This window comes from Malus domestica, chromosome 03 (assembly GCF_042453785.1).
Source record: "Malus domestica chromosome 03, GDT2T_hap1".
Taxonomy (NCBI): domain Eukaryota; kingdom Viridiplantae; phylum Streptophyta; class Magnoliopsida; order Rosales; family Rosaceae; genus Malus; species Malus domestica.
Window position 1 is genome coordinate 18,539,618 of NC_091663.1, and position 72,089 is coordinate 18,611,706.

General features: G+C 37.5%; 4 protein-coding genes across 10 annotated transcripts; 2 read left to right on the forward strand and 2 right to left on the reverse strand.

The window, feature by feature from the left end:
- Positions 1 to 3,232: 3,232 nt before the first annotated feature.
- Positions 3,233 to 7,430, reverse strand: LOC103425565 (uncharacterized). 2 transcript variants are annotated; one of them, XM_008363658.4, is made up of 7 exons: positions 6,871 to 7,430; positions 6,448 to 6,561; positions 6,195 to 6,353; positions 5,417 to 5,578; positions 5,185 to 5,301; positions 4,096 to 4,206; positions 3,233 to 3,978 (listed from the first exon to the last, which is right to left on the reverse strand). In XM_008363658.4, exons 1-7 carry the CDS (start codon positions 7,231 to 7,233, stop codon positions 3,496 to 3,498), a joined length of 1,509 nt encoding a protein of 502 aa, XP_008361880.1. In that variant the 5' UTR covers positions 7,234 to 7,430; the 3' UTR covers positions 3,233 to 3,495. The 2 variants fall into 2 exon arrangements, with proteins under 2 accessions (XP_008361880.1, XP_028955796.1); XM_029099963.2 differs by having other exon boundaries at positions 4,084 to 4,206.
- An 18,531-nt stretch (positions 7,431 to 25,961) lies between these two features.
- On the reverse strand, positions 25,962 to 31,903 carry LOC108173091 (uncharacterized). 5 transcript variants are annotated; one of them, XR_011579317.1, is made up of 7 exons: positions 31,441 to 31,903; positions 31,038 to 31,110; positions 30,425 to 30,525; positions 29,794 to 29,833; positions 28,147 to 28,340; positions 27,251 to 27,348; positions 25,966 to 26,786 (listed from the first exon to the last, which is right to left on the reverse strand). XR_011579317.1 is itself a non-coding variant. In XM_070819102.1 (6 exons), the coding sequence occupies exons 3-6, from the start codon at positions 30,440 to 30,442 to the stop codon at positions 26,727 to 26,729; spliced, it is 312 nt and encodes a 103-aa protein (XP_070675203.1). In that variant the 5' UTR covers positions 30,443 to 30,525; positions 31,038 to 31,110; positions 31,441 to 31,903; the 3' UTR covers positions 25,962 to 26,726. The 5 variants fall into 5 exon arrangements, 2 of the variants coding, with proteins under 2 accessions (XP_070675203.1, XP_070675204.1); XR_011579316.1 differs by having other exon boundaries at positions 25,966 to 26,791; XM_070819102.1 differs by lacking the exon at positions 27,251 to 27,348 and having other exon boundaries at positions 25,962 to 26,786.
- Positions 31,904 to 34,248: 2,345 nt separating this feature from the next.
- Positions 34,249 to 42,943, forward strand: LOC103425550 (serine/threonine-protein kinase TOUSLED). Of its 2 annotated transcripts, XM_008363642.4 has the most exons (16): positions 34,249 to 34,955; positions 35,889 to 35,978; positions 36,347 to 36,553; positions 37,726 to 37,782; positions 37,984 to 38,091; positions 38,248 to 38,292; positions 38,962 to 39,074; positions 39,242 to 39,308; positions 39,692 to 39,758; positions 39,965 to 40,059; positions 40,174 to 40,353; positions 40,511 to 40,721; positions 40,831 to 41,095; positions 41,350 to 41,404; positions 41,643 to 41,804; positions 42,488 to 42,943. In XM_008363642.4, the coding sequence occupies exons 1-16, from the start codon at positions 34,746 to 34,748 to the stop codon at positions 42,581 to 42,583; spliced, it is 2,028 nt and encodes a 675-aa protein (XP_008361864.3). In that variant the 5' UTR covers positions 34,249 to 34,745; the 3' UTR covers positions 42,584 to 42,943. The 2 variants fall into 2 exon arrangements, with proteins under 2 accessions (XP_008361864.3, XP_008361871.3); XM_008363649.4 differs by lacking the exon at positions 37,726 to 37,782 and having other exon boundaries at positions 34,285 to 34,955.
- On the forward strand, positions 42,488 to 44,245 carry LOC103425540 (protein CHLORORESPIRATORY REDUCTION 42, chloroplastic). The gene is made up of 2 exons (XM_008363634.4): positions 42,488 to 43,869; positions 43,963 to 44,245. The coding sequence occupies exons 1-2, from the start codon at positions 43,586 to 43,588 to the stop codon at positions 44,069 to 44,071; spliced, it is 393 nt and encodes a 130-aa protein (XP_008361856.3). The 5' UTR covers positions 42,488 to 43,585; the 3' UTR covers positions 44,072 to 44,245.
- Positions 44,246 to 72,089: the final 27,844 nt, after the last annotated feature.

Consider the following 72,089-nt stretch of genomic DNA (forward strand, 5'->3'; position numbering starts at 1 on the left):
TGAACAATTCAAGATCTTCCACATCCACTTCGTCACCAAGTAAATCTTATAAGTATTCACTAAGGTAGGTTCAAGTCCAAAAGGCACATCTTTCAATGCATCTCTTGTTTGCCTGCACTCTCAATTTCTTCTAATTTTTCATTCATGTGAGAGATTGTTGGAAATTATATATTATAATATAAAACATTATAATATATATAATTTTAATAATTGAAAATATGTTAACCGTATTTTTTAGAAAGTTTATGTCGTTTGAATTTAATTGGTGCCATCAAGTGGCTTTCAGAGTGTGTATATAGTATACCTCTTCAAATAAAAAGGGGTCGGTGCATTCCCTAACTAAGGGGTGTCAGATGGTTTAAAACCAATGGACACATATAATTTACCAAAGGGTGCCATGAGTTGTATATAAACTCAAGCACTTCATTCGTAGGACAAGTTTTTTTTTTTTTTAGTCTTCAGAAAGTAGAAAATAGGATAATTAATTACTCGAGTTATAGGATTTCTCCACCCTATTTATCTCATTCTTTATTTGTTAAATTCTGGACCGTGTCTTGAGAGTACGGAATTTATGAAGTTTGCTAGAGTTCGAAGATTGAAGTGCTTCAACTTCATATTATAGATTGTTGAATCTTGGGAGACGAACACCTACATAACTACAAGCACAAAAATACGAGCGAAAATCTGTCTTGAGGACATTGCATTTATGCAAGCCTCAATCTTCAACTTTATCAATATTTCTTACTCTCTCTCTCTCTAATTGTTTATATTAATTTTGTACATAATTGATGTTGTGAGTTTCTTTATAATTATTACCATTGGTATTTATAATGTTGTTTTCATATTTTCTAATATTGCTCCAACAGAAGGTGCCCTATGCTAATGTTGTGGGGTGCATGATGTATGAAATTGTGTGCACACGACCCGACCTAGCTCAGGCAATCAACATCTTTCCAAGTACATGGCAAATCAAGGAAAACAACATTAGGATGCAGTCAAGCGGGTTCTGCATTACTTGAAGGTTGCTAAGGCAGCAAGGGATTATGTTTGGAAAGCATAAGGAAAAATGCAAGGGTGTTGGGATATGTTGACGCCAACCATGTAGGGGGTTATGTCTTTACATGCGCAAGAGGACCACTTAGCTGGAGAGCACTACTATTACCAATTACAACTTTGTTGACCATAGAAGCAGAGTATCCAGAATTGGGTGGAAGATCAAAACACGTTGAAGTGAGATATTAGAGAATCCAGAATTGGGTGGACTCCAAGAAGATTTTGGTGAAAAAGTTTCACACAGACGATAATGTCGCAGGTTTCCTTACCAAGATAGTGTCAGCCAATAAGTTCAAGCATTGCCTGAACTTGATCAATCTTATTAAAACAAAATATTTTCGTGTGATGTAAAGTGAGAAGTTATATAACATGCGTGCAAGTAAGTTTGGAGGCTATTTTGGTGCTGTTGTGCAAATGCTAGTGATACATAAAAGGTGAAAGTATAACAAGGTAAATGTATGACATGCATTGATGCACCCTACTTCTCCATCTTTTAAATTGATTGAACGAAGAAGTTGGTGTGTTCAAATTCATTCTTAAGCAAAACATGAAGTTAAAATTCACTTTACTGAGTTAAAATTTAAGAAACTTTTACGAAAAACTTTCGGTACTGTTCACATTTTTACACTAAAAAATCAATTTTGGTACTATACATTTTACCCTTTATTTTGTCTTTATCGTTAAAACACAAAGTTTTCAAGCTATTTTCATTAGTTTTCCTTAAAATTTATTGGTGTTCAAATTCATTCTATCCGGTGGAAGCTTGCAAATCTAGGGGAAGAAGATATATAGAGCTCGGATCTAGATCCTATGATCCTTACATCCTATTCATTCATCGTACATCCTATTCATTCATCGTACATCGTGCAACCAACTTTCCTTAGGTAGTGTCTGTGTTTAACTTTAAATAAAAAATGATTTCCGACCGCACGATATATGATGAACAGATAGAATGTAAGGATCCGGATGGGATCCAAATCCATAGAGCTCTGCTCTAGTGAAAGCAATTGGATCAAAGCTATAATGTTCATATAACAAACAAAAAATTTGCTACTCTCAGCCTCGAGGACATATTGCCTTTTCAAGAAACGATTGTTACAATGAAACATCTACGAGTCTTAACTGAGAAGCCCCCTGACAAGGGACGTAATGCTTGCAGTGCTGCCCTTGCCCGCCAGCACCTCCGGTGATTTTTTTTCATCTACCATTTAAAGAAGGCTGAATCAACCAGTAGGTAGGGGAAGGCAGCAATGCTGGTCCTCATCTAATTAGATTAATGACAACATTTGGAAAATTACAGCATAATAAAAACGTACTATTTCAGACTCTTACCAAATTAAATTTCAAACTTTTGAGGGCAGCAAAGACAGATATATCATTTGGTTGAACATTCTAATGAAAATTGAAGAACTTAAGGTGGGGTTAAGCTCACAAGCATCGTACAAACACACTTGAAGAGGAACAAAAACAAAAACAAAGTGAGACAACTTTATTCAGTTTACCGACTAATCATGCATATAAAATTGTCATTAGATGTATGTTTGGGTGAGGGATTTCCAAGTCCCAAGGGATTGAGGCCAATTAGTAACCAATGGACCACAACACGTTAGATAAACGGGATTAGAAGTGCCCTTCATGAGCATTAATGTGACAAGTATTTGCAAATCCGTAAACTACAGTTCTAATACACCATGCTGTCAAACATCTGCTTAAACTTAATTCATTCAAAACTTGGTCTCCCAAAATCTCACAGAAAGGGTCTAATGCATTTCATTCAAAACCAACAGAACTTACTTTTGACAAAAACTAATGTTTAGCAAAAGAATTTTCCAGTTCCACGGATTCTTGTCACATTATGTGATCATCCAGTTTTACTTTTCATCTACCATTGTGGTTCTGTGCAAGCATCCAGTAAAACGAAATAAACTTGCATTAGTCCATCTATATAAAACATCACATCATAGACTGCTATAGCACATCCTTCTGTTTATATTTTGACATTTTCCGTCTATCTATGTTAACACAACACATTCTCACATCCTTGCCCACACACTCTCCCTAACCATAAACCTAGTGTGACAATTTCAGGAATAAACTGGTAACAGGGTAGCATAATTAACATATCAGAAAAAAATTAAGGACTAAAAGAATACAAAAGGTTTCTTGATAAAATAAACTATGAAAAATAAAGAAACTTGTATAAAGAGGTATGTGGTCACTACATTTTAAATAGCATTAAAAAAAACTTGAAATTTTTTAAAGAGCATTAAAAAAAAAAATTTAATTTGACCAAAGCATACAATACTTCTCAACATCTAGGGAAATGAAGAATAATCATTATCACTGGAAAGGAAAAAGAAAATACTTACAACAACAGGAAAGGGCTTATGGACTCACAAATGGAACTTCGAACCCTTTTGTGGCCGCTTCCTTCCATTGGGTTTAGTAAAGCCCATTATATTCATTGCCTGACCAATCATAATTTCTTCTAAATCCACCACCATTAGAGTTGTTAAACCTCGATGCAGAATATCTGTGCTGAAAAGCCTTTGACGACCCTTGTGAGATTGGGCTTCCGGAGTCATTCCAAATCTTTTTAGAGGATCCAGAACTTGAAGCATGACCACCTGCAGTCAAACTAGGAACCCTACGACCCCAACTAGATGGTGTTGCCGGAGACTTCCAATTGTTCTTTTTGCCTTTTCTAGGGGAGAAGTCCCCTGGATCATCCATTATCCAACCACCTCTATGTTTTGCCTTTTGTGGTGTTGTAAAAACTCTTTCTTCAAATTGGGTCTGTTTCCTTTCATGGGCCTTATTTAGGTCATGAGGAGCAGACTTGAATCCCATGTGGTCTCTCCTTTCCTTATGACGTTTCAAAACTGGAGTAGAAAAATTAGGTAATTCCCCAATTTTTTTGTGAACCTACAAGTTTCACAAAACACACCAGTTAGTTTTTTCACGAGTAAACTAACACTATGAATCGACAGTGAAGAAAATTTCACTAAAAACTAATTCTGGGAGGTGTACACTGAGAGTTACATTGACCAAACTTGCGCATTCACGAGCAATATGACCACCTTCACCACACTTGTAGCATAACCGAGGCGTTCCAAAACCAGTGGTTTCCCCACCACGTAAGCTTACACATGCCTGCATGTACAGAATCCCCTTTCTTAGACAAAAGTAAAAAAAGGAAGGGCGTTTCGGTGAAATGGAAGCAGAAAAATAGAATGCGAACCCTCTTCTGGACACAGGCAGGAAACTACAATTTTTAATAACAGAATATGATTGTGTAACATAACATCTCCCAATAAATTACAAGATATAATTGATAAATATGTTCAATGAGATTGGTGCATGTAAAGAATTGTCAAATGAAAAAACACAAACTAATACATGATCTGATGTAATCTATTCTTGAAGCAAGTAGCAAGAAATAAAATAACCATAACAATACATTATAATTTTTATTGTTGATAAAATTTAGATTCACCAACATTTCAAGCATGAGTAATAAAAAAACTAAACATCAGACTGAGATATATGTATGAAACTAAAGAGCGTATTTGATGCATAGGCATTGCATATCCAGTTTTAACAACAGAAAGACAAATCAAAGAAGTAAAAATGGATAGAAAAAAGTAGATGAAAAACAAAAAAATTTAAAGACCAGGAACAAAACTTAGTTTCTTCTAGAATTCATCTATAAACAAAAGGCTTTTAAAACAACAAGCATCGTCTTCTAAACCATACTGTTGAAATCACATCACTCCCTAAACAAATAAAAATTATGATATGATGTTTTTCATATTTAAGAAAACCAGTGAAACCACTTCACAGCACAAATCATGTGCATTCATCTAAAACTTTTCTTTGAAAAAGGTCCTTACATGAGCATGTGCTTCTCATTCATTAGATGAGTCAAAGGACCAATTTAGCACTAAGTTTATGAGTTGGACAATATATCCCTATTGCAAAACGATAGACCTTGCTTGCATATATATGCAGCTTCCAAGACAATGGGCCTTGTTTGCATCTATGCAGCCTCTAATGCACCTTTCCATCCAACCACTAAGATAAAACGCAAAAACAGTTTAAAGAACATTTGAAACATTTAACAAGACTTACCATACCAGTATGCCCCATTGAACCACATTTGTAACAGGAAACTTCCCATGGACTAGTGTCAACATACTTGACACAACATAAATGGCCAAATCTCTTGCAGACATAGCATTGGATTTCCTGATTCATGAAAAGAAATATAGAAACCACTCTTGAACATAATGCTTAACAATATAATTATTATCAATATCATATCATAAATCATATGAACATACTCTTAGAAATCTCACGATACCTTAAGATCATCAGTTGAATAATCATTCCTGCATGAGAACATATCATGTCCAGAATCTCCACATTTTAGACATATTTGGGATTTCAATAAGCCACCATTCTGCTTTTCTGGACAGTCTTTAGCATGGTGTCCACCTTTTTTGCAGATAAAGCAATCTTGTCCCTATTGAGATTTAAATCAGGTACCATAAGAGGCCCCACAAAAATAAAGGATGCATAAGAACCCTCTGATAGAGCACTCAATGAGAACAGGGCAAACTAAGAAGAAAAACAGGTGAAATATTGAACAATCTTTATAAAATGACACAAAAGAACTTGGCATGCAGAAACTGGTGAACAACTCATGAGATTTGGACTGGCACTATCTCAACATTATCTAGCATTAAGAAAACAGGAAAACCCTATTTTATTATTTATGGATCTTTCTAATCAAACATGATCTGGAAACAGCAGAGAGTATGTGTACCAACAACCTACTTCTAAAATAACAAGCACTTAATCCTTCTCAGAAATCAAGGGAAGAATAACTATTCATTGCCAAAAGAAAGTTCTCAATCCTTCCAGAAAAGCGAAAAACAAGTAAGAGAAGGAATCAATTTAAATCTTGCATGTCAACATAATACAAGTGGCTGAAGCCCCACCACCCTCCGGACTAATAAACATGTAGTAATTAAGACTTAGAGAATGGGGTCAATTCAACTAATTCTCCAGATTATTTTGACGATTATTTTCAGAAAGTAAAAGAGTCAACTTAAAATTGTGTTTCTCTTCCAACTAACCTTTCTGCAGTGTTTTGCATTGTGCTCCAAACTGCCACAAACAAAGCATGGCTTCTTTCGCTTAGCTACGGTACAATTCACTGCCGCATGACCTTCTTCGCCACAGTTAAAGCATGCTCCCCAGCTACAATCTGGAGGATCAAAATACCTTGGTCCCCGCTGATATAATAGAAATAAGATAGGCACCATTCTAAGTTCTTCATATAGATTTTCATTTTCGAAGGGGCATTTCAAAGCAAACATTTGAACTCACAAGAAGTTTCCGCAGCACAACATTGTCGGTAAACTCAACATTTTCCAGTTGCTTAGCCTCAGCCAAATCTACAGCATTAGCTTCCTCTATCTTCTCTTCCTCTTTTGCAACAACCTAAACAAATAACGGGATGCAAAACAGTCATACGTAAACAGCTCTTTCACCCTCTTGTCAAGCAAAGATTAATCCGTTTACGCCAGAAAATGAGAGGAAACCGAAAACAAAATTAAGCAATAAAGTCTAAGCACCTTCTCAGGTTTAAAATCAAACCCTCCAATTCAATCCCATTATTTCTTTAATCACAATTAACAAAATTGTATAGTGAAAATAATTAAGATTAATGCCGATGAAGAATATTATGGAATACCTCAAACAATCAAGTTTTCCTAGAAACAAACAGAGTAAAAGACGAAAATCACTCACAGCTTGATCTTCAATCTTCATCTTCTTAATATTCTTCTTCCTCTGCTTCCTCCTTACCTTCTTAGTCTCCAAACCTGCAGCCGCAACTTCAGCTTCCTGCGAAGAAGACGAAGATGGGAGTTCAACCAAACCGCCACTCGGCTCGCCCGACACGGCGGCGTTGTTATCGGATGCCAACTTCGCCGCGCGCATTAACAAAGCTTTCTCGACGATTTTGAGGCTGATATCTTCGTTGGCCTCATCGTCGTCGCTGCTGCTCTGTTCGGCAGCAGATTTCGAAGGGTTTTGATTAGTTAATTCTCGTTCTTCTTCGCTCACTTCGTCCCGATCAAGCTTGGCCTTTTGCCTCTCCCTCTTGCCCATGTTCTTCTTCCCAAATCTGAAGCCCTAACCCTAATTTCTGAGGACTCGCGACTGTCAAAGCTAAAGAGGTGGGCGTGTTTTTTAATTTTGATTCAACTGGGAAGCTAGGGTTTCCCACTGGATTGCGGCTCTCGGTGGAGATTCTGAAGTTTCTAATGGACGGTTGTGATTGGACTTGGACGCTCCGATGATGACGCGACTTCTAAAGAGGAGGCGCTTTCCTTTATGTAGACCATCTCTATCCTTGGCTAAAAACTAAGCTCCCGTTTGACAGCTCGGACTGTACTGACTATATCTGTCGGATATGATAAATACTCATCGGACAGTACTAACTAAATTAGTCGGGCGTTTGGTGCAGTATCGGATTAATAACCGTATTATTTATACAGTGTTTGATATTATATCGGATAGGAAGAAAACTTAAAATAAAATTAAACTTAAAAAAAAATAAAATGAAACCCATATCTCTCCGCCGCACCCCCAAACTCCCTCCCTCTCTCCCTTCTTCTTCCCCGACTACAGAACAAAAGAATCCCAAATAATGAAACCCAGATCTCTCCGCCGCACCCCCAAACTCCTTCCCTCTCTCTCTTCTTCTTCTCCTTCCCCGACTGCAAAAGAATGCCAAACCCCCTCACTGGCCTGGGCTCAGCCTTGGCCTCTGAGAATTTCTGGAAGGGTTCCCTTCGGGGTAAAGCCCTGCAATTCTAAGTCCAAATTTCTTGCTACCTTCACAATCTCCTGATCCAAAGTTCCCAGGTTCCTCACCTGCCAGTTGTAGGCGATGGCAGAAAGAGCGGAGAGCGAGAGTGAGAAGGAGCAGAGAGCGAGAGTGAGAACGAGCGGAGAGCGAGAACGAGCAGGAGGCCGACTAAGTTATACGGAGAAATTGGATGGGATTAGGAAGCAGGTATACACCGGGTAAAAAAGGTGGGCCAGGATTATTTAATCCGGTGCTTATTTAATCCAAACGGCACCAAACACTGTACACCGTATTATTAGTACTATCCGGTGTTTTATACGGTGTGCCAAACAGGGCCTAAATTTTTTAGTCTGGAAAATTTAGTTTTTAACTTAGAAATAATTTTTTTGCTTCAACTTTTATGGCCTAAAATTTTAGTCATGGATTATTAAAGAATGAACTTAGGCTAATTTTTTTCTTGAATTAACTTTTTAAAAAAAAAAATTATGTAGATTATCGTAAATTAATTTTATGAACATTTTAATCTAAAAATATTTAAATTCTGATAAATATTGAAAAATTACTAAATCTTTCCACAAAGCAAGCCTTCAACTTTCATCAAATTTTCAACTTTCACCAACTGTTCAACTTTCACCAAACTTTCAACTTTCACCAAAATTTTCATCCTCTATATAAACACAAGTTCAATATCGGTTGATCACACAATCTTCAACCTTCATCCTCTATATTCACCAATCTTTCAACTTTAAAAGTGTTTTTGTTTCCTAAAAATCTTCAATATCTCTTGATGGGTGATAGAAGAATGCGTAGCAGGGCAATACAGATGGCACAATACCAAGCAAGGCTTGACATTGAGGATGCTGAAATGATCAAAGCCGAAGTTGAACTTGCAAACTTGCTTATGCAATATGAGTAGCATGCCGAATCTAGCCATTGTGGTTCTGTCACAAGATGTTTATTTGTGCAGCGTGATAGAGAAGAGTGTCATGACTGAATGATGAAAGATTATTTCATTAAGCGTTCGAGATTTCCTGCTCATGATTTTCGGAGGCGATTTCGGATGAGGAGAGAGCTTTTTGAAAGCATATTGAATGCAGTTGTCAATCATGACCACTACTTTGCGAGGAAGATAGATGTCATAGGTCGACAAAGTCTATCATCTCATCAGAAACTCACATCTGCATTTCGGATGCTAGCTAATGGGTGCTCTGTAGACTCAACTGATGAGTATTGCCGACTTGCAGAGACTACTGTTATTGAGAACCTGAAGCGCTTCTGTCAGACAATTCAAGCATATATGGAGCCACATACCTTCACAAGCCAAATTGTGAAGAGAATAGGCTTCTACGCAAGGCAGACAAAAGAGGTTTCCCTGGCATGATAGGAAGTCTCGATTGTATGCATTGGGAGTGGAAAAATTAACCTACTGCTTGGGCTAACCAATTCAACGGCCGTCATAACAAGCCAACTATCGTGCTCAAGGCTGTGCGCATCTTACGACACATGGATTTGGCATGCATTCTTTAGCGCTCTTGGATCAAACAATGATATCAATGTTCTTTGGTTTTCTTCTCTGTTCGATGATGTTGTCAATGGATGGGCACCAGAATTTCTGTACAAGGTAAATGGTAATAGGTATAAGATAGGTCACTACCTAACTGATGGTATTTATCCTAGTTGGTCTACCTTTGTTAAAAGTTTTTCTCATCCCGTTAGTGCAAAGAAGAAATTATTTTCGCAGAAACAAGAGTCTTATAAGAAGGATGTGGAAAGAGCGTTTGGGATCATATAAGCTCGATGGGCCATTGTTAGAGAGTCTGCACAACTTTGGCATACTGAAGACCTCTATTCATCATCCACATCTTTATTTGAAGACTCTTGCAATGGCTCATCGAGCTTGTAGGATCCCAAACGCTCTTTCCACATCCTTCTTGTAAGATTCTTGCCTCTGTGAAAATAATTACTTCTTTGCACTATCGGGATGAGAAAAACTTTTGACAAAGGTAGACCAACTAGGATAAATACCATCAGTTATGTAGTAACCTAGCTCATACCTATTACCATTTACCTTGTACCAAAATTCTGATGCCTATCTATTGACAGCATCATCGAATAGAGGAGAAGACCAAAGAATGTTGATATCATTGTTTGATCTAGAAGCGTCGAAGAATGCATGCCAAATCCATGTGTCGTAAGATGCCACAGCCTTGAGCATGATGGTTAGCTTGTTATGACGACCCTTAAATTGGCTAGCCCAAGCAGTAAGACAATTCTTCCACTCCCAATGCATACAATCGAGACTTCCTATCATGCCAGGGAAGCCTTTTTTGTCTACCTTGCGTAGAAGCCTTTTCAAGTCTTCACAATTTGGCTTGCAGAGGTATGTGGCTCCATATATGGCTTGAATTGCCTGACATAAACACTTCAGGTTCTCAATAGCAGTAGTCTCTGCAAGTCGGCAATACTCGTCAGTTGAGTTTGCAGAGCACCCATTAGCTAGCATTCAAAATGCAGATGTGAGCTTCTGATGAGGTGATAAACTTTGTTGGCCTACGACATCTATCTTCCTCGCAAAGTAGTGGTCATGATTGCAACTGCGTTCAATATGCTTTCAAAAAGCTCTCTCCTCACCCGAAACCGCCTTTGAAAATCATGAGCAGGAAATCTCGGACGCTTGATGAAATAATCCTTCATCATTCGATCATGACACTCTTCTCTATCATGTTGCACAAATGAACGTCTCGTGACATAACCACGATGGCTAGATTTCAGCATCCTCAATGTCAAGCCTTGCTTAGTATTGTGCCATCTGCATTACCCTGTTACGCCTTCTTCTATTATCCATTGATGAGATATTGAGGATTTTTAGGAAACAAAAACACTTTGAAAGTTGAAAGATTGGTGAATATAGAGGATGATTAAAGGTTGAAAGATTGTGTGATCAACTGATATTGGACCTGTGTTTATATAAAAGAGGAAAGTTGAAAGTTTGGTGAAAGTTGAAGGCTTGCTATGTGAAAAGATTTAGTGATTTTTCAATATTTTTCGGAATTTAAATATTTTTAAATTAAAATGTTCATAAAATTAATTTACAATAGTCTACATAATTTTTTTTTTGAAGTTCGTTTAAGAAAAAAAAAAAACCTAAGTTCATTCTTTAATAATCTTGGGCTAAAATTTTAGGTCAGAATGGTTAGAACAGAAAAGCTGTTTCTGGGCTAAAAGCTAAATTTTCCAAGCTAAAAATTTTGACTTTTAGCCCAAGGGTTGAAGATGATCATAGGGCTTTAAAAGTTTGCATTTTAACCAAAAATCACCCTATAATTTTATTTAATGATAAAAACAAAAAAAAGAAAATAATAAAATACAAAAAATAACCTCATAAGAGCGCGTGCATTGCAAATTCTGTAAACTTACCATATATATTGCAGCAATCCACACCTTTTATTATTATTTTCTTTAATAGCTTCAAACCCTAGCCTCATAGCCCCACGTGCCTCTTTCCTCTTTCTTTATTTCATGTTTAGGAGCTTTAATGATGATAGTTAGTACTTTCAATGCTCCCCTCATGTTCCCGCTCTCACCATTTTCAACAAAAATGTAATAAACTATCCCCCATAATAATCTTAACTGATGATTTCCTATTTGAACTTCTTGTGAGAATGGAATAGGCTCTCATCTTTCCTAAAATTAAAGAAAGACTTGCTCTCTTCAAACTTAAATGACTAATTGTTTTGGATGACACTTCCTGAAGAGATTCGACCGTTATAATACTTTTGACGACATTCTCGTGTATAGAATAATTATTTGGGTATTCATTGTTAGAATGTTCACAGCTCATCCATTAATCAGAATAACAACTAATCAAAAAACACAACTAATCATTTGTATCTAGTTAATGTTGATGACAAACATTTTCCAAGTTTATTTTTCAAACCATTGGCCACTATTTTCTTGGCCCCCAAAACCATAGATGCTAGTGTGCATTTTCCAGTTGAGCTTTGTCTATTGTCCATTGTTTTCTCTGCCATGGTTGATGAAATAGTGATAGTACTAGTGTTCAATTTAAGAAATAGTTAGTGTTTAGTTTACAAAATAGTGATAATATTAGTGTTTAGTTTAAAAAATAGTCAATGTTCAGTTTACGAAATAGTGATAATATTAGTGTTCAGTTTAAGAAATGGTCAGTTTTCAGTTTAGGAAATAGTGATAATACTAGTGTTTGATTTAAGAAATAGTTAGTGTTTTGTTTACGAAATAGCGATAGTATCAGTGTTCTGTTTAAGAAATAGTTAGTGTTTAATTTACGAAATGGTGATAGTACTTGTTTACGAATTAGTGATAGTAATAGTGTTCGGTTTAAGAAATAGTTAATGTTTAGTTTATAAAATAGTGATAGTATTAGTGTTCAGTTTAAGAAATAGTTAATGTTTAGTTTATAAAATAGTGATAGTATTAGTGTTCAGTTTAAGAAATAGTCAGTATTCAGTTTATGAAATAATCAGTGTTTAGTTTAAGAAATAGTGATAGTACTAGTGTTCGGTTTAAGAGTTAGTCATTATTTGGTTTGAGAAATAGTTTTATAGAAATAATCAATATTCAGTTGTACAAATAACTAGTGTTAACATGAAATGACACAAACTTAAAAAATTGTCCAAACTAAAGATAAAATCACTATTTCGAAATTAAAATAAGCATTGTTTATCAAACTGAAAAATGAAAAATTTTCTTTATATTTTGTCTTGTAATATTATTACTTAGTTTGTTCCAAAAAAAATTATGAAACAATCGTCAAATAAACATACAATAAAATAAAAAGTAAAAATTGTAATATTTATGGAGTGATAGTAGAGTGACATGAGAGATGAGAGAAAATAAAAAAAGTAGATGTGAATGGGTGAGGTTAGACGAGAGAGAAATTTGATGGGAATATGTGAAAGAGGAGAGAGAGAGAGATGAGCTAATAACGGTGGAGGGAGAAAGAGAGAGTGAGGAAAGTATGCGTGACTGAGTGATGTGACGCGCGCGTCAAATTTTGTTTTTGATTTTTTGTTTTTTGAATTATTATGTTAAACTTTTGTCCTTTTTTATTTAAAACTTAAGTCATTTCTATTAAAATTTAAGCTCCATTTATTAAATAAAGTTAATGGATGATTTTTTGTTAATAAAAAGTTTATAGAAGCCATTTTCATTAAAGCTCTTTTTTTCTTTCTTTCTTTTCTTAAACAGAAAATGCACTTGCAGTGCAAGAGTGAATTGCAATATTATATTTTTCTAATGGAAATTTCCTGTTTTTTTTTTTGAACAAACAATATTATCTACAGTAGAATAGGGTCTTACAACAATCTAGCAATAATATAGTTCAAATTCGCCTTTGGCGAGATTCGAACCTAAGACCTCTCACTTATAAGTGAAGAGGAATACCACTTAACCGTAGTACTAAGTGGCAGAATTTTCCGTTCATTAATATGCTAAAAAAATGAACCACAACCAGTGGCCCAATGGGAAGTGACACGCCCCAATCCTGATATTCCCCGAATACCAGGATAGGCACGTGCTGGCCGACATCCAAGGGTGACGAAAACCATTTATTAAGTGCAAAAACTGAAAACAAGAGATAGATAAGACTTATAAATATAAAAGAATAATGAATATGCATTTAAGGAACGTGTTCAAGGCATACAACTAACTAGAATACTAAAAGAAATAATATAAAATTGAATGAAACAAAAGATGGCTCCTACACCGAGAGGACTCGAAGATGCCGATGTGGAAATGTCTGGACGCCAGGATTGTATGTCTCGATTTTAAGTCCTGAAGGGGGCGCAAAACAAACATGAGTGGACAAAGTTGGTATATATATATATATATATATATATATAATAAAACAGTTATCAACATACTACTAACCCCGAGGTTTTATGAAAACACATATATATCATGACAAACATAGGTTTTCCGAAACCTAGCATGCCGTGCAATGTCTCAAATTATAACTTGTATATATAATAATCACTAGTGAATGTCCGATAACTCTCTAGGCCCTATGCCGGCTTCCCGTCTTTGAGCAAACAGTCAGAGGAAAACTACATCCAGGCCCCATGCCGGCTCCCCATCCCTGCGCTAATAGCTAGAGGAAAAACACTTCATGCCCTATGCCAACACCATAACTATCGCCCGAGATGAACCAGAATCTATCCATTCATCCCGTAGCGGAATAGGGACCACTAGGTAAGTACAAAACTATTGAACATATATATATTGAAAAACAACTTCATAATATAAAGTCATCCATCATCTATACTATAAAGAGGTGTTATAAACATGTTCTAAATATCATGTCGCCATCCATCAGATATTCTATAAGAACACGGGTTATAAGTTAAATAGTAATAATTCAAAATAGCCTTAATAAGCATGTTATCTTAAAGCGTTTCATAGAACATAATTGTTAAATCATGTTTTTCCATGTATGCATTTATACTATTAAAACATGCATTTTTGAAAGGGGACTTAGCCGCCGAAGAGCCACGCAAACTAGCGAACACGGAAACGTTATCAATAATTGCCCCTAAGCACATAAAGGGTCCAATTAATACAACTATATTATAACAATTGAATTTGGGGAAACGGACGTCGAAAACGGGTTCAGGATGTCGAATTACTTTAAGAAAGGTCTCGGTTAAATTTCGTAAAAGTCAATAGAATATTCCAGAGAATATTCCTTGACGAAATATTCTCCATAAAGGTAATTAGGTGGGCTGGGTTAGAGGGTTTAAAAAATGGGTTTTGGGAAGTGGGCTTAAGGCCCGACCCCAAGGCCAAGGGTCTAAGGAGATAAAGACGGCCCGAAGGCCTTAAGCCTTTAAAGGCTTGGGTCTTTAGGGCACACGGGTTTGGGTTTTTAAAAGGAATGGCCCAAATGGCCTTTTGTTTGAAAAAGAAAGAAAGAAATAAATTAAAAACTAAACTAAAAAGGGTTGGGTTGGTGCTTAAAGGGCCTAAGGTCTATGGTTTGAGAAAAGGCCCGAGGGCCTGGTTTCTTGGTGTGAAGGTCGTCGGAGCTGTCCCCAGCTCTGGTCTACGGCAAGGACCACCACCTACTCTCCAATCTACCTACGAAAAAGAAGGTATAAGAGAGAGAGATAGTGGTTGCCTTCCCAAGGTCGTGAAAGGCGAAAGTGGCCGAATTTCCTCTCGACACCCACGGGATCGCCAAAGCTTGGGTTTAGCACACCCGTGGTGTCTCCATGAAGCTCGTCGTCCCAACAACACAACCTAGGTTAGAATTTGACCATAAGGACAAAGACGAAGGGATTTGAAAGGTTCCGAGGCTTACCACTCGTCGAAAAGACGAGGAATCTCGCCGGAGTTCCTATGCTCCACAAAAACGAAGGGAGAGAGAGTGTGTGGCATGGTGGCGTGGTGGTGTCATCATTAGAGTCTCCTTGGGTGTGGGGGTGACTGGTGTGTGTGGGTGTCAATCGAGAAAGAGTATGAGATAGAGAGATGAGCTCGAGGTGGAGAGAAGATGGGAGAGAGTTGAATTAGAGAAAGAGAAAACTGAGAGAAAAGAAAGAGACTTCGACGGGTTGGAGATCCTGACGAGGGAGTCTCGATGGTGTTGGATTCATGGAGGCTGCGAAAGGTGGGTGGTCTGCGTGCGTGTGTATGTTGTTCGAAAGAGAGATGAAAGAACGAGGGTGAGAGATGAAAGAGAGAACTCAGGGAAAAAAAGAGAGGGAATGAGAGAGAGCTCAAGGAGACTGCCACGTGGCAGCCGATAAGAGGGGACCGAGGACAATAAATCAGGGGGTGAACCCCTTGGGCTCACCATTTAAGACCCAAAAACCATTTTTAAAATGAAAAATATCCCCAAACCTAGTGAAAATATAAAAATATCTGTTTTTTGTTCCATAATTCCTGGGACGGGTTGTTACAATCTACCCCTTTTAAAATAATTTCGTCCCGAAATTTAAAATAACATACTACATTGAAAATCTCAAAAATAGGGAGAAGAAGAAATATATATATATATATATACACACATGTAACGAAGACATCAGGTCAGAGCGGTTGCACAAAAGAGAAAATGCCACACCGTCGCGATCGGGTTGCAATGATTCCATCTTTTGTGCCTCCAGGCTCATACCTTCTTTCCCCATCAGTGAAATATTAGAAAATATACTTTAAAGAAAAAAATATAATGTCGAAAACATAAAATAGCTTAGGGTCAAAAGTAAGTACGTAAAATACGATAACGTCAAAATAGATAAGTAATAACATATAGGTCGAAAACTTGTACTGAACTTAAAACTGAAAACAAAAATACTTTCCCCAATACATTTGTAACATCAAAAACAAATAACTAAAATAAAGGAAGTTAAAATACTTATACTGAAAACCAAAACTGAAAAATGAGAGTGGGTCTCGCCCAAGCATACGAACGTTACATACTCCGAGAACAAATGTGTCTTTAGGTCAAGCCCTAACAATTGTAAATCTGTAACAGCTGTTGTAGATGAGTTTTCTTGCCCACTTGCTTAACAAACCCAACAAATAAGTTATCAATACAACAGTTGGCCGCACGCGATATCGATCACACATTTGTTGTCTCGACAAGCAAACAGTAATTTCTTGAGGGTGCACAATTTCACACATTGTAAATTCGATCCTCCGAATACCAGTTCACAATACTCCTCTACCAACCAGTGTTGCCTATAGAAAACTCTCGAACCATGGCGTAAAAAGTGCCATACTCAAACCGAACAAAACAGAAATTGTCGTCGTAAAACTCTATCCGGCACCAAGCATCCAATCCTTCTAAGTTCTTCCAAATATGACCAACTACTCTAGAGTTTCACCAATAAAGAACCCATTTGAAAACTATACCTTGGGATTCAAGAGAAGTGGCTACCATGTTAGCAGTAGACCCAAAAGCTCAAGCCAAGCAAGCAGAAAATGAGAAGTCACATTTGCCAACAAGCAATATCTCTTCGGAATTGTTGTAGTGCTTAATCCACCTCTCCATTTTTGCTTAGTTGCAGATTTCTAGTCAAACAAGGTTAAAGTTGGTGGAAAGAAGAAGGATTCGCAAATAATCAACTTAAAAACCAAAGAGAGCACACACATTTCGAGAGAAGTGTAAAGATCTTTTGATTCTCTCCTCGACCGCTCTGTGGTGCCATTCCAGAGTGCACCAAACAACTAGAAGTGTTTCGACAACCACATACTCACAAACAAAAGAGTCTTTGAATGAAGCAGTGAAAATATGCGTTGAGACGAACATATATCGTTGGAAGAGAAACGATGTGATGCCTATGAATTATAGCAAGATGGTGATACAATCCGCTAACCTTCAGTACTAAAACCTTCAACCAACTCTTACTAAAAGATCGCTCAAACCTCACGCTTATGTGTTTCACGAACCGAAGGATCTTGGTGCGAGGTAGTGGAAAGCTGCGTTGAGGCGAACACATCACATCATCGAAAAGGTCTACCAGAGTACGATATGATGGTTATAAATTGTAGCAAGATAAAGAGTGGTGATTATTCAATTCAGCGTGAAGATAGTGATGCAATCAGCTGATCACTTACACTACAATCTTCACCAATCTCTTACCAAAAGACAGCTTAACTTCACACCTATATGGAACTCTTTCTGGTAAGTCTGGTAAGCTTGTGAAAAGGTTATGCTCCTAACGTTCATGTTCAAATCGATAAGAATTGGGTGCACACTTTCGCCGAATCGATCGATTGTGAATTTCTCATTGATTAAGCAAGAAACCATGTTGAGAAGGCTGAAAGAACACTTAAGAATGTGAGGGTTAAAACAAGTCCATTAAAATCTAGAGTACAAGATATCGAGATTTGAATCAGAAACCATGCTGAGAACAAACTTTTTTTTACTTTTATTTTTATTTTTATACACCCTACGTGTAATGTTCCGGCAAGATCCAGTTTACATTGAGAAACAAACAAGCGAAGGAAGGTAAAGACGCAAAAATAGAAGTCACTGTTTATGATTATTTGGCTAATCATCACAATAAGGTTGACGGGTTTCTTAGGCAAAAGGGAAACAGGTTTAAGCTCAAAGAATAGTTAAAAAATTGCTAATAATATTTGATGAGGCTATAGACATTTCGTAATTCCCAATACTTTGTGAAAGCTGATTCAAAGTTCAAAAATTAAACATAGAACATTTGAAACAACATAATGACAAAGAAGAAAGATATAAAACAGCCTATGTATGTATGCAGTGACACGATTGGCTACCTTAAAGTGATGCTCTTGAGCAAACCAAAGCTCAATGAGTTCAGAGAAGTTTAGAGTAAAGTTTGATCTTTGTACAATGATGAATATGGTGGAGTCTCAAGCCATTACACTAAAAATTACAAGGCTGAATAATTAGTGGACAAAAGCACTGGTTAGTTGAGCTACAAGCAAGAGGTTAGTTAAGCTACAAGCAAGAGGCTAAGTTCACTTCTATCGAAACGTACGTGAACAATGAGCTAAGGTTTACCACTGAGTACCAGACTTAGGTGAAATTCAAGAAGGTCGTTTATCCAAACAAGATTGGATCTTCATCATCTAAGTCTAACTACAACAACAATAAGAATCGTAACTCTCATTGGAAAATTGATGAGAATATCGTCTGCTTTCGAGGAGTTTCCCAAGAAAAGTATTTAATGTAAACGAAGTCAACGCTCGAAGGATTTAGTGTGAAGCTGACGATCAAAGGTTAAAGAACTTGACTTCATTTTTAGGGTAAGCAAGAGGGTTATCGATAAAACACTTGCCGAGAATTGTTTTAACGATCTACATGAATTTCTTCAGTGGTAATGAGTCCGAGAACATTGGTTCGATCCCACCAATTACCATTTACTAAACGTCGTAACAACTAGCGCTTACTCGCTTTCTCTAACACGCACTTCGAATGTTTCAAGTAGTTGACACTAAGATATGACTCTGCTCGCCATTCCTAGGGAACGCATGTCGCAAAGTACAACACTGCTTCAAATCTTCCAAATTCAAACCATTTAGGTTTTTCCGTTTCCCAATGCTCTTATGTAAATCCAACTTCGCTAGCAATTCCTAGGGAACGCATGTTGTGGAGAATCGATCTAATTTGAAAGTTATCCAACAATCCACTTCATCACTACTGAGGCACAATCTGGACACAAATTTTTGTATTTCAACCAGAAGCTGATAATTAAAATGGGGAAATGTTTGCACAACTGCGCCGAATGGCACTAAATCCAGAAGTCGTGACATCCAAATGACATCATGACAGACACACTACTATAGTAAGTGAAGATCCTAAGTATGCTCTGAACAAACCATGCTCTGATACCAATCTGACATGTCGCGATCCCGATATTCCCCGAATACCAGGATATGCACATGCTGGCCGACACCCGAGGGTGACGAAAGCCATTTATTGAGCAAATACTGAAAACAAAAGATAAATAAGACTTATACAAGGCCGGTCCCGAGATTTTTTAGGCTCGGGGTGGCGTAAAAAAAAAGCCCTAACTTCATGTAAGAAAATTATTTATTTTCACACGTAAGACATCGATAAAATTATACTTAGAAAAACACTTCAAACTCAATAATTTAGAAACACAGAAAGACTACTTTATTTTGTATTGAGAGAGGGAAACAAAAAAACTTCGGGCTTACAAGTAGATAGATGATGAATTTTGCTTTTCATCTGAACTTTGAATGTGTTTTTGAATAAATCGTGATGTGTTTTTTTTCTTATTTACTAACCTTGTCAATATGAGATTAAAAAATAATGATGTTTTCGAGTCTTTAATTGATATGTATTATTAATGAGTGGGCACTAAATTAAACATTTTGATGACACGTTATATAATTTGCAAATTTGGTATTTGTTGAAAATTAGACTTGAATTAAAACGAATATTTAAAAATAACAACCCGCATAGTTACTAGATAGTAACTAAAAATAAGTTAACAACCAAACAAAAATTTGTAAAAATTGAAAAGAATAAACATGCACATAGCATTTCGAACTTAGGACCTCTTGTTAATTTTAAACAACAAAATTCATTGTTTATAATTAAACTTCTTGATCTTTTAACCAAATTTTATAAATTTATACTCTTATGAAAAGAAATTAGTAAAAAATGGAAAGTAAATAAGCACACATGGTATTTTGAACCCAAGACCTCTTCATTATTTTCAAATGATAAACCACCACTTCTAGTTAAATTTATGTGTCCTTGAACCAAATTTTATAAATTTATACTCTTATAAAAACATATATAAATATACCACCCTAATAATTTTGGTGCCCCTAATTTTGTTGGGCCCTGGACGGTCTCCCTGCCTGCACTGGGCCTGGGCCTGCCCTGGACTTATAAATATAAAAGAATAATGAATATGCATTTAAGGACAACTAACTAGAACACTAAAAGAAATCATACAAAATTGAATGAAACAAAAGATGGATCCTACACCAAGAGGACTGGAAGATGCCGATACGGAAGTGTCTGGACGCCAAGATTGTATGCCTTGATTCTACGTCTTGAAGGGGGCGCAAAACAAACATCAGTGGACCAAGTTGATATATATATATATATATATAATAAAACAGTTATCAACATACCAACCCCCAGGTTTTATGAAAACACATATATATCATGATAAACATAGGTTTTCCGAAACCTAGCATGCCATGCAATGTCTCAAATCATAACTCGTATATATGATAATCACTAGTAAATGTCCGATAATTCTCCAGGCCCCATGCCAGCTCCCAATCTCTAAGCAAACAATCAGAGGAAATTACCCTTGGGCCCCATGCCGGCTCCCCATCCCTGGGCTAATAGCCAGAGGAAAAACACTTCAGGCCCTATGTCAGCACCATAACCGTCGCCCAGGAAGGACTGGAATCTATCCCTTTGTCTCGTAGCGGAATAGGGACCACTAAGTAAGTACAAAACCACTGAACATACGTATATTAAAAAACAACTTCATAGTATAAAGTCATCCATCATCTATATTATAAAGAGGTGTTCTAAATATGTTCTAAATATCATATCGTCATCCATTAGATATTCTATAAGAACACGGGTTATAAGAAAAATAGTAATAATTCAAAATAGCCTCAATTAGCATGTTATCTCAAAGCGTTTCATAGAACATAATTGTTAAATCATGCTTTTCCATGTATGCATTTCTACTATTAAAACATGCATTTTTAAAGTGGGACTTAGCCGCCAAAGAGCCACGCAAACTAGCGAACACGGAAATGTCATCAATAATTGCCCTTAAGCACATAAATGGTCGAATTAATACAACTATATTATAACAATTAAATTTGGGGAAACGGACGTCGAAAACGGGTTCGGGACCTCGAATTATCCTAAAGAAGGATCATAGTTAAATTTCGTAAAAGTCAATAGAATATTCCCTATAATGAGTTAGGGTTTAAGGTTTAGGTAATTAGGTGGGCTGGGTTAGTGGGTTTTGGGAAGTGGGCTTAAGGCCCGGCCTCAAGGCCAAGGGCCTAAAGAGAGAAAGACGGCCCGAATGCCTTAAGCCTTTAAAGGCTTGGGTCTTTAGGGCACACGAGTCTGGGTTTTTAAAAAGAATGGCCCAAAGGGCCTTTTGTTTGAAAAAGAAAGAAAGAAATAAATTAAAAACTAAACAAAAAAGGGTTGGGTTGGTGCTTAAAGGGCCTAAGGTCCGTGGTTTTGAGAAAAGGCCTGGTTTCTTGGCATGGAGGTCACCGGAGCTTTCCCCAGCTCCGGTCGATGGCAAGGACCACTACCTACTCTCCGATCTACCTACGAAAAAGATGGTACAAGAGAGAAAGAGAGAGAGAGAGAGAGAGAGAGAGAGAGAAAGAGAGAGAGAGAGAGAGAGAGAGAGAATGGTTACCTTCCCAAGGTCGTGAAAAGGCCCGAAGGTGGCCGGATTTCCTCTCGACACCCATAGGATCGCCGGAGCTTAGTTTTAGCACACCCATGGTGTCTCCGTGCAGATTCGTCGTCCCAACAACATAACCTATGTTAGAATTTGACCACAAGGACAAAGACGAAGAGATTTCAAAGGTTCTGAGGCTTACCACTCGTCGAAAAGATGAAGAATCTCGCCGGAGTTCCTGTGCTCCACAAAGACGAAGGGAGAGAGATTGTGTGGCACGGTGGTGTGGTGATGTCATCATCGGAGTCTCCTTAGGTGTGGGGGTGACTAGGTGTGTGTGTAGGTGTCAATCGTGAAAGAGGTCTGAGATAGATAGATGAGCTCAAGAGGGAGAAAATATGGGAGAGAGTTAAATGAGAGAAAGAGAAAATTGAGAGAGAATAGAGAGACTTCGACGAGTTGGAGATCCTGACGAGGGAGTCTAAAGGGTGATGGATTCATGGAGGCTGCGAAAGGTGGGTGGTATGCGTGCGTGTGTATGTTGTTCGAAAGAGAGATGAAGGAGAGAACTCGGGGAAAAGAGAGAAGGAAAGAGAGATAGCTCAAGGAGATTGCCACGTGGCAGCCGATGAAAGGGGACCAGGGAAACAAATCAGGGGGTGGGCCCTTTGGGCTCACCATTTAAAACCCAAAAACCATTTTTAAAAGGAAAAATATCCCCAAACTTAAGAAAATATAAAAATACCTTTTTTTGTTCCATAATTATTGGGACGGGTTTTTATAGGAAGGGCACGAATTTCGGCTTTCAAAATACAAAAAACTGGGAGGTCCCGAGTTCGAGACTCCAAGTTCATGAGTCCATTTAACTGTGACCAGGGGAGGCTAAAATGCCTCTGTGAATCTTTTCGGCCTCCAAAATGGATGAATAGTCATGGCTTGCACCCATTGTCCCCATTTTCTTTTAAAAAAAATGCTAAAAAAAATATTTATTTTGCATATCTTTGCTCATTAGTTAGTAGTTAGAGTGTTTCTTTTCAATTCATAGTCTTTCAAATTTAAAGGAGAATAGGTGGTTTTTTTAAAAATTAAATTATGGTTTAATTATATTTGTTCTCAATTTGTAAGTGATATATCTTAAGTTTAAATCTCGTGAATAAGTAGTTCGATAGCAAATTATATTCCATCAAGTCTTAATACAAATATATCTTTGCACCAATACAAAAGAAATCTATCTGTATATAATTAATTTTGTTTTAAAACAATATTAAGCTCGGAATTAGTTTTTCAATTGTTAGCAAATAGTAAATACTATTCCATTTATAAATCAGTCTCTGAATAGATCATATTTTATTTGAATCTAAATTTGATTCGCTATTGTTAACATTAGAAAATTGGCCCGCGCACTTCTACAAGTTCTTATTCTGTTATGCATTTTCAATTAGATTAATTTAGAAAATATACATCTTAGTTCAACCAATTTAAAAAAAAAAAAAACACACACACACACACACAGAGGCAAACACAGATAATTTAACATAATTTGAAAGTTGAAGACCAAGGTTAACCGATATGGCAGAATAAGTATTTTAACTTGCATTTAAATTGAATTTACTTTACATCAAAACCCCATGCAAAATCAAAAGGGTTGAAGTTTGAGGCAACAAAAGATGCAACCATAAAAGATATAGGTTTACATAATGAAAGCAAGTAGCATGCAGTTTACAAATATTTTGTATGTGCATACAACATAACGAAATACATGTCCTGCAAGCTATGATATTGCTGTAGCGATTGCAAAAAGATTTAAAAAAAGCTTTTTTAGACTATCTACAACACTTAAGTTTGGAAGTGGGATGCCCAAAAAATATACACTTATCTTGTTACCTGCACGAAGTCATCATTAAATCCTTAAGTGCTCACTTCTTCTGAGAATGAACATCTCTGGCACTGAAATGGAAATAGGAGAGCATATCTCAATAACGGGTGGAGACACATATACTATTTAGGTAACGAGCTAAACAATGCTTTGTAACCTTTCTTTGATTTTTTTTATTTTTTTATTTTTTGTTTGCGACCTGTTTCTTAGTGCACCGATAGGAAGTTTGTTTGAAGGCTCTGTCTTAGGAAGAATTATCTTAGAGAATTCCCCAGACACTTTGGCTGAACTTGTGATTTGCGGTTGGTGCTCTTTCTCAAGTTTTGCTGTAAATTGATATCCAAGTTAAAGGTCAGCAATAAGGGTTACAAATGTACACAGAACCAGTTAATATATTGTTAAAGTCAAGTAATATAAAAGAAAAATTAACCTTTGAGTTTTTTTTCAGGTTCTGGTTCAACAACAATGCCCTTTTCACAACCCTGCTTGAGGAAAGTGATTGGATTTCTTCTACCCATGGTTCCAAAGGTGTAAAGTTCTCAAAGTGCACATGTATATATCAAATTTTAGTTTTAAGGGCATGCTTATGTTTTCAAAAATTATATGTAGTATTATATTGTTTTCAAAACAGAGGGTTAGTATGTTAAAAAAAAATAATAATGTTTTACGAAACCTTATTTTGCGTCCACTCACATTTTTATGTTTTGCACCCCCTCAGAAATCGGTAGCAGTTGATGTGAGCATATTCGACGTCGAGGCATTTTCTCAGGCTCCAACATATCCTTATCGAGTAGGTTACCTAATCGGCTTTATTCGTAATGTATTTGTAATGTATTTAGACATCTATTCTCTGAACCTGTTATCATCCATGTACTAGAGGGTCATAAACCCATTAAGTGTGGCCCTTTGAGGATGTGTTGAAATAAATTTGATTACCTGTAGGTATTTTGATTTGGGTTTATCCATATTTTAGAGGAAGTTATGCCGAACTTTCAGTAGATTTTATTAGTTGATAATTTTAGTTATGATTTCATGCATATCAAGGCTTCGTCACCCATCTAGGTGATGACCTGCACGCATCGGTTTTGGTGTTCACTAAACATTGGGGTCAGAGTGTGTCATGGTGGGTATGTGGCTAAGGAATCTTGTAAGTAATTCACTTAACCTTCGTTCTTTGTTGCATAACTGATTTACAAACAACTGGACGTGTAATTGAGTTTACATATCATATTTATTATTTATTTTTCCATTGTGCTAATATTAAATTAATTTCAATTATATATCCGAAAATTCAACTTTTTTTCTCTTACAAATTTTGGATTCCAAATGCAATTTCTCTACTTATAACCACAATAAATTTCTTGGTGTTTAATTTATTACCAGCTATATAACTACTCTAAATTAGACTAATGGAAGGGGAGATATGAACTCATGACCTAGCAAGTCGAAAAATTAGGACATAATTACTATAGTATTAGTAATTCACCACTTGCACTTGGTGTTTACAGTTGAAGACTTTATTATATACACCTTATGAAACTTAACTTGAGTCTTACTAATCTTTGAAATTAAAATTATATCACTTAACTCTTTGAAACTCAACTCGTGTTAGAGCTACAAGGGGTCATATTCAGTGCCATATACAATTTGAAGGGATTTGTTAATAGCTTTTGTTGGTATGAAGCAAAGTGAGACGCAATTTGAGTTTCAGAAGATTAAGTGACAAAACTTGAATTTTGAGGAGTTAAGTGAAGCCTTGCGTTTGATGGGATGTTGTTGTGAATATCCTAAAGTTAAAACATTGGATTCCAATTTCCAAAAAGTTGGACAATAAAAGAAGACATTTAAATAAGGGCACCGACATACATACATGACTCCCACAAAAAAAATTCAAGCTTATTTTTATTTATGCTCCCTGGAACTCCATTTTGATCTCACTTTACCATCTCTAACTCCAAAATCACCACTTTACTTTCTGAAACTCAAAATTCGTACCACTTGACTTGTGAACTTTCTCTTTTCCCTGAAACTTATATGTCGTCTCTTGAACATAGAGGCTCAACATCCAATAAGACCATGCCACATGTACAACAAATTTGATTCTAAACCTCCATTATGCGTTAATATTCAACAATCATATAATATTAAGTTTAAAAGAAATTGAAGAGATGAAAAAGATAAAAAAGGAAATTGATTAGTTTGTCGTACCCAAATTTAATCCACATAAGAAATTAACATATCTAAGGCAATGTGGAACGAAATTTGAGTTTTACAGATAAGACTTTTAAGTTTTATGGGGTAAACTAGGATCTAAAATTGAGTTCCATGGGGCAAAGTAGAGCGAACTTTGATTTTTAGAGAGTAAAGTGGTGATGTTTGAGTTATAGGGAGCAAAGTGAGATTAAAACTAGGATTATTTTCAATTTACTATCCTAAATTTTCTTGATTTTCAACATTTGGTACTTGAAGTTTTTGTTCATCTCAGAGTGGTAACTGAAGTCATAGATTTGAGATACTTTCACACTTCCGTTAAGGTTGTTGTTCAATCAGCCATTAACTGGTGACATGGCCGCCAAGTGCACAATGACTAGGTGCCACGTGTCAAAATGGGCCCATGTGGATATTAAAAAATAAAATTTCAAAAATTAAAAAAAAAATCATTTTTTTGGTCTTCTTCTACCTCCCCTGTATTTCCGTCCCTCCCTTCTCCCTCCGTTATCTCCACTGCACGAACCCACCAAACCTTCCTACCAGATCCAGTCGATGATGCAGTCTGTCTTGGGCTGTTGCTCTGAGTTGTGGCAGTCGAAGAGATCGTTGATGAAGCATTGGCGTCATGGTCTGAATTAGAGGCCACATCAGAACCAGTCGCAATCGAAAAAGCTTCGGGGATCAAGAAGATCAGCGGCGAAGGGTGTGGAGCCTAGAATAATCCCAAAAATTCTAGAAGTGACACGTAAACTTTTGTTCAAGAAAGACAAGATTGCCCTCATTAAAGGGGCAGACTCCTCAAATACTCTCACGTGCAGCTCACACCTCTGAAGGTCCCTACAGTTGAATACGACTGTCCACAGCTCACCTGACCTTGGCAAAGAAAAGTCAAAGCATTAAAAATAATGATTAATTACCCAACTCCTATATGTAATTCATCCATAATTGAAGATCGACTCCATTCAAGTAAGTAATCCCTATTTAAATCAATTAGGGATATCAAAATATTATTTCATATTTAATATCTTGAGAATATTTCTCAAAAAAAACCTTGGTAAAACCCTAAAGGAGGGGTAAGGGAGATAGGGGTGGTTAGGTATGGGATACCGAACCAAAACTTTAGTCCTAATTCCCAAACCGAAATTTTCGGTATTCCCAATTTCAAGACCAATCCTAAACCAAAATTTCGAGAATCCCAATTTTCAAGAATCCTGAAATAGTTTCGGTATTTCGGGACAATCAAGAATCTCGAAATATTTTTGGGCTTTTAGTGATTTTGTATTTCCAATTCCCATAGCTTTTATATTTTCACTGAAATAATCAGGTACATACTTCAAACATTACTGTGCTTCTTGTTTTCCTTCGTTTTGTGATTGTTCTTCTATTACTAGTTTCAACTTCATACTTCCGATGAGTTACCTGGCATCAAGCTGAGGAGGTAGAAGGAATAATGCATGAATTGATCAAACGATATCAGTAGGCAACATTAAACTCTTAAATAACCACCAGTGCAACCGCGGATAAGTTTTATATGATATCTTCTTTTTTAGTACTGAGATGCATTTATAAGTTTATAACCTATAGAACATAGTTGTTTTACCATTTAAGAATACACTAGAAGGAAAACCTATTATAGAAGTTACTAGAAAATATGCCCAAGCGTTGCCGCGAGAACCAGTTGTTTCAGATGTAATTGGATGAATAAAACACATTTAAGTTGAATAAATTCAACACAATTATGAACAAAGGGATACATGAGTGAATGAGGACTATAAGATAAGCAGTTTTGCTTTTATATACATTCAACTGACATCTTTTATCGTTGTAGTCTCTAATATATATGTAAGGTATGTAACCTGAACACAGAAAAAGAGGAAATGACACGAAGGATGTTTTGAGGGGAATGGCAGAACTGAACCATGAGGGGAAACTTACACAGAAAATGACCAGATTTCCTGAAATAGAAATTAAATTAATTTATGGTAAAGTTACACATACATGTAAGGAATTATCAAACAATGATTAGTAGATTTACATATTCCCAAAGAGAAGTGTTACCGACACTCCAAAAAGTTCATCATAAACTCCTCGATGTGCAGTTTTGTTCTTATATTCTTATACAAAAACTTAGAAATCTTGGACAACCAAAAGCGTCAAGAAAACACATGAAATCAGATAAAAAACATAATATTGGATAAAACATGAAGAGGGTGAGAAAGGGAACTGACATGTATGAAGATATTCGCATATGGTAGTGGCCTCACAGTAGTGCTTGTCGCAGAGATTGGAACATATCCATGTGTCTGAGTTGTGTGCATAGAAATGTTGTTGGTGGATTGAATATACGGAAACTTGTAATCACATTTCCAGAACCATTGACACATTTGAACTATCATCTTCCATTGAGAAAAAGTGCCACTCACTGAGAATTGAGAAAAAAGGGGAAAAAGAACATAACCCAAAACCATCAACTTCTCAAAACCAAAATATAGAGAAAACACAATACTTTATTCATGAACAAAACCAACCCCAGAGAATAATCAAAGGGACAAACACAAACCCCCAGCCACAATCCCTACCCCTCTCCCTCAAATTCCGACAGCCCCCATGCTTTTCTTTGACTGTCCCCCCTCTCCCACTCATGAAATCGAGGATCTGCAGCAATGGCAATGAGATCCCCACTCCTCCCTCTCCCTCCTTCTCTATCACTCTGTCTCTGTCTCCCTCTCCCTTTAACTCTATCTCTATCTCTATCGGCATGACCTGCCATCCCTGAAACCCTCATTGAGCGATCCCTACTCCTCCCTCTCCTTTTCCCTCCCTCTCTCTCTCTTTCTATCTCTATCTCTATCTCAGATGCGGCATGACCTCCCATCCCCGAAACCCTCACCGAACGAAGAATTAAGAGGAGGTGGCAATTTTGTAAATAACGTGCAGCAGGGGCAGAGAGAGCCATTAGCAGAATGGTAAATAATTTGCACAAAAAGATGCACTACAAAGGCGGTACAAACGGAGTCACCACCTAAAATGCACCAATGTAGATAACACACATTTCACCAGAGTAAATCTAACAAACTCAAATCAATATAGGCATCACTAAAGAATTTAAACAACCAAGAGATGGGTGAACCAAGCAAAGCAGTTTGATTTTCACTTACATTCAATTCAGCTGACATCAAGAGCCACTGTACAATCAAATGGATGAACTTAAAAATTTCTATTCACAAAAGTTGTAATCTAAACAAATATTGTCTGTTTGCATAAGAAACATCAGCGGCATGCAGTTCACACATGGTCTGTGAAAGCACCAATAATTACATGAGAAAAGACTAAGAGAATCCACAGTAAACAAAAAAGAAAAGAAATCCAACAAATCCAGCATATTTTCATAAATATAATATACTCAGTATCACTATTGCGACAGATTTTTATGACACTACGACACATACTATATGATCAACTTCATTTCTCACTCCTTTTAGACTAAAGGGATAATTTTTAAAATGAAGGCTTACAATTTATATGATCAACTTCATTTCTCACTGCTTGGACACCTATTTTGTTTCCTGCATTGCGCAAGATATAGCAATTTTTGGACGCTCAAAACAAATGCAAAGTGCCATTACAAAAGCACCAACCCTTCCTAATTGTGAAGACCCCAATCCTTGTAACTCAATTGAACTAAAACACATTAGCAACAGAAAAAACAACTTTAAATTGTCAATTTTACACACAATTCAAATTCTCACCTATCTTTCCGAGCATCCAAAGAGAACATACCATAATACCAAATTCAACTTCAATATAACAAATCTAAACAAAACTGCAAAATTGAAGCTATGATTTCAATAACCCCAAAATTTCAAATTGCTTACCTTTATTACTGAGGACTTCGGAAGACGACGGCGTTCGAGCCTGAAAAAAAGAACCCCAAAATCAGGGAAAAAAAAAGCCAAAAAAAAAACCTACAAAAATTTTAGGTAGAATTATTAACATAACTCAGAAAAAAGACTCAACTTCTATGCACAAAGATTTTGTGCAAGCAAACAACATCCAGTTGTACTAAGACTTGAGTGATCCATGTTTTCTAATATAACTTGAACCCAACCACGAATTTACAAAAACATTAGGTAGAATTATTAACATAACTCAGAAAAAAGACTCAACTTTGCGACTCAATTTCTTACATAACTTAAACCCTACAAATTTAACAAATTAGATTCATCCACAAAATAGATTTTAAGATAATCTCTCTCGCAAAGGTTCGCTTTTAGTGGCTGATGAAATGGGTGGTGGAGATTTTGATGGTGATCTATATTGGGTCTCAAGAAACCCTCAAGTTGGCATTTACCTAAAGCATGATTACTTCGTCATTATTTTGAAACTTCAACATGCACAGACCATCTAGAACTACTTAACCAGTTTATGCATGGAATGGAAATAATTTTGTTCATCATTAATTCTTGGAATTATTTCAGCTTTTAGAATGTTTCAAACAAAGTGAACCTTGGATCGATACTTCATCAACGCCCAAAGTTGCCATCACCTTACCACCAAGTGCACTTTTGCCCGATCATATAGATGATGAGCTTTTTAAACAATTCTTCCTGTAAAAACGAAGAAACAGAGCATTAACAAACACACATGCACAAATCTTAAAGGAAATTGGTAAGAAATCATCCTAATTGAGAAAAAAATCAGAAAAACAGAGAGGACACAACTGCGGTCTATTTCTACAGAACCCATGACAAACAAATATCCAAAATTAACAGATTACATTAACATTCCAACAAAAGTAAGAAGACCAGAAAAATCATCTATGCTAAAGTAAATTAGTTCCATCATGCATAAATCAAGAGAGTCACGGAAGGCCAGTATCTAAGGTAATCCAACATATTAAAGCATCCAAACACAGACTCAGAATTACAAAACGCATGAAAATTCACATTCCAACGTGTTATGCAATCACCAATATCAGATCAACCAAAACCAAATAAATTTATATCAGTACGCATCAAACCCACCAAACCCAAAATCAAAAGAAGGTGATCAAATGTTTGATTTTGCTAAATATTACAAAATAAAATAAATAAGAATATGTACAAATCAGCATGCATACCTTGTAGCGGTGCAGGGAACAGTAGCGTAAGCTGCATCGAGGGCATGTGTATTGGGAAAATTGCTACTGGCAGCTGCAATTAACAAAAACAAAACAAACAAAAAAATTGAATAAAATCAAAATCAGAAATTTTTCCAGAAAAAAAAAAATAAAACAAATTTTCAAAGCTTTGTTGATGAAAGAGAGGTGGGGTTGGAAATATAGGAATTGAGCACTGATCAATATTTAAGCATAATTAATTAAGAAACCCCTAATTAGGATAATCAGAAATTGAGATGAAAAGGTGGGTGAGACACAACCTTTCTGCTTTTAAAAACATGCTATAAATTTGTCCAGCACTTAGAAAAACCATAGATCGGCAAGAATTCAACAAAGAAAAGAGAGACCCAGATAATATTATCACCTTAGAATTGGAGCCATTGCTCTTTGGCCATCCAAACCCGAATCCTCAGCCGCCATTGCTCGACAACAAATCATAAATCTCCTCATGGTAAATCTCCAAAACAGTGACCTGCACAAACGACCCAACCGTCGTGCCACCATCGTCTTCTCCATCCCCAAGAATATCTTTCAGCTACCTGTAACAGAAATGAAGGGAAGGTTTGTGTGGTTTTGGGAAGCAAGAGCCGATGTTATTGTAGAAGTGAGCTCAGTTTTGGGGTTCTGGCTGCTAGGGTTTGAAAAAGGGGAAAATGAAGGCCAAATGGCTGTGTTTCTGTCTCTTTCCCCCATCCCTCTCAATCTCTCAATCAGCGACACCCTTGATTTGAGGAGAAAAAATCAATACTAACCCCACTTTTTGGCAGCCTCACTCATCTCCCCCTTCCCCTCCCTGCCATCCCACGCCTCTCCCTGAAATCCCTCCACAAATCTGTGAGTTCTGTCTGAAGCACAGCCACACACAATGGTAGAAACGTAAATAATGCAAATCTGTTCAGAGCCAAAATTACCCTCCCAACTTTTGATAATTACCCTCCCAACCAGCGCCATTTGGTTGGTATTGTGGTAAATAGAGTGAAATCGAGTGGCAACCAATTGACTGTAGCTAAGCTACAGTCAATTCATTCCTCAATTTTAGAATAGATAATATACCTTTTTGTGATTATGTGGAATACTCATTACACTTCCGGTGTTTATGTTCTTTACTTTCTTCATCAACTTTGACACTGGTGTTTGTGTTACTTCTAGTAAAGGTGACTCCTATCAATGAAATAGAATGACACATAACACATATCATAAACCTTCATATCTTTATGTTGCAGGGATGAAAAATAAAGTAACATGATTTTTTCATTATTGTGCCAACATGATTTATATATATTATTATCTGTGTGTGTGTGTCTATATATATATATATATATAAAATAATTAAAAATATATATTTTGGTTCGGTATGGGAATACCAAACTATTGGAAAGACAATCCCGATTCCCATACCGAAATTTCGGTATTTTTTCGGGATAGCACACCGAAAATTTTAGGAAAATCGGTTTGGGATCGGTATTTTTTTGGTTTGGTTTGGGATTTTTAGGAATTTTTTCCACCCCTAAAGGGAGGGAGGGAGGGACGAAGGGTCGGGGAGGTGGAAGACAAAAAAAGAAAATAACTTTTTTATAGTTTTTTTTATTTTTTTAATGTTTAATTTTTTAATATTCACGTGGGCCAAATGTGACGTCCAATCATTGTCTATGTCGACATCACATCACCAGTTAACGGATGATTTAACAACACTAACGGATAGGGGTGGGTTCGGTACGGTTACCGTACCAAAACCCTTGTACCAATTACCGTACCAAACTTTCAGCTTGGTAAAATCTATTACCATTACCGTACCAAACTTTCGGTATTGCCAAAAGTTTGGTTGGCATGGTGTGGCAATGGTAATTGCCATTTTGTTTTTTTAACCCAATTCAAGGGCAAAACTTTTTTTTTGTACCTTTATCTCATACATTATAGATTAAATTCATCTATTATTCATCATTCACAATTCACACACATAATAATTCAAATGAAGCATCAAGATTCATCATGAAAATTAAGCTTACAATCCAAATAGAAGTTATGAACCAAAACAAATAGAAGTTAACAATCCAAATAGAAATTAAAGTTTCAAACCAAATGAAAATTGGAAGTAAACTTCAAAAAAGAGAATTCATTGATCAGTTATTCAAGCTTGAGATGTCGAAACTTTTGGAGGAGGCATTGAACTTGTAGAAGATTGAGTTTGTGTCAAGCCTACATTACAAACAAAGAAAACATATTAATTAGTAGCAAGAAGAATTAAAGTTGAAAACCATTTAATAAAAATTTACTAAAAAAATTAAAGCATATCTTTCTTGTTTTCTCTTCTTATATTTCCTTGTAAAATTGAAGCATATCTTCCGTTGGTCCTTGTAGAAGTTTACTTCACCTGCCCTAAGCCAACCACTAGTACACACTAGTGCCTCCATTATTTTAGGAGTCAAAGGATACCCTAAAAGGGTTCACAACCCTCCTCCCTAGACTAAATGCATTTTCACTAGCAACAGTAGAAGTGGGGGTTACAAAGATATTTTGGCTATTTGTGAAAGAATTAGGAACTCTTTTGTGTTTGATTTCCACAATTTTAAGAGATCAAAGTCACCAACAACTATGCTAATATAAGTAGGGTATTATTTTCAAATTATTGGAATATTATAAATATGTGTTATATAATTATGTATTATATAAATTATAAATTATATTGTATTTTCGGTATGGTACGGTAATACCATGGTAATGGTATCCATTACCAATACCATACCATGATATTTTGGTACGGTACAATACCGTACCATTACCGATTGGTACAAAAAATTTGGCACAAAATCGGTATGGCACGGTTGGTAATTCGGTTGGCATGGTAATTTGGCAAAAAAATCCACCCCTACTAACGGATGTATAAAAGTGTCCTAAATTATAACTTCAGGTACAGCTCTGAAATAAAAAAACTTTATGTATCAAATATTGAAAACCAAAAACTTTAGGATCGTAACTAAAATTAAAGGAAAACTAATGAAAAGGGCTTGAAAACTTTGAGTTTTAATGATAAGGACAAAATAAAGGGTAAAATGAATAGTACCATGTTTGACTTTTTAGTGTAAAAATGTGATTTTTCGTTAAAGTAAACAGTACCGTGGGGTTTTCGTTAAAACTCCCTAAAATTAAACCTCAAAATTAAGTTCCAGGCATAGCTAGAAATAACCCAAAATTTCACGTCCCCCACCCCAAAACCGAATGCGAAAAAGTCCCAATCGAGTCATTCAGTCGGTCATTCGTTCTTTTTCCACCAATTTGCTACTTTTGCTTTGCCCACCAGACAAAAGCTTCTTCTACAATCCAGAGTCCAAGTGAGTCCCTTCCCTTCCCTTTCCTTCTTCTGCCCAAATAGTTTTGAACCAAGACACCATCAATCTCTCCCTCCTCAATTTCCCCCTACCCTCCTCCCATTCTCCCAAATTCAAAACCCTAATTCTCTCTCTCTCTCTCTCTCCCTCTCCCTCTCCCCAACATTGAGAGCCAAAGTAGAAGAAAATAGTAAAGAAAAGCAGAAGGCGCAACACTCTCTCCTGTCCTCTCCTCTCCCATGGCTTAAAGTCAAAACCCCTTTTCGTCAAATGATCTGAATTTTTTTTATTTTTTATTTTTTACCCAACATTGTTGACTCTCGTGATTGGCTTAATAGTAACAATGTCGGATGACATGCTCATCCATTTCTCCTCCAACTCCTCCAACCAGTCGGACCACTCTCTGCCCACCAAGATTGCCAAGCTCGAAGCCCGAATGGTCGGCAAGGCCTCCTCCGCCCTTCCTGCTCTCCAGCAGCAACAGCAGCAGCAGCCGAGATTCACCACGGCTGACTTGGCCGAGCCTTCAACTTCGAGTGATTCCGACGATGATGTAAGCCCTTTCTCTCTCAATTCTGTACCCAATGCGTGTAATTCAGTGAGTTTGTGCTTTCAATTTTAATTTACCAGTTGGGATTGATTCTAATGGCAATTCGTAAGCAGTTTAGCGAATTGATCAAATGGGGATAAGTTTATTTACATTTCTTATGTCTACTCAATACTATTTCAATCAATGAAGTTTCGTTGTTGCCGGTATAAGCTAATTATAAGTGGAATGCACTTTGATGCCTGCGATCTTAGGATTCAAATTGTCTCATTAATCAGAAAGGGATTCTTTGTTATTAGGTTGAACTGTTGTTCTAAGAATGTATTATTGCTTATTAAAACGGTCTTTATCTATCTTACTTTAGTGATTCACTAAAATCAAACGATACAGCCTTCTAGGTGATCGAAATTGCTCAGGTCCTTACATGCTTGATGATTAAATGCCAAAACAATGAGACTGGATATGTCGGACGAATCAAAACAATATTTGGACTAGTAAATACTGAACTGATGGACTAAATTATGCAACTAGTATGGGAAATTTTATTTTCTTCATACCATTTATATAACCATTACGTTTGTGAAATTTGCTTTCACTATTATGGTTTCCTTACCGGGTTGGGATTGCATCCCCCTGTCACCAGTTTTGGAATTTTTTTCCTAAGAATTTTTGGTTTATAAGAAACGAAGTTGTTAATAAAGTTGAGATAATAGTATTATTCACCAGTGAACGAAAAGTCCATGTACAAAACAAGAAAATACCAAAGGAAGCTATCTTATCCTTTGAAAACAATCTGTTACGTAGCATTATATTTTAATTTAGAATTTAAATATTTTTAACGGTTTTAAGTACATAATTCTCATTAAACTGACTGACTGTCAGGTCTTGGATCTTTTCGATTTTCTATGATTTATGTTCTAGTTCATATTCTTATGACAGAATGGAGGGGAGTTTCTGATACAAGCCAACACTCAGAAGCGCCAGAAACTTCAAGAAGATGGTAATTCAACTGTTCTTGAACATGTTGAGGTAGGCTCTTGTTCAAGTTAAATTTGGTTAGAAACTTTAGGATAATATTGTAGCCACTGATTTTAGTTGATAATACACACTATAGTATCTTGGCTTCAAATGATATATCTAATCTGTTCTAACATGTTTGAGGCAGCACGGTTTTAGAAAACTCATCAAAATACGATTTAGACGAAAAGTTGGGATCATGGTGTTCAATTACTTTTTTTATTTTATTTATTTTTACATTGAAAAATCGTTTTCTTTCTAACTTTCTTCCCCATATAACCCCACTTAATGGGAAAAGGCTTTGTAGTTGTTGTTTCTTCCCCATATAAAATGAATTTATATAAATAAAATAAAAAATCTGAAATAAAAATCACAAGCAGGCAGTGGTTGATGGGAGGCAGATGGTTGTAGAAACTGTTGATACCAAAGCAACTTCTGATGTAAATCAAAAAAAGCATGGTCGTGGTAGGGGGAATTCAATTTCAGGTAGGGTTCGTGGTTCAAGAGTCAGTGATCAGACAAGATTATTAGTAACTCCTTCGACAGTTTCACCTCTCAATGGTCAGTCTGAGAACCCATACAATAAGGTATGCTCATACACTTGAGCTGTTTCAGTTTAATCCTTATTCTTTTAAGATAGCAGTTATCTTCTGTGCATCATTATTCTGCATCAATGCCATCATCAGGCTGTTATCGCTTATGCTCATATGTTATTTGTTATTTCTAAAAGTTATCTACTGTATTCTGTTACCAGAACATGTTTTTTCCTTTTAATGGACTGGGGCACCGATATCTATTGTTCTCTGTAAAAAAATTCTGACTATTTCTTTTCTTTGCCATTGTTTAATTTATTTTTTTTAAGATCATATTTGTTAGATAATTGATTGAGGGTCTGTTAGCCGCGAATGGAGTTTTATCAGGACCTGCATCTTCTTCTTGCCATCTGTTTATTTTTCTGATTGAATTATTGACTAGGAAGTGCCAACATATAAATGTCACCTGGTAATGAGGTGACATTGACTGGAACTGCTTATTGCTTGGTTTACACACATGGCCCTGTGTATGCTTTTGATTGAAGTTTTAGCTAATTTTGTTCTAAATATTTTATGACGTTAAAAAAATGAAGTCTTTTATATATTTCACAAACCTGGGAGGTAGAGAATGTTTGTGAATTTGCCCATTGTGTCATGTACACCTTACATGTCTTCCATTTTACTAAACTAGGTGATTAAAATTGTACTAGTAGTCTAGTAAAGAAGTGACTGAAAGGATCTGCAAATCATATCGAAAGGCAATATATGGTGATTATTATGGTGTGATGGCAAATCATGTTTCCATTGGTGTGAAAAAAATGCTCAGCTGAAACTTTAAAAACCACATAAAATCTTTTGATAAAATTTATGATTTGCCATTTTGAACCATACCCGCATCCTATTCCATGCATGTTTAATCTGGTCCCTCTTTCAAGTAGACTACAGTCAGATTTAGAGTATCTATGGGAGAGACTATGATTTTTAGCATCTATAGGGGTGTCACAAAAACACTGGGATAATTCAAATCAGCTTAATTTAGTTGGGAGTAATGAGCTGATTGCAAGTTTTTCTTCAAATTTTCTGGTCTGTACATCATTTATGATTGATGGAAAACTTGTCTGTCCTGACTAGTACTTCGTTTCTCGTTGGGGTTTATTCTTGTTGCTGTATGTAGAACAGAAATATTCATGAGCACACACTGCTGTCTTACACATTCATACTTGCAGGATAGGGATAGCAGGCCTAAAGAGCAGTTTCGGAATGACAACCGCTCTTCATTAGATGTATGATTTGCGGATTTCTTAAGTCGTTTTGCAATTATTTGTTACTCTTTAGAAGATACTTATTGGGTGGGGGTGGGGGTGGAGTAAGAGAACTGCCTATTGTCTCTTCCCTGACGATCTTTTTACAGTTCAAGCATTATACTCAAAATGGTTACCCTAGAGGCACATAATTCATAGTTTTACTATTCTTTGTCAAACTAGGAGGAGATTGCATCTTTACGTGCAACAGTTGCTGCTCTAGAGGAGGACTTGCGAAAATCACGTCAAGAGGCCTCTGATTATCAGAATCTTTGCCGTCAATCAGAGAAGGTAATTAAGTAACTGCCACTGTTGTCATGAAAACAATGTATATGCTAATGTAGTGTCACTTTCTTCTTAGGCTCTTGTCTAGAATGAAAATCTGTTCATCTCGGCTTTCTATTTTTCATAGCCTTTCATTGTTATCTGTGAATCTGTGATGTGTAGGAATTGAATGATGTAAAAGAGCTTGAACAGAAAATGAAGCCAAAGGTGTGCTCTCTGGACAATTTATATTCATCAGTATTTCCAATTAATCATTATATAGAATTATTGTTATTTTTAAATTTTTTCTGCGACATTGTTGCATTTTGTTCTTTATCATTCACTGTCAACTTTCATGGGAAAACAAAGTACAGATAGTAAACTTTTATACTAAGTTGCGCTTTTCTGTTATAATCTCATTACTAATAATTTCAGTAAACTAGTTTGTTGACCATGTTTGCAGAAATAAAGATACACTATGTCCATTTGCTCGAAGTAATTTTTATTATACCATTCATGTCAGTTTAAAATTTGTGGGCTGGTTCTAGTTCTTTCCCTTTATTACAGGGCAGCATTGGAGTGGTCATCCAGTTCTCAAACAGCCTTTAGTTTAAATTAACAGACTAGTGTGTGCATACTCGCATACACAAATGTCATTTTAATAGGATACTTGTGCATTAGTTCCGTGCAAGATAGTTCATCTTTTAGATTCATTTACACATGAATCATGATACAATGTTGTAATTGCTGGAAGCCTTGACAGATTATGAGCTGTTAGATTCATTTTTCTACAAGCAGTGGGTCAGAATGATTTCATTCTGCGTGAATTTTATGTTTATCATTGGTATGTTGGAACATAGTTGTGACAGATACAAGTTCTGGTTTCCACTTATGCAGAGAACAAAAGTGATCTCTGATCTGCTGATATCTGTTTCGAAAGCAGAAAGGCAGGAAGCAAGGTTAAAAGTACGACAGGACTCTTTGAGGCTTGGCAATGTGGGTGTCATCAGGTAATGCATCATTTTATTTTAGCTTCTATATTTGGTACTTTGAAAGGGTTCTTCATGCTTGAGGGATTTCTTTATCTTTTGGTTTCAAAATTTTTATGGGCTCCTCTCAGCCTAGTGATTCCATTTTTCTTTATATATTCGCAAATAATTTTCTTTTTCCATTCCAGAGCTGGAACTGTCATATCTGAGACATGGGAAGATGGGCAAGCTTTGAAAGATCTCAATGCTCATCTTGTATGTTCTTATCTGACATTTTTCTTTTTCATGCAACTATGTTTATGTTTATGTTTATGTTTATGTTTAGCCACAGGGAACTTTTCTACTTTGATGGCGTTCTTTTTGTCCACTTATCAAATAATATGAACCCTTTTGCAAATAGAATTGCATTTCATAATGCTTGAACCAGAAAGGGCTAGAAAAGAAAAGGGTCAGTTGAGAAAAACAATGACAGTATTTATTGTTTCCCCAGCAAGGTCACATTAGGATTCCAGACTACTTAAGGGAGAGGATCACATTTTCTTTTCTCTCTACAAATGCTGTCGTTTAATAAATTATTGATCGTTGTACCTTTTCTTTTAGATATGGCATTTATTAACATTGTTATGTTAATTTTCTAGAGACAATTATTAGAAACTAAGGAGGCTGTTGAGCGGCAGCGAAAGTCATTGAAGAAAAAGCAAAGTGGTAAAGTTCTTATGCATGACTGTTCTTATTACCTTTCTCATTTTGGTTACTTTGGTTTAAACCATGTTCCAGGAATTTGATCATTTTTTGGGGTCAATGCAATTTAATTATATGGTGTCTGTTGGATTTAAGCTCCATTTCACTTTCTCTCTGTCTCTCTCACTATCTATCTATCCTTTGGATTTACGGATTTTCAATTTCTGAAGATAAGGGTGATGGAGTTGATGCTGAAACTGGAATGCAAGAAGAACTTCTAGTCCAGGATGAGATCTATAAATCCCGTCTAGCCAGCATCAAACGAGTAAGCTTACTAGTTTCTTTAATTTATGTTTTGGATTTTTCCGTTCTCTATTTATTTTCATTAGGAAGTCCTTGCTTTCTCATTTGTTTGTCATTCAACTATGGACTTCTGTAGGAGGAGGAAGTTATCCTGCGTGAAAGAGACCGATATGAACTGGAGAAGGGAAGGCTTATACGTGAAATGAAACGCATACGAGATGAGGATGGTTCCCGTTTTAACAATTTTCAGATTCTCAACCACAGATATGCCCTCTTAAATCTCCTTGGCAAGGGGGGATTCAGTGAAGTTTACAAGGTCGGAACTTTGTGAATTTTAATATCTAAAATTATTTCCACTAAGTTATAGTAAATGTTATATTTTGGAAGAAAAGTCTAGATAATTCATTTGCCAATGTTGGCAATTGTAAAGAAATACCTTTTTGCAGTGATTTGAAGTGAGAAATTTCCAGCAGGCATTTGACTTGGTAGGGCATAGATATGTTGCATGTAAACTTCATGGTTTAAATGCTCAGTGGAGTGAAGAGAAGAAGCAAAGTTACATACGACATGCAATCCGGGAGTACAATATACACAAGACTTTGGTGCATCATCACATTGTTCGACTTTGGGACATTTTTGAGATTGATCAAAATACATTCTGCACTGTCTTAGAGTATTGCAGTGGTATTTATACCATCAACATTCTGTCCTTTGAATAATCTTAAAAAATTCTTGTCTCATTCTTTCTTCATCTTCTTTTTGGTTTTATTGATATTTCCTTGTGTACCCTCAGGGAAAGATCTTGATGCTGTCCTTAAAGCAACACCTGTGTTACCCGAGAGGGAAGCTAGGATCATTATCTTTCAGATATTTCAAGGTCTTATATACTTGAACAAAAGAACACAGAAGATTATACATTATGATTTGAAGCCTGGAAATGTCCTATTTGACGAACTCGGGGTTGCAAAAGTGACTGACTTTGGTCTTAGCAAGATAGTGGAGGATGATGTCGGATCCCAGGGTATGGAACTAACATCCCAGGGTGCTGGGACTTATTGGTAAGTGACGCAAGTCAGCTTATGTACACATGCAGGATTACATTTTCTTAAAGAAAAGAAGTTCAGCTTCCCTTGGGAATTTGTAACGACGTTTGAACTTGAAAATTAGATTCTTCACCTTAATATATTTATGTAGTCCTGTTGAGTTTTTGGCTGCTACTGTGTCTTCCAGTGGCTCTCCTCTGTCTTCTTCTCCTTGACATTTTTGTACATTTGGTTTAAGTAGCAGAATATTTAATAATTCCTTATTGCAGGTATTTACCTCCTGAATGCTTTGAGCTCAGCAAGACACCTCTTATATCATCGAAGGTTCATGACTTTAATAAATTTGTATCTCATAGATAAATTTTCTGTTTTATATCAATTTTGCTATAGCCTAGTTTAGACATGTAAATTTCATTGCGTACTAGACTACAGATAGAATTGGTGTCCCCAGAATCTTCTTATTTGGAAAAGAACTTGTCAGAAAGCCAAACTGTTTCTCCTCTGACCTTTATTCTCCTCAACTTGGGTCCCAAGGTTTTTTTAACAGTCTCTTGGAAAGCAGGTTGACGTCTGGTCAGCAGGTATTCTGTTATACCAAATGCTATTTGGAAGACGCCCTTTTGGGCATGATCAGACCCAGGAAAGAATACTACGGGAGGACACAATTATTAAAGCTCGAAAAGTTGAATTTCCATCCAGACCTGCCATCTCAAATGAAGCAAAGGTGAGTTGTGCTCGTAGTTGGTACATCATGCTTAGTTTTTCTTTGATGGAAGTAGTTGGTTTTTAGAAAAATCTATCTTGTTCTTCAAGATAAATGATATAACCTGGGAAACAAATTATGCATGGGCTGCTCACTGGACCAAACATCGTCCTGGAATCTAGAGTCGACCAGTTGAGAAAAAAATAATATACAAGTCAAAGTCAATCCAAGAGGTTTTTGTTTATGTATATGGGCTTTAGAAAGACGGTTTTTTTTTAGAGTTTTATAGTATTGGTAGGTGTTTTTATCTTTAGGAGCCTATTGTATATCTATGAGACTACGGGTATTTTAAAGCAGAGAAATTTTGATGAATGAAAAATATTATTGAAGGACTTGGTTTCTTGAAGGCTTGGTACCTTAACATGGTCATCTATAGCAACATTTTTAGCAGTTCCTCAAACTTGTTTTCTCCTATAGTTATTTGATTACAAAAATACTGCCATATTAGAAGACCATAACCATAGTCAGCACAGCACCCACCTAGTGGCGTCCTACCTCGAACGGATTGAGGCTGATATGATTTAGTTGCCAATAAACAAGATACTGTAGGGTTCATCCCCTTAACTCTCCACATTTATTGATGGACATGTTTAGGTGAATTCTGAGCAACTTGGTGATACCATTTTGCATATTTCTGTTTGCAGGAATTTATTCGCCGTTGTCTAACATATAATCAAGCAGAGAGGCCAGATGTTATAGGGATTGCTCAAGATCCATTTCTCACATACTCAAAGAAGTAAATCTTTACAGCTAAGAAGACCCGAGAGCTGGGCGCCGCAGGATTTTGTTTGCTTTCCTGCAATACCCACAAGGAATTTTGTACAGCTTGTAAAGGTTTGTTACTCATTGTTGCTGTGGTGTACTTCCCTACGGGTGAAGGCTGTAGATTTGGTTATTCAGCAGCCTAGGTATGCTTCTGAGTTATTCTTTTTTTTTTTTTTGATCATGCGTTGGCACTCTCGTTTTGGGAAGAAAAATAGTGTAAAGAGTAGGTTTACATGAAAGGATTCTGAAGCTTCGCTTTGGTAATCTTGTACGAATGGCGGGGATAAATTTTTTGTTGTCCTCTATGATGCAATGCAACTTTGATCTCTGTATAATGTACTTTTGTTTTTTTGGACAAACTATAAAATGTAGTTAGAAAGTTGAATTCTATCTATATAATGTAGGACTGAAATGAAAGAAAAGGCAGTGATTTACGTTTTGTTCATAGAAACCACCCTCAGTTTGATGGAGTTGTAATTGCCTTAGGTGGAATGAATTTCATTACCAAGGATTTTAAAAAAAAAATGACCGTGATTCTTACCCACACACATTCATGTGTTTATTAACAACCAAACAATTGTTATTTTTATTTTTCGTAAAATACTCGTCTTATGGATGTCCGGCTCATCAACAAGTCACTCTTGGAGTTAAAGCTTTTTTGTTGGTCAGATCTAGGTATGAGCGCTGTTTAGTTTGACATTAAAATATTACCCAACTAGCTAGTATTTAATGCTTCGATTTGGTTTGGTTCGACCAAACCAAACCATTTTGAAATCGAACCAAACCAAACCATTTTTAATCGGTCGCTCTTATTTCTTCCTAACTTTGTGTTATGTATTAGTCAAGTTGACAAGTTGTACATACGGTCGACTAGTATACGGCTACATAACATACCGACGCCCAAGAGCCGCATAAATATTATCCCATATGTTTACTATTTAGACGAGAGAGTTGTACGTACTACTCCGAATCCAGTTATGGCATTATCCTTCTTCTCTTCCACAACTGCAGTTACATGCTCAAAGCTCCATCACAATCCAACCCTTCAATTCAACACCATGAACTCCCATAAACAAAGCTTGAATGCCGTCCGTGCCATGGCGGAGCCACCACCAGAGTCTGGGTTGCCGGCAAGGAAATCCAACCTTGCTGTAGGCTCTCCAATAATCGTAACTGAAGCTCCCAGAATGATAAAAACTGCAGCATCCGTTCCATGCCTCCGGGTTAACTCCGGCTTAGTCAAACCGGGTGACGTCGGAAGGTAATTAAGCAATTAATTAGATGTTTAACTTGTTTTAGCAATATCAAATTATCAATGTGTGAACGTGTGTGTGTGTGATATTTCTTGGTGCAGAATTGTGTCAAGAAAGCCAAAGGATGTGTGGGCAGTACGGCTTTCAATTGGCACTTACCTCATTGATGGGAAATACTTCAAGCCCTTGGAGTTGGACCTTGACCAATAGACTAGTGATTTTTGTATTTTTATTTTACCTGCTCATGCTATTATTAATACATTTTCCATAGTATTAAATTGACTGCATCTAGTTAGTAATGTAAACTTTTACTAGGGGTGAGCATGGTCCAGTGCGGTACGGTTTTGGGGTAAAATTGATATCGAACTGAAAGCTATTTTGGTTTGATAGTGTGCACTGAAATGAAACCAAACAATTCGGTTTTGGTTTGGTTCAACGGTTTTAATTTAGTTCCGGACGCGTTAAAAAATTGGCTTACCTAACATGCTTATTTGGTTTTGGGGTTCTCAACTAAATGTATTTTTTTTTATTGTTTCTTTCAATTTGTTTTAGTCCTCAAACAGGAGAGAAGAACATTTTATAGTAAGTAAAACAAAAATCAATTTGGTATGTGTTTCAATTTCGGTTTTTGGTGCCCACCCCTATTGATTACTACGAAGGACTAACTTTGTGTCAAGAAACTTGATCCATACTCACAAATTGGACATGAATATGGGTTTTAGCCTGATGGGTCATGGGTATCCATGTTAAGGCAATTGTTAATGTTGAGTCAAAAACCAATTTGAAATTCATAGATACTTTTTGTTTCTTTAATTGAAGTTCATTTTTTTCTTCTTTTGTTGAAGAATAATTCATTCTCAAAATTTTGAGATGAATTTATCTTCTTAGTTGCAATTAAATTCTTATCATCAATTGAAACTCAAAACTTAATTCATGAAATTAAATTACTAAAAAATCGCAATCAAACTCTTCATCGTCTCTCCAAAATAAAATAAACAATAATTTCATGAGAATTTTAACGAAACACTTCTGGTACTGTTCACTTTTAGCAAAAATGACATTTTTACTCTAAAAAGTCACTTCTGGTACTATTCACGTACAACATTTTTTTATCATTTTGATTAAAACTTAAAATTTTCAAGTCATTTCCATTCGTTTCTTCATCATCTTTAGTCTGCTACTCACGTTTGAAATCCAGTGCTTGACTCCTCGCAACGTAAAAAACATTCAACGAAAGAAAGTTAAAGTGCAAACATGTGACCAAATTTATCCTCAACATTGACATCGACATTGTCATCAAATGTGCAAGACGAATTCTTTGTGGAAGTCAAATCTGACAACATTAAAAAAATAAAAAAAAAGTTAATAAACCTAATAAGAAAATATAATCAATGATTTCTCTTAATATCTCGTAACATACTCCAAATGCTATCTCGTGCACACATCAAAGTTTCTATAGTATTTGATTGGAAACGGCAATGTTGTGGAGCCACAATTCTTCTGCAGGTACTGAAAGCTGCCTCTGAAGCAACTGTAAAGACATGATTCGTCTAGTAATTTTACACAACGTTCGTATTGTGTCACAATATTTGTCAAACTTTATCGACATTATACCATATCCAACCTTTGGGTTACAACATAAATTTTTTAACCCAAAAACAGTTTTTTTCCTCTAATCCTTATGAGTTAAATTTTTAGCCCCAAAATATTAAATAATGAATTTAGGCTAATTTTATTTTTAAAGTAACTTAAAAAAAAATATTATGTAGACTATCCTAATTTAATTTTATAAACATTTTAACCTAAAAATATTTAGATTTCGATAAATATTGAAAAATCACTAAACCGACACCATGAAACTCATGAAACGCTATGGAAGAATATGAAACACATGATTGAAATGTATAAACACGAAACACATGAAACATATATAAAACACATGAAACGCATATGAAATTGTTGACCTTAAAAACTACCAAACCTACGTGGCACGCATGCCGAGTGATTAATAAGCTAGCTACGTCCTTCGGTTGTGTGCAGGGCGTGCCAACTCGTCGACCGAGCTCGGCCGGGGAGTAGAATGTGTTGCGTGGCATTGGGCGTGCTGCTGACTTCTTAATCTTGCGACTACGGCTAAGGAAGGAACACATCTTGGCCTTCGGGTTCTAGAGCCTAAAGACAAGGTTGCTAGTCCTACGAAGTTCACAAGTCGCTGGCGCCTGATTTGGTCACAGTGATTATATTCGTAAAAGTATAAGCACGCCGAATCGACACCAAACTATATAGGCACAAATACTCAAAGAAAATGTACGTCTTAACCGTAAACGTAGTTCGGCCGTTAGAATGCTGAACTTTAAATCTCACTTATGAGTATCAAATCATAAAATAACTTGGCATTCAATGTGCCGAGCCCAGTAATCTGTAACACCCCACTTCGCCAAGAAGGCTGATGAGATGACCTCTACCAACAAAGATTCGAAAACCCTTGTCGATCAAGACTTGGATAAGTAATCAACCGACTGAGATGCATTGTTGTTTATCCAAACTGAAGATGCTCCACAATTGGCTAATTCTACGACAATAGTGTTGTTTATCCAAATTGAAGATGTCACCGGTTGCCTTCACAGTGATGTTTATCCAAACTGAAGATGTGTTAGCGGAAAAAGGAAAATAAAAATCTCCAGGTTGTTAAAAGGTTTCGTGTAGAGCGAGAGTTTGCGCAGGGCAGTCTTGTGTGTTGAATTGGAAGAGCTTTTCTGTTACAGCACACCTTGTATTTATAGTATCCATATTTTCTGCTTGGCAAGGTACGATAATATTGTAGAGTCTAGCTACAACTCAAACTCGCAGAGCAAAAATTGATCCGTGTTAGATGCCTATCCTTCAGATTGCTATCCATGGCTTTTCAAACAAAGCAAAAACCTATCTAGGCTTCTAGGCTTATCACATCATAATCAGAACTCATATTAATGCCTTGCTTTATCCCCATTAAGACTCCCAATGCAAATATAAAGCTTTCTTTTTCCATGACATCTGTTCAGGTGCAACCGTGCATGCAATGTGAATTGCAATATGTCACTATAATCCAACTCTTGCACGGCATTAGTCAAACATCTAGTCAATCTCATCCATATCCCCTTGTCTTCTTATCTTACAAACATTTAATTTTGATGAAAATTATTGTTTAACTAGATAGAAAGGTTAACGAATATCCCTTTCGGACGACACTTTTCATCATCCTTGCTACTTCAAAACCATCTGATTAAAAATCTTGCCGTAGGAGTCTCGAAGTTGGAGATATCGTTTGCATCCCATTTATCTTGTTGTGTAAGAAAATATCAAGATGAATCCCATTAAAAGATAATTATTATGATAAAAACCATAATATTATCCTTTAATAATAACAAAATTATATTCACTCTTCCATCCAACGATTGAGAGTTCTGCTCAATTAAAGGTCTTGATTGCACAGACCGATGGTGTAAATTTGAGTCCAAATAGAAACACACAAAACACATACTAAATACATACTGAACACATGAAACACAAACCTACATACATGAAACACAAACCTTCAATCTTCTTCTATATAAACATAAGTTGAATATCTAACCATCACACAACATATTCACCAATCATCCATCTTTCATAGTGTTTCTGTTCCCTTAAAATCATTCTTTCATAGTGTTTTTGTTTCCTCAAAATCATCAATATCTCATTAATAGGTGATAGAAGAAGGCGTATCTTAGCGATGCAAATGACACAATACCTAACAAACGTTGCAGCTAAGGAAGAAGAAATCAACAAAGATGTAGAATTTGCAAACTCACTTATACAATATGGACACCATACCGAGTCTAGCTATAGTGGTTCTGTCACAGGCCGTTCATTTGTGCAGCATGATAAAGAAAAGTGTCATGACTGGATGATGAAAGACTATTTCATCGAATGTCTAAGATATCCTCTTCATGGTTTTTGGAGGCGGTATTGAACGAGGAAAGAGCTTTTTGAAAGCATTTTAAACGTAGTTGTCCACTATGACCGCTACTTTGCAAGGGCCTCCATTCAATTATGATAACGTGCATAATTTTGCACAACATGATTGTTGAAGAATGAGTGTAGAAATTGATAAAGATTCGGATGAAGAAGTGAATAACGACCTACCAACATATGCGAGAGCTATGGCAAGCGGCGTTGAATATCTCACTATGACCACATACTAGACCCGACAGGATAGTATCACACTTGGTGAGTACATGAGATTTCTTAATAGAATTCAAACTCTTCAAGGACATGACACTCCAAATGGATTTAGTTGAGCATATATGGCACCAAGAAGGAGAACATTGATAATTTTAAATGTGCTAGTATGTTTGAATTAAATTTAAGTGTGCTAGTATGTTGGTAATAATTTTAAGTGAGTACATGTGTACAACAATGTGGCATCAAGTCTTCTGCCAAAAATCATACAAAAATACATCATTATTATTATTGAAGGCATCAAGTCAGATCTTGAAAGATTCAAGTCTTCTGCCAAGAACCAAACAAAAATGCATCATTAGCAATTAGCACAATTAATAGAAACAATACTAAATAAAATAACAATTAATACAACATCAATTAGCACAAATAGGATCTTAAAAGAATAAACCATAATTAATAGAAACAATAATTAATAAGTCATAATTAATAAAAACGATCATTAATAAATTACATAAAACTAATACAAACAATAACTAATAAACTACATAAAATTAATACAAATGATAATTATTAAACCACATAAAAATTAATACAACAATTTAGTGAATCATAATAATATTGACCACCTAGACTTGAGGTGGATTTTGTGGTGTACTTGGGATATAGGCTTGAGATGAATCATCATCTTGAAAGATACTTCTTGTGGCATTTTTTCGTATAATTTCAGTTTGCTTATCACAGAAGAACTTCCTACGTGGAGTGTATTTGTTGAGGTCCTCTGTCATTATTTCACAATCGAAGCTTTCTTAATCCATTTTTGCTTGCTTCTCAAAGGCCAATCACATTCAAATCCCTTTTTCCTCCCTAGAGCTATGGCTTTAGGTCAATTTTGCAAATCCGGAAGAAATTGTTGCACTAAGCGGATCTTGCATCTTCCCTTTTCTCTTTACTTCCCTTTGTTTATCTCTTTCGAGGGCCTTGCAAAAGAAGTTGGGGTCACTGAATCGACACATTCTAACATTTGTGTTTGTGGCTTCACTACCAAATAATTTTCCCCATTGTTGGTCCACATTGGTTCCCCACCTTGGACAATCCTTGAGGACATCCCAACCATGATGCAACTTAAAAGCTTGATTTTTTGGCGTAGTTCTTGTCTTGTAAATTGTCATTTATCACCTTATGTAAGGAATACATAAATACTATTAGTTGCAAATAAAATTATGTACATGACAAATAAAATATCAACAATGACACTCACCACTTCTGTGATGCTCATTCCACTAGCCATGTCAACCACTGCTTTCTCCAAGCTTCCCTTCCATAAAGTGCACGTTTTGTTGATAACCTTCCACCGATTGTAAACACTACCAACTTCCCTTCGGTTGGCGTTGGAGTTTTCATTGAACTTATCAATGATTTTAGCCCACAAAACCTTTTTATTTTGATTCATGCCAATGACAACATCTTCACTAATACAAACTCATGCCAAGCACAAAACATCTTCCTCATATGACCAATTATGACCTCTAATATGATCTTTTGCCATCTTGAAAAAAATGAAAATGGGAAGAAAAGGTTTTGGAAGATAGTAGAAAGAAAAATTGGAAGAATTGTAGGAGAAAAGTGAGTTTTGTGTGGATGTGTATTTATAGAGTTTCAGGGTGAATTTTGAGTTAAATATATATTCTTAATTATTTTAGTCGTTAGATTTAAATTTGGGCTATTAGATTTTTTTTACCATTAGATTTGAACATATTCGAGCTCAACCATTAAATTCAATAAATTTATAAATATAAAATAAACATTAACTAACTTAAATGTGGATCGTTTGATAACCAATGGCCTATTTAAATGTCAATAGTTGGTCAAACAAAAGAGCAGTTGGACCCATTTTTTTCTGGCCGATAAGTGGCCGACACGTCCACATGGGTGTTGTCATCAATTTGCAGCCTTCAGCGCATTGGGTGAGTGGTGCGCATCATCATTTTGCACGCTTGTGGCTCAACTGCCGCTCATCCACTTGCACAACTGCCCACTAACCCAAACTCAAACCTTGGCAAGATTTTGCCCCATATTTTAGTTTTAACTCATAACCTCATTTTGGCCCAAAGGTTGAAGTGTTTTGGGTAGAGGAAGGGGAAAAAAGTCAAATTTGAAGACTTACTCCAACGGTTTGTGTGAGTATTAAAGTAGCCATTTGTTTCAAACCACTCACGAATGGCCGAGATAATATCTTAAATATTAAGAAAGAAAATATTGGATGAGGGTTACTTGGTCCCAAAAAACAACTAGGTGGCCTCTTATAAAAGTTGTAATTTTTCAGCTAACAACTTTGTTATAATCCAATCCTCTTTCCTAGGCATATCCTTGTAGTCATGGTTTTTCAACCTTGCGAAAACATCTTTATATATCAAAGCAATTTTGAGCAATGTATATGTTGAGTTCCATCTTGTTTCACAATCTAATATTATATTCTTAGTGCATCAACTTTCAATTAACGACTTATCTCCGCAAACTTTTCCTCTCTTTTTGGTGTGCGCGTGCAATATGAAACACTAGATCTAATTAACTTAATACTACTCTTAATGAAATATTAACCATCTTTCACTATCAAATTTAAAATGTGTACACACCACATGTGTTTTATCATATCTATCATCGCATCATTGGTTGTACGATAATCAACAGTCAAGGTAAATCTCTTACTACCAATGTTCTAATTGAACAAGCAATCAAACAAAACAATACTTAATGAATCAACTTCATACGGAGATGGAACATATACGAACCTACAAAAACTAAAAACAAAACAATTATTCATAATTATTTCAAAGCAATAAAGCATGTCAATATAATTAGAAACATAAAAACCATTAGATTTTAGCACTTACAATTCACAATCCTTAGACAAAAACTCATGTATCTATAAACATCCAATAAATGCCCAAATTTAAAATGTGTAGCCACATTGGAAAACAATTGACCTACTAATACAATAAATAGTATTATGCCTATACAACTCATGCTTATTAGTCGTTTTCAGAAGATCATCCTTAACCCTAGACGCTTTAATTCAAAATTATCAGCCATTTCCAGAAAACAATCCCTAGCCTCGGACATCTTTTCAAACGTTTTAATCTATACATTACGATATTGATTCCAGATTCCATTAGTGATATAGTTATCCATGCTTCTGGGGAGTGAGTAAAAAAAAACAAAATCCAACCGTCCTTTTGTTTTGAATCACATCATTCAATTGCAACAAAGATAATTTGAAAAAACATGCCGTATATTGCGCCTTTAATGAATCTGATCATAATCTAGGCATTTAAATTGGTGATTACAATACGTTTTTTTTTTTCATATTTATTTATGAAAATATGTATGTATTCTATAGTATTTAATCTCGTCGTCTTCGTAGGTACATTATATACCGTTGAACAATGATAAAAAATTGGTGGAAGTAATCTATTCAAATTGTTAGATAAAATTTGACCAGAATTCGTCGTAAGTATACCATATTTTTTTGAAATGACTCAATTTTGTTTACATTGTATTTTGGTGTAATTCTATATTGTGCGCTCATAACGTGTTTGAGGAAGTCTTGAATCAAAGTTATATGTCTTGTTGGTAAATTGTTGCGAATGAAATTTAGAATAATTTACCAATAAGTTTGAGAAAATTATTTGCCTAATTTACTTGCCTTATATGTAATACATATAAGATAGGCAAATTAATATACACATTGGTCGGATCTAGTATTTTCAGATATTAGGAGGTTATGTATGGCGGACAGTCAATGTTTCCTTTTTTGTTGTCCTTTTCACGGGAAACGAAAATAGAGATGGCAACTATTTCTCTTAATGTTAACTTATGATATAGCTAACCATCCTATAGCCTTTCCATGACACATCCCTACCCGGAATGTCCACTTGAATTCCGAATCGAGTTGTGCTAGTTGACACCTGAAGGGTGACGATCTCAGCACAACTCGATTTGGAATCCAAGTGGACATTCTAGGTCGGGGTGTGTCATTCCAGTTTGTCCTTTTATTTACTTGTTGCATCCTTTTAGAACACTCAACTGTCACTCTTTCCTTTTCATTTAAATGAAAACAATGATAAACCTTTTGTCAATGGAAGACTTCGGAGTTTGTCTCTAAATTCAGAGACCCCCTCCCCCAATAAACCTTTGACCAACCCAATTAATATAGGTTTTCCACGGGTGAGAAGATAGATAAGTTTGTGGCAGTGGTGCAGTATACTTTCCTTTAACATCATCCCAATCGTGTAAATAGGTGTTACTAGGTGTAGCAACATTCCAATCGCTACCACAAGACCTATTCCCATTAACACCACCACTATCACCTTCACATGGTGATTGACATTTGTTAACATTAATAGTCACAAAATTTTGCTTATCATTGACCAATGACAAATGTAAAACACGCACGTCCAAATCAAATTTTAACAAGCATAGAGGATGGTCAGGCACAACATATGTCAACTAGAAATCCCTATGAGTTCATCGAACCTCGAACACACTTCAAAGCACAATTCCATGAAAGAAATGTCGGCATAAATTGGAATTGTCGCTGATTTGTTTTTAAAAACGCATCTTCCAATGATTGCACTCTCCATTTGACACCTAATAGTAAAACCAACAGTGAAATATATTTTAGTTAGTGACAAAGAATACGTAAAGGAATTATGATGAGTTGGCGAAATTGGTGGAAACAGATGTTTAAGGAATCATGGTAGGTTAATAATTAACAAACAATACATAGAAACAACAAAATGAACATATATAAAAAAACAAAATGGTACAAATACCTTGTTTCTTTTTTCTGTCTGATGTGTATTTTTTCATAACACAACCATTGAAAAAACGTACTGGACTCAGGTATGAATGAAAACAATGGGGAAACAACCCAATGTGAGACTGCTGATAAACTTTTTATAGAAACAAATGCACTAAAAGCGAAAAAACCAAAATTAGTGCCTTTTCATATTTCAAATTTGGTAAGAAGATAAAAATTTGAAATAAAATGCCTAATTTTATGCAAATTTAAAAACATGGACAAGGCATTCAGTAATGTGTATATACCTGATTCTTTATCTTTACTATTTAAATTGAGAAAAATATCCATCAATATTCAAGATTTATTATAATCATTTATTTTTTATTTTTAACTTTTGAATTGAAGTACGATATTGATTGATAGCAAAGAAAACGTACAAAGCTGAAAGAAGGGTGCATAACGTGGCCTTGATAAAAACCTTGTCGGGGGTTTCAACTCGATCTATAGGAAAAAGAGCATTCCACACCAACATAATCATAGTTTAATTTTTATCTTCTACAAGAATATCTCAAATGATATCTGGAGGTTGTTCAAACCATGTAGCATTAAGAACAAAAGAGAGGCTAAATCTTGCTAGGCGGTGAGCCAATTTGTTAGCCTCCCGTTTGTAGAAACCGACCTCCCCTAAGAAATAATCATCTATAAACGCTCGGGTATCATCAATGATATGTCCAAACTGACTAAAATTAGCACTAGCGTCCTTTTGGGTACTCGCAACCACCATTAAAGCATCCCCTTCCATTTCCACTTGTGCAGCCTCCCATTTCTATGCAAACTCAGCTGCTCCACGAGTAGCCATACTCTCAGTTAGCAGCGGTGAAGTAATACCCTAAAACCGCTGCACTCTTACAACCACGAACTCCCCCATCGAGTCCCCTTACCACCACTCTGCTGCCACCCAACTCACGATGCTCATCCTATTGTAGCAAAGCATGTTCCACCGTTTCCTGTTCTTTACAGAACAAATAAGGCGTTTCCGACAAGACCTTGCACTTCACCAAATTCACTCGATTTGGAATGGCATTCTAACAACAACGGCATAATGCTTTCCACAGGAAGTTGACGCTAGCACTCAAGTTAGAGCCACTAGGTGTATCCCTACATACATCGTTGCATGATCGCGCTACATGATAGGCACTCTTGGTTGTAAGCATTTCATTCTTTTCTGCAATCCAAATCAAAGCATCACGTGGGTGAAATAAACTTAACTGGAATACTCAAAATTAAAGCTACTTCCTCTTCAAAGAAAATGTTTTGGATCACTCATTCCACTTCGTCTTTTCCGCGTCAATGAGCAAGCTCCGTAGCATCAACTCACGACTCCAACCCATATATAAAACAATTCTACTTCGTATAGTTTTTCAGGATATTAATTCTCATATTTCATATTAATATGTAATTAGTTTAAAATGCTTCATTGATTCAGCTATATTTATATGTGCATTAATTTTGCTCTTTTGTGCATTCATCTCCATATTTTCGTACATTAATGTCGTTTGTTTTATTATTTTTTTTATTTCTCAAATTTATTAATTCTCCCCTTGCAATTTTCATGTAATTAATTTTATAAATCAAACATGCAATAGGGGTATTTTCGGCATTCAAAAAATGTAAAATGTGCAAAGTGGAATGTAATTCATGAGTTCGCTTATTTGGATCTTAGTCATTGTTTTTTTTTTTAGTAATAAAACATGTTGGGTTCCATCCTTGATATGAGCATATTTATGCAACTTTGTTAGCTTGTTTCTTTGCATTTAGTGAGTTAGTTTCTGTTTATTGTAGTAATTTAAGCTATTTTTGTGTGTTTGTAGGTCCAAATGGTAAAAGTGGCAAGAAAAGGCAATTTGGAGCATTTTAGAGCAGTTTTGGACTTGGGATGGATATCATGCGTATGGAGCATAATGGATGGACGTTTTTTAAGATCAAAAGAGGCTAGGAATGTGCTAAAGAGATGGAGAAATTAATTCAAGACTTGGAAGATAAGGAATCAGCTAAAATGAAGGAACATTATCCAAACCTTATCTTATCCAACATTATCCAAACAAACCTTATCTTATCCTATCCTATCCTAATCTTATCCTACCTTATTTCCTGCTGCAAGGGGGATTCCTTTTCATATTAAACCACTTGTTATCTGGTTCTAGAAGATTTGTGTCGAACTACCCTATCCTTTTCCCCTAGGAATCTGCCGTGTTAATCCTTTTCCTCTACAACATTGGTGTCGTGCCCTAGCCCTATATATACACACCTTTGCCGCACCATTAAGAGGAGAACACACACAAGAGCCTAAAAATCAGAAAAAAACATATTTGTGCCGCATCTTTGCAAGGAAGGAAGGAGAAGAAGAGCTTGGAGCCATGCCTACCATTCAAGGCCATTGGAGTGCTGGAGCGTTTCTTGGTGTATTCTATCCTTAGTTTTAGTTCAATGTTTAAATTAGATTGGTTTTGTTTAATTGCGAACATGTGGAACTAATTTCGTTTTAGCTAGAGGTGAATTCAAAGCCATGAACATATGTGTGATATGAATTGATTACATCCAGTTATGATTTCATAAATCATGAATGCAATTTACTTATTTGTTTGATTGATAACTTGTTCTTGTGTGTTGATTAAGGATGCATACTTAGTTTGCATGCAGGGATTTGATGCTAAAATATAAGGGAATTTCACCTAATAGTTATGAACTTATATTTACAAGTAGTGGAGGTTGCTAGTCACGATCGCGTTAAGTGAATTCTTGGCAGGAGTATCATGCAGTTCATAGTTACGAATGCCTTGTCAATGCTTATGATTTTCATAGAACTTAACGATCTTTGATATGTATCTGTATTATGCAGTTCATGTAGGGAACTTGATAAGAATAATTTGGTTGCGTCGCTGAGTCCAATTCAATGAATTTAGGAAAATCTGATGGTTAATTTGTGCAATTCACGGTTAACTTGGGGCATTATCATTCATGGTTTATAGGAAGAAGAACTAGAAATCAATTTGTGTGCATATGTGTCATGTGTGGATAAGGATCCTCTTGCTAGCCTTTCACCCCCTTAATTCACCCAATTTTCGTCCAAATTCACTTTGTTTCTGCAATTTAGTTGTTTTAGTTTAAAATTCGTCCAAACAAACCCCCATTGGTATTTTGTGTCAATTTACTTCAATTTTCGTCCAAAACACCCCTTAGTGCTTGTTTTGTGTTATTTGAGTCAGTCTAACTTAGTTTTGTGTTATTTGAGTCTAGTTTTCAGTTTTTGAGTCAAGTTAGTGTAGATTAGCATCCCTCCTAATCCCCGGCCTAGAACGATCCCTACTTACGCGTACTACAATTATCTAAAAGAGGGTTTAATTTGTGTGTTAGTTTATACCACATCAATCCTCTATAGTGTAGATAATATCATTTGTTAAAAAAATGTTGGGTTTTTTAGGAGTGAAATTGAATTCTAGAGGCTAAAGTCAAAATTTAAATAAAACAAACTTTCATCAATCCATGCAAAAAAGTAGATATACACATTCTCTCATTTAATAAAATCAAATCAAATCACATTACTCATAAAATATGCTATCAAACATGCAAAGAACTTGACCAAATTGAATTGATATGTTAAAAAATTACTTCAAAAGTCGACTTTGCAAGGTGGTCGAGAAGAACCGTATTGTTGTCGAAGTGTAACACTTGTACTCCCACTATCACTCTCTTGAGTGCTAATTCCTTCCATGTCCATTCTCACTTTAATCTTCAACACCACGAGACAACTCATGTCTAGCTTTCCTATTTTCTTTAGTTTCTTGGACACTAGCAACCCATTATACCTTCACATTGGCAAGACTTTTTTTACAACTAAACATAACTCCTGAACTTACACCACCCAAGTGATAATTGAATCTAGAAATTGAGCCTGTGCAGTTGTGATTACAAAATACACAATCGAAATGTTTGGTAATCGGGTCAATATTTTTTGTCTATTGCCAAGCAAAATCTATTTTAGTAGAAGTCATTCTTCGACTTCAATATCGTTTGCCTAAACAATCAATCAAATTGACCAAGCTTTACAATTATATATATACTTCATCAACCACAACATATAATCGATCATGCATTACAATTTATCAAATTTCATATAATTATATTCACACACGCACAAATGTATAGTGATACACGCTGACATGCACACACATATATATTCATTATCCACAGAACCGGATTCCCTCCAGATCCAATAATACTGAACCTACTAAGCAGGCAATCCGGACCGTTGAAATTTGATCAAATAGCTACAATTATTATAACTTTAGAGGACCCCCTATTTGTAGCCGTTGGATCAAATTTCAACGGTTCGGATCTCCTACTCAGCAGGTTTAGTTTTATTGGATCCGGAGGGGATCTGGTTCCATTATCAACAAACGCACACGTATATATTGCACAATACATTATATATATAAAAATTAAAAATCATAAAGTCTAACCTTAAAATTAGGGTTTTGTGGGCGTGACGGGGACGGTGCTAGTCGATGGGTGTTGCGGTGTCGCTGGGGGTGGCTGACACACCCCGACACGGAATGTCCACCTGGAAGGTGTAGTGAAGTGGAAAATGTGAGTAAATCTAAACATAAAAGTGCTTAAATATAAGAGTGCGCTAATGAGCGGAAATGAACTCATTTCACACGTGATGTCAGAACATAAATGAGTATTCCCATAACAACGTTTAGCTAGAAAGTCATTGTCAACACGAAAGCTCTGCTACTAAACCTGGAGGGGCAAAAAAATAAGGGTGAGTGGGCCCGAAAATAAAATTTTGTAAAACCTTTTCAAAAACGTATAACCCTCGCCGTAAAACAAGTATAGTTTCCAAATATACATACTACATATAGTATGAAAACACTTACCATAATTAGTAATATTTCATAAATACGGTAAATCACAATGTTTGACTATAAAACATGTAACAACTGGTAATCACGACAACTTGCATAAATAGACATAAAAGATTGGGTGCTCGTCGACATATGCTGACTTATGAGTTCACACAGAGATATTCTGACATGAACAGGATTGGGTGTAATAATGGTTTACACTTTAGTGCTACAATCACGTGAAGACTGGCGTTATGCACATCACATACGAGTGCTAATTGCCTATAGCAATCTAGGATAGAACTGGCACCTACAATGGATCCAAAGTGAGCGTACAGTGCGATGTGAACATATACGTGAAGCCTGGCCCTGGCCTGGGTGAGTACAAACACCAATGTAGCATGCATGATGAGCAGTAATATAAATATGATCATATTACGAAAATTTCATAATACACAACAAAAAAATAATAATATCCATAACCGTAAATAATTTTATGGCATCACATCGAAATATGCATAATTGTGCATCCCGTAGAATCTATGAAGATTTCATAAATTCCGTCAATACGCTACTTCTTATAAACATTAATCTAATCTAGGTGTAATGTAGAAAATTCTTTATCAAAGATATAAATGGAAACTAAATAAATATATAACATTTAAAAGCGAAGACCCACTAATGTGACCATTCACGGGCATCGAAGATCCTTGCAATATGTATCACTAGGAATGAAACCATTTACATAAATAAACAACGTACTAATGTAAATTTGCGTATTCGTACAAAGTACGGCTAATAAAGGAAGTATTTTAAAATGATCAAATTTCGAAAAACGAACGACGGATTTGGGTTCGACACATCGAGAAACCTAAGGCTGGACCTCGGGTTTCCCTACACGCCGCCACATGCGCCACCACAAGGTGGCTACATTGGCAACCACGTGCTGTATGCACTGAGGATAAAAAGCCCACATGCACCCTCATGTGCGTGTGAGTATTAGTGTACTCGCTTTCCTCACGAAGGCCCTAGTTTGGTAGGTTTTTGGTCCGACTTGCAGAGCTTATTTCGAGCTCTATTTGTACCACACTTGACCAATCCCGAAACTACTGAGCACCGGTCAACGTTATACCATCAAGGACCCAGAAGAGTTTCCGTCCAACCAGGAGGCCAATCACAACGCGACACGTGTTGACATCAAAAGCCAAATCATAGCGCGACATGTGTCAACATAAGAAGCTAATCACAACACGACACGTGTCAATGTCAGAATGAAACTAGAAACTTTCTTCTATAAATAGAGAGCATTCTCTCATAATATTTTCTAATGTTATTTATACTAAATCATTCATTAGTACTCACTAAAGGAGAGCTTGAACCTATGTACTTGTGTAAACCCTTCACAATTAATGAGAACTCCTCTACTCCGTGGACATAGCCAATCTGGGTGAACCACGTACATCTTGTGTTTGCTTCCCTGTCTTTATCCATTTACATACTTATCCACACTAGTGACCGGAGAAATCTAGCGAAGGTCACAAACTTAACACTTTCTGTTGTACCAAAGTCCCCACTGATTTTGTGCATCAACATTTAGCGCCGTCTGTAGGAACGACACTTATTCCCACTCTCTTCAGCTTTGTTAAGTTGGTTTCCACCATTCGTACACTCTCTTTTGACCAGGCATCCCTCTCCAACATGGGGAGCGAATGAAGCCACAACATGCAGAATGACACCCATTTTGCACTTGGTGCGAGGCAACGAAAGAATGAAGGAAAGATGGTTGCTCTTCAAGCTAAAGTTGATGAGCTAGAAGCTCAGAACAACAAGATAACAATGAAGAATGAGGTCCTCCAGAAGCAGTATGAGAAGCTCTTTGAGACGTTCCATGAAACTAGGCATACTCAAACACACGAGCTCGTTACCCTTGTGGACATCAACCATCATCTGGGTACCCCCCCAACACGGAGGGTCACCTTCCTTCGACATAGGTATCCCTGATGAAGAGCGAGCTAATAATCAAAACATTGATCAACATGAGACTTCTCTCAACCTAGCTACTTCGACCCGAAGTAGGAGAAGTGAAGGAAGACACCTCCTTACAGAATGAGTGGAAGGATCAAAAGCCGTCTTTCGCGACTGTCGAGATTTCCTAAAGCAACGTCGAGACAATCCCATCCATGTAAGCTTGAAGATCAATGACCCAAGGGTCTCTGAAAGACTAGGTCCCTTCCTATGTCACAGGCCGACTACCAATTTGCGGAAGGGGCAACAAGTCCTAGAGAAACACGAAGGTATAGGGGACTCAGAGATGTTTCGATAAACATACCTTGGAAGTTAGTACGGTGAGTCCAGGGAAAAATCACATGCTCTTAATCAAACCTTCATATTTCCCAGAGGATATGGAGATTTACGAAAGAAAGCTCCAGTGGTACATGACTCCACTCAAGACCCTCTTGTCCTACAGCTTCTTAAGGAAGTAAACAAGTTGAACGCCGAATGACAAGCTGAGATACCTGATTGGTACTAACCTAGGCCTGGCCCTCTTACAAGGAAGATCATTGACACCCCCTTCAAGCGAAGACAAAACAAAAGCTTGGTTTACAACTCTATACTAAAAGAGAGGACCCAATTGAACACCTTAACCTCTTTGAGTCCACCATAGCATATCAGATGCACACTGACGAAGAGCAATGTCTTCTCTTCCCCTCCACCCTCTCTGGCGGAGCTCTAAATTGATATTGCCGTCTTCCACCTAAGACAGTAAACTCATTTGAGGAACTGAGGAAACTATTTGTCTCTCAACACATCTTCCAGACTGATCGCTTGCATTATACAGATAACTTGTACACTATTCGCAATAAGCCGGACGAGTCACTACGAGAGTATGCCGGTTGTTTCAACCATGAGTATTCTCGATGTGCTGAGGCAGATGATAAGACCGCCCTCAAGGCCTTCACGGTAGGCCTACGTGATTGTTTCTTCAAGTACATGATCAATGCCAACACTTGGAAGACTTACTCTGAGGTGATGGCACATGCTTACAACCATGCCTCCGCTGAGGCAAGGACATATCAAGGGAAACCCCTCCCCCCACAACCACCCCTTATCAGTAAGTAGGGAGTAGAAGCCAAATCCAACCAAATAAGAAGACCTCAACCTTCCAAACGGCAGCAGTGCCTCCCCTTGCCTTACTTAATACTTTGCCAAGTCAACAAACATATCAATCTCAAGGCAAAAGGGATTTTCATCCTCACAGTCTCATTTTAGTAAAAGGAGTAAGGGACACTACCGCGTTAACCAAGGGTATCGCCATGATAATCCCTGACCCCAGGCAGTCAACATAATGGATCAAGCACGTGTCAGTACAGCCCCTACCCCGAGGTATGAGGCATACACACCTTTGAACGCCACATGCGTGGCGATTTACCCCAACATAGCACACCTGATACCGAAGCCAAACCCGAGACACCCGAATTACAAGCTCACGAAGAACACGAGCATGTTTTGCTGCTACTACGAGCATAAATGCCATGACGGCGAGAAGTGTATCACTCTTCGTGATCATATTGAAGCTTTGGCACGTGAAGGAAAAATTGATCAATTCCTCCTTCACCCTCCAAAGGGTAACCGTAACCAACGCCAGGTGAATGTGATATATTCCATTAGTGGTGGCACACCCATATCTAAATCTTCCAACATGGCCATGATAAATAATGAACGAGCTTTAAGGTCTGGCCACCAAGTGTTTCACGTGGAAGACATCAGAGGAGGTAAGTATCAAAAGCCTAACTGGGATCCATATGTTTCTACCCTGAGGAAGAAAGAGGTATCATCTACCCTCATAACGACCCACTGATTGTGGAAGCCCACATAGCCAACTTTGAAGTACAACGAATCCTGGTAGACACAAGGGCTTCGATCAATATCATGTTTGCTGAAGCTTTCAGGACACTTAATGTAGCTGAACACTTGCTCGATCGTTCGATTTCCCCTCTGATAAGCTTCTCTGGTGATATCGTGCAACCTTTGGGGAGCATACACTTACCTTTCACCATTGATACAGGCCCTTACACAGCTACCATTACCATTAACTTCCTGGTGGTTGATTGCCCAACGGCATACAATGTCATATTCGGATGCACAAACATCAATGATCTCAAGGCCATGGTATCCACACATATGTTGTTGATGAAATTTCCAACCCACTATGGTAATGGTTACATCGGAGGAGATCAACTTAGTGCACGATCATGTTACAACACTTCGGTCAAGCAACAACACTTGCCTGTGCCCAAGGAAACCCCTTATATACATGACCATGTCATAAAGACTAGCCCAGACGAAGCCAACTTGGATCTTCACGGTGGCAACAGTCAACCCGACGATCATCGAGATGACTCTTTCACCCAGCAAGCACAACCTACTGAAAAGTTGGAGAAGGTCTCTATCTCAAAAGATTATCCGGATCGCATAGTGAAGATTGGCACCACCTTGTCACCACCCATTCGGTTGGCATTGATTTTTTTTTTTTGCAAGAGAACACTGAGGTCTTCGCCTGGTCATACAAGGACATGCTAGACATCTTTCCCGATATCATATGTGATCGCTTAAGTATTGACCCCAAGACCAAGCCAGTGAAACAGAAGTGAAGATCTTATGACGTTGAATGGTACGAGGCAATGAAGGTAGAAGTTGAAAAACTCAAAGGCATAGGCTTCGTCCGCGAAGTCAATTATCCAACGTGGGTAGCAAATGTTGTCCTTGTTAAGAAGAATCCGACCAAGGAAAGTCTCCTGCTCCAAAAGGTCTTATGGAGAATGTGTGTCGATTACACCGACCTAAACAAAGGATGCCCGAAGGATAACTTTCCTTTTCCTCTCATAGACAGACTTATAGACTCTACGGCAGGGTGTGAACTTTTGAGCTTCATGGATGCTTACTCAGGATACAACCAAATCCTCATGAACCCTCTGGACCAAGAACACACAACCTTCACTACTGATAGGGGACTATATTGCTAGGGGTGGGTTCAAAAAATCGAAAACCGAAAAAAAACGAAAACCAAACTGAACCGAACGAAAAAACTGAACCAAATTGAAAAAACCGAACCGAACCGAATTCTTTTGGTTCGGTTTGGTTTTAGTGATCTAGAAACTGAACCAAACTGAACCGAACCGAATTAATTAAATTAATTTTTTTATTTAATTATTTGTTTTGGGTATTATTTTCTAAACCCAATTTGTAAGTTAAAATATGCTAAACCCAATGTGTTGCCAAACTTTAAGCTCAAAATATTAAAAAAAGGCCTATAAAAACTCTAAACCCTAACCTATTATTTCTCCTCCATATAAGGTTCCAGAACCAAACCTCCTCCTGAAGTACCTACATCCATCTCCATAGCACTGTCTACTTCTGCCCTAGCTTTCTTTTCCAAATCTACTCTCATATAACATGTAACAGAATCCATAAACATTTATTTCGGGTAGATTACTTGCGTAATTTGTGATGGAAAAGAATCCAACATACACTAAATAAATCCTCCCACACATTACTTTTACTAATCAAGTTGTCAACATGCAGTTACAAGCAAACAACCCTGATCTTTGAACAACATCATACAATTTAACTTTTTTAAGTCATTTGTACGATTTTTGAGTTGTGAGGTTGTTAGTTTGGACTTTGGAAGACTTGATTGATGATTTTAGTTCAACTTTAAATGTTTATTTTCATTGTCTTTGATTCTAGTTAGAATGTTTATATTATGATTGTGTTGGAGATGTTAAAATTTTAAATTTCAATGTTTTTCATTTTTTGAAAAAAAAAAAAACCGAAACCGAACCGGAAAAAATCGAACCGAAAAAAAACCGAACCGATTTGAACCGAACCCACCCCTATATATTGCTATAAAGTCATGCCCTTCGGCCTAAAGAATGCAGGAGCAACTTATTAGAGACTGGTCAATTCAATGTTCGCCGAACAGATTAGGAAGAGCGTGGAAGTTTACGTTGATGATATGCTAGTCAAGAGCAAACATGCTGACCAACACATCACCAACCTATCTGAAACTTTCACCATTCTGAAGAGGTATCGAATGAGGTTGAACCCCAACAAATGTGTTTTCGGCGTATGCTCTAGCAAATTTTTAGGCTTCATGATAAGCCAACGAGGCATTGAGGTTAATCCCGAGAAGATCAAAGCAATCCTCGACATGAAGGAACCTGTAACTTCAAAAGACATCCAAAGCCTTACTGGCAAGGTGGCAGCCTTAACTAGGTTCATCTTTAAGGCCACAGACAGATGTGCTCCTTTCTTCAAAGCACTTAAGGGAAGTAAAAAGTACATTACATGGACTGATGAATGTGCTGAGGTATTCAAGAACCTCAAAGACTACATGAGTAAAGCCCCTCTGCTCTCTAAACCTGAGGTTGGTGACACTCTCATTATCTATCTGTCGGTATTGGCTTCAGCAGTAAGTTCCGTTCTTATTCGAAAGGATGGTAATGTCGAACGGCCTGTCTACTACGTTAGCAGAGCCTTACAAGATGCGGAGACACGATACTCCAACATTGAGAAATTGGCTCTAGCATTAGTCATGTCTGCTCGAAAACTTCGCCCTTACTTCCAAGCACACTTCATCATCGTGCTTACCAATCATCCTCTTCGATAGATACTCCAAAGTCCTGACACTTCCGGGCGAATGATCAAATGGGCGATAGCATTGGGTGAGTTTGACATCTCCTACCAACCAAAGCCAGCTGAGAAGGGCCAAGCAGTGGCAGATTTCATCGCCGACTTCACATATCCTGTTGACATTGTTTATACGCCTAAAGAATTGGTTTCATTACCCTCAGAAGCTCAGAAAATATAACTAACAACCCTAATATGGAGTCTATATGTTGATGGCTCATCCAACCAACAAGGTTGTAGAGCAGGACTAGTCCTTACGACCCTTGACAAAGTGGCGATGGAGTATGCCCTTCGTTCAATCATACATTCCAACACATTCATACATAAGCCAACTGTGCTTTGAAAAGGTTCAACATACTTTGTGTCATTCGACACTTGCTACAATGTGCCTAGACACCTTGCCCTTATTATCACCAACCAGGTAATGAAATGTGAAGAAGGAACTCATCTTCATGCCACCAACCAGGTGATGAAATGTACAACCCGTACTCTCATTTATGCCACCAACCAGGCGATGTACAACTCGTACTCTAATATCATTTGGCAACTTGCCACTCATGCCACTAACCAAGTGAAGAAGGAACTCGTCTTCATGCCACCAACCAGGTGATGAAATGTATAACCCATACTCTTTTTCATGCCACCAACCAGGTGATGAAATGTACAACCCATACTCTAATATCATTTGGCAACTTGCCACTCATGCCACCAACCAGGTGAAGAAAGAACTCATCTTTATGCCACCAACCAGGTGATGAAATGTACAACCCGTACTCTAATATCATTTGGCAACTTGCCATTCATGCCACCAACTAGGGGAAGAAGGAACTCATCCTCGTGCCACCAACCAGGTGATGAAATGTGATAAAAGAACTCACCTTCGTACCACTAACCAAGTGATGAAAGCAACTCACCATTCATTCCACCTACCAGAAGACGAGTGGTACAACTTGTACATGTGAACTCCTAGCAATCACAAGTAATCAAAAACCCTCAAGCTTGACAACTTAACTAGGGGAGCACTTATGCCCAACAAGAGTTATAGTCACCAACAAAGTCTTATTGCAAGCCAACAACAACTTCAGTGCATGGCATACAAAGATAAAGTTATTTAGCCCTCTTGCATCTGCATCAAACATTTCCCCTCTGTAACAATGCAAACACTACAACTCGTAGAAAGCTTCACACACTCTTGATCAAGATAGTGTGAAGCAAAACCAATATATGGTGCCAACAAAAGCTTCATCAATGGAGGGCAACCACAATTCTCAAAAGCTTCACACACTCTTGATCAAGACAGTGTGAAGCAAAACCAATTTATGGTGCCAACAAAAGCTTCATCAAAGGAGTTCAACCACAATTCTCAAAAGCTTCACACACTCTTGATCAAGACAGTGTGAAGCAAAACCAATTTATGGTACCAACAAGAGCTTCATCAAAGGAGTTCAACCACAATTCTCAAAAGCTTCACACACTCTTGATCAAGACAGTATGAAGCAAAACCAATTTATGGTGCCAACAAAAGCTTCATCAATGGAGGGCAACTACAATTCTCAAACCTTCGAAGCAAATTCAAGACTGTTCGAAGCAAATTCAATTTTTATGGTTCATCCAAACCTTCGACTACTACAAGGTGTGGCTTGCATCACAATCTCTTGCTCAACATTGTGGAATCAAAATTTGTATATGTTGTTTCTCCCACATTTTCAAATTTCTAGTTTCCCCCAAAAAAAAAAGGGAAATTCAGCAAAACTTCATTAATGGAGGACAACTACAAATTCTCAAAAGCTTCACACTATCTTGATCAAGATAGTGTGAAGCAAAATCAATTCGTGATACCCAACAAAGATTCACCACAAAAGCTACACCAACAAAAGCTTCATCAATGGAGGATAACTACAAATTCTCAAAAGCTTCACACTATCTTAATCAAGATAGTGTGAAGCAAAATCAATTCATGGTACCCAACAAAAGCTTCACCCATAAAAGCTTTGCCAACAAAAGCTTCAACTCCAAAGCTTCACCTATAAAAGCTTCACCAACAAAAGCTTCATCAATGAAGGACAACTACAAATTCTCAAAAGCTTCACACTATCTTGATCAAGATAGTATGAAGCAAAATCAATTCATGGTACCCAACAAAAGCTTCAACTCCAAAGCTTCACCTACAAAGCTTCAACTCCAAAGCTTCATCTACAAAAGCTTCACCTACAAAAGCTTCACCCATAAAAGCTTCACCCACCACAAAAGCTTCACCTACAAAAGCTTCACCAACAAAAGCTTCACCCACTACAAAAGCTTCAACTCCAAAGCTTCACCTACAAAGCTTCAACTCCAAAGCTTCACCTACAAAAGCTTCACCCACAAAAGCTTCACCCATAAAAGCTTCACCCACAAAAGATTCACCCATAAAAGCTTCACCAACAAAAGCTTTGTGGATGCAAATTTTCTCCTCCTCGATCTTGGACGATTTTGCACCTACAAAACAACTAGCACCTTAGGTTAAGGCCAAAAGCCTCACGCGCCCACGATGAATGGGGGGGGCTTTGGCCGAAGAACCTCCGATGCCAAAGTTAGAATTTTAGAGAGAAATAGTGTTTAGAGTATTTGTGATTTTTTGTAAGAGAATTGGAATGGGTTTTTGGTGGAAATGGGAGCATATATATAGGGATAGGAGGTGGCTTAATTTAGCAATTAATATATTAATTAAGAATAATATATTAATTGGTTAATTATCAATATAAAGGGAATGTTTTTATGACTTTCATGGCATGATCAGCTAATCAATCAAATAATGGTTGAAAAGATTAGCTAACCAATGTAAAAAAGGCAAATTGTGGTAGGAAATCAAAGGGAATGGCCGGCCCCCATTTTGGAGAAGGACCAACGGCTTTCAGGGTGATTTTTGGCTTTTAATTGATAATTTAATTGATTGAGGATGTTATGGAATGTTTGAAATAAATGGTTAATTGAATAAGGAAAAAATGGGGTAAAAACATATATGGAATGAAATAGGTTTTGAATTGTTACCCATTTTGGATACTCCTGACTTGGTTGATGGATGATTCTCCACTGCTCGCGTGTAGGAAACCCGGTATACCTCGAGGGTATTTTTGTCCTCTTTTGTCCAAAAGTCCATGTATCGCCTAGTGAATATTTTTGGCTCCACAAATGCCCCCACACCTGTTGGGCTGCTCGCAGAAAAGGGCAGCAGGTGTAGAGATCTTCTTGCTTTAGGAAACTTAAGACTGCTTCCTAATTTGATGTATATTCTCTCTTTAATAGGAAATTAGATCCTTCTAGGAAAGGGAAATAAATTTCTCTCAAAGCCTATTTAAGTCCACCTTAAGTGGGTTATTAAATCAACTTTGGAGATCGATTTATTCTACCCAACAAGAGAGAGAAAGTTAGAGGATATTTGTTCCCCCTCCTCTAGCAATCTTCTACATCTTGCCCGTGCAAAAGACCGTCTTTCGTTGATTTCTTCGTCTTCTCCGTGCTGCACCAATGTAAGAAAAAATTTAATTTTTCTTGCCTCTTCTTGGATAGTGCTATTGCAGGGCAGCCGTCGGGGTGGTGCGGCACGTCGGCTGGCAGGGGCCAGGAGTTGGCTCGGCATGGGCCGAGGAGATGTCGTGGCAGGGACTACTGCTTGGGCAGCTTGGTTTGGCTTGAGCCAAAAGGCAACTTGTGCAGCTAGGGTCGCGGATTGTGGCGCTGGGGCGCAGTGCTAGGCGAGCCGCATGGCTCATGTCCTTTGGGCTCTTGGACCTGACTCGGGCCAGGCTGGCGATTGAGAGAAATGAGGAGATTGGGGGTCTCATGGGCTGCTGGAATGTTGGGCATGCAGGCCTCCTGCCTGCTGGAATGCTGGGTTGAGCTCTCATGCTGAGTACCATGAATGTCGTTAGCTGCTTAGTCCTCTTTGCTGAAAGAAAGGTGGGCTGCTCCCGAAAGAAGAGGTAAAGAGGATTAAGGCGGATGCATTGGCTTGTCTGATCGCTGTCGTGGAGCTTACTATGAATGAAGATGGAAAAAAGAAATCTTCCCTGCCTGCTCATGAGATGCCAGTTAAGAAAAAACTGAAGACTTCTTCCGCTGCTCATGAGGGTCCGCCTGCTACCGAGAGGTATGTGATTGACATGACTTCTTCCAATGGGAAGAAAAATAAGGCTGCTAGATCTGAGCATGTGGCGTCTTCCATGTTGAGAATGGCTAGTACAATTGTTGATAAGATTGCTCAGCGTAAAGGTTTTATCATGCCCCAGTGCCGAAGTCTGTACTAGGACGTTCGTTGGGAGCCAAGTCCGGTTCACCTTTGTAGAGACTTGCTATTATGAAGAGTGGTAAGGTGGACTCTGTTGCTAAAGTGGCGCCAAAGCCTACTCCCTTTGCTGCTGAGATTGATTCGCCTCAGATTCAAGATCTTAAGTTTGCAGTTTCTGAGCTTCGTTTCGCTGCTTATGCTAAAAATAGAGTGGATGAGCTTCTCTATTTCTCCGGAAGACTTGCTTGTTTTTACTTTTAAGGCTTCCATTGGTGAAGTAGTTGGAGAAGTTAGTGCCCAGGCTGGGGCAGCCGGGGGTGAAACACCGGATGATGCCACTGCTAAGAGCGTTACGGCTACTGAAGGTGTGGCGACCAAGTAGTCGTGGGATGTCCAAGCTGCTGTAGTGTAGTATTTTAGGTAGCCTTTAGGATTTTCTTTGTTTTTCCTTGTAGCTCTTGTTTTGCTTGAACTCCTTCGGCCTTTGCTAGTTGTTTATAAACATGTTTTCCTTCGTTTTTCTTCATTTTTTCTTCTTTTGTTCATGCCCTAACCTTTAGACTTGATAGACCAGTGGCAAGCATGCTACTTTTTTATAAGCAGACAAACTCGCGTAGCCTATGCAGCCGTAGGTGTTGGTGTAGAACTTTGCAAAGTTGTTAGCCATAGGGTTGGCAGCCGGATGCCTTACTTACAGAAGCAGACAAGTCCGCGTAACCACTAGGCTGTTAACCTTGACTTTCTTCAATTCCGTAGGTTGCGTAGCAAGTATCACAACACTTTAGGACTTGGTGTAGGTTGTTCCGCGCTTGGCAGAGGTGAAACTTATCGACTACGTAGCATGTCGGCAGTGGATAAAACTTCGTATATGCGCGCTAGCTTGTTTAACCTTTCACAAGAATGTGCGGTTGTATAAGTCTAGTACGGCTTCACTGCTCGAAGGGCAAGCCGTAGGCAGTCTTCCGGAATCCGTAGGCTACCTTAGTGCACTCGGTAGCAGCTTTAGGATTCCAGGGCAGCCGTCCATCGGATGTACTGCGTAATGTGCCCTCTCCGTCTCTAGGGCCCGGTTCCCTACGGATTAGGCCAAGAGACCCAAAATCCTTCAGTTAGCTAAGCCTTGAAAAAGACCATTGCGGCTACTTCTAGGAATCTCGGCGCAAGCCATCGTGCATCTAGTTATACTAGGGCAGCCAGGCTCATCCACGTCTGGATATTCGGAGTGTAAAGTTTATCCTCCCGTCTTGGAGAGCTGACCCATATGGGTGTCGGAGAATTGGTTTACCCTCTCACACTGGAGAGCATGGTTGGTCCCTCGGGGGGCGCAATTCCTGCGATGAGTCCCTAAGAAGGGCGCAGTCTTCTTTTGAAATGCAAGAGTGATTAGTTGTTGTAAGCATGCAGCCAAGCCAAGTTGTGATTACTTCTAAATTCCTCATTGAAAAACGAGTGAAACGAACGAGAACTTTAGCTGTAAGGTAGGAACTGCATAACAACTAGATAGTCCTCAGCTTGTGAGGTGGTGCCCGTCGAGCTTATTGAGTCTTCGGGTTTTGATGTAGCGGGAGGTCACACATGGTACTTCTTCAGATTGTAGGCCATCCATTTCTTTTCAATCTTTTTGCCGCTTCATGGTGGTGAGGGTGTAATTACTCTTGCCCCCTACTCTGCTGATCTTGTACGGACCTTCCCAGATGGGATCCATCTTTTTGGAGCCTTCTCTGCCGGCAGTGATGAAGGCTTTTCTGCGTCGTCGACATGCAAATGCCAGAAGTCTCCATCGGGTAGAGTAGGCGCAGCTAGAGTGTGCTCGGCTACTTCTGAGGCATCGTTGGGCCGCTCTGTTGCGTCACCTAGGCTCGGCGTGAAGACGCAGTAGGGAGCTGTGGAGATGGGGCCATGTCATACACAACAGGAGATGCTCAACTGCCGGTATTGGGCCACTCTAGAGTTGAATCATTGAGCAAGGGTCGGCTAGGGCCGTGTGATGCGCAGCAAGAAATGGTACTCAATTGCCGGTACATGTTGCTTCTATGTAGAATCTTTTAGGGTGACGACGACAAAACTTGCTTTCGAGTGTGTCCTTCCAGTGTTGCGTTCGTCAGAAAACTTTACATCCGCCAGGGTCTACGCCTTTATCGTCGCGCGTCTGGATTGGGCAGAATAGTACGTCATTAGGATAATTGCATGCGTTTGAAAGTAAAACTTGTGCTTCTGGGTTGCAACAACTATCGCCAAAGTTAGCTTTTGAATTTTTAATAACATCGAGGAGAGCTTTTGAACTGTAGAATACAGGTAACTGTGGAATACAGGTAGTCGGGCCCCCATCTCTTCTCGCATGATGGTAGAGCTTATTGCTACTTTAGATACCGTCAAACATGTGAATAAGTCCTCCGCTGCTTCTAGGGAGGTGATGTCGGGTACTTCTTCAAGTCCTTGAATGTGCATTGGCGAGCCTCATCCCAAAGTGCATACTTCTCTGCCAAAGCAAAAGAGTCTGCCAGAGTTAGATCTTCTTTCATGATCAATTTTCCGAATAGCGGGTGGTCTGCTGGAAGTCCTTTTTGGAAAGCTGCTCTAGCTATCGAGTCGTTGCATCCGACTATTTTTGCCTTCTCTACTTTGAACATCCTCACATAGTCGCGAAGTGACTCCTTTGGGTTCTTCTTGACGTTGAACAAATGATCAGATTTCTTTTTGATCGAGCGATAGGATGAATATTCTTTGGTGAAAACCAAAGAAAGTTCGTAGAAATTCCGGATGGATTGTGGCGGCAGGGTGTAGAACCAATCTTGCGCCTCGCCTTGTAGAGTGGTGGCGAATATCTTGCACATAAGCTCATCGTTGTTTCGATAAAGGATCATTGCGCTTCGGTAGCGCTTTAAGTGTCTCTCCGGGTCTTCATCCCCTTTGAAAGATGTGAAATGATGCTGAACTCTCGTGGAGGCTCTGCCTGCTCGATCTCGTCCGTGAAGGGTGACCTGCTTATGTTGGTCATATTCCATCGTAGTGCCTCGTCGGTGACCTCGTTGCGTTGGAAATCATGCAATCGCTTGGTCAAGAGTCTCTCTACTTCTTCCTGAATTTGCCTTTGTTGGGGTAACGGAACTCTCGGCTGCCCCCAGCCATGACTTGGTGGTCTAGACTGCTCTTCCATGTGTTTGGCTCGTCTACGCCGCAGATGCAGTGCATGTGGTGCGTTCCTAGCAGGCGAGCGAGTTCTTCGCAGGCTGCTGGTTGAACTTGAGCTGGATTGAGTGACTGCCTTTTTCCGTCCGTCGTGCTGCCTACTCTGATGTGAGATGGATGATGCTCCTTGTGGGCTTAGCCGCGAATGAACACTTTGTCCGGAAGGTTGCT

Coding starts and splice junctions, on each gene's coding strand:
- LOC103425565 (XM_029099963.2), bottom strand. CDS start 7,233: ATGGGCAAGAGGGAGAGGCAAAAGGCCAAGCTTGATCGGGACGAAGTG. Junction 6,562..6,870: donor TGAAGATTGAAGATCAAGCT/GTGAGTGATTTT, acceptor TTATTTGTTTAG/GTTGTTGCAAAAGAGGAAGA. Junction 6,354..6,447: donor TTGTGCTGCGGAAACTTCTT/GTGAGTTCAAAT, acceptor CTATTATATCAG/CGGGGACCAAGGTATTTTGA.
- LOC108173091 (XM_070819102.1), bottom strand. Junction 28,341..29,793: donor CGAAGTCCTCAGTAATAAAG/GTAAGCAATTTG, acceptor CTCAATTCTCAG/TGAGTGGCACTTTTTCTCAA. Junction 26,787..28,146: donor ATGCGAATATCTTCATACAT/GTCAGTTCCCTT, acceptor TGCCAAGGTCAG/GTGAGCTGTGGACAGTCGTA.
- LOC103425550 (XM_008363642.4), top strand. CDS start 34,746: ATGTCGGATGACATGCTCATCCATTTCTCCTCCAACTCCTCCAACCAG. Junction 38,293..38,961: donor AACAGAAAATGAAGCCAAAG/GTGTGCTCTCTG, acceptor CCACTTATGCAG/AGAACAAAAGTGATCTCTGA. Junction 41,805..42,487: donor CCATCTCAAATGAAGCAAAG/GTGAGTTGTGCT, acceptor TTCTGTTTGCAG/GAATTTATTCGCCGTTGTCT.
- LOC103425540 (XM_008363634.4), top strand. CDS start 43,586: ATGGCATTATCCTTCTTCTCTTCCACAACTGCAGTTACATGCTCAAAG. Junction 43,870..43,962: donor AAACCGGGTGACGTCGGAAG/GTAATTAAGCAA, acceptor TTCTTGGTGCAG/AATTGTGTCAAGAAAGCCAA.